We start from the raw sequence: 72089 nt of genomic DNA, 5'->3' as shown, positions 1-72089 counted from the left end.
CCATCGATAATATCCAGAAAACACAGACACTGAGGCTGTAGCAATATCTGGGATATAGTAAGACAAAACACAACCGGATATTTCTGGTTTCATCCACTCATATCCGGACAAAGTGGGGTGGAATTCATATGTAATGGATCGAGAATATCACAGGAAAAATGGTTTTGGAGAAAAGCAAAGTCTTTTCTTTAGGAAAGTGCATAAAATGTCATCTATACAAACAGAAATATCATGTTTGTTTGCCGCAGTTCCTCTAGCTTTCTCCCTAGAAAATACGAATGTGTAGAGCTGGTGTCTCCATGTGGAACCAATTAGTGTTTCCCAGCACAAAATTAAATGTTCCCTGATAAATAACATGCAAAAACATAAATTCCATTGATAATATCCGGAACACATAAACACAGAGGCTTTCACAATATCTGGGTTGTAGTAAGCCAAAACACAACCGGATATTTCTGGTTTCATCCAGTCATATCCGGACAAAGCGAGGTGGAATTCGTATGCAATGGACCGAGAAAATCACAGTAAAAATGGTTTTGGAGAAAAGCAAAGTCTTTTCTTTAGGAAAGTGCATAAAATGTCATGTATACAAACAGAAATATCATGTTTGTTTGCCACAGTTCCTCTAACTTTCTCCCTAGAACATACGAATGTGTATACTGGTGTCTCCATGTTGAACCTATTAGTGTTTCTAAGGTACAAAATTAAATGTTCCCTGATAAAAACATTCAAAACAATAAAGTCCATTGATAATGTCCAGAGAACACAAACACAGAGTCCGTCGCAATATCTGGGATTGAGTTAGCCAAAACACAACCGGATATTTCTGGTTTCATCCAGTCATATCCGGACTAAGGTTGGTGGAATTCGTAGGCAATGAACCGGGAAAATCGCAGTAAAAATGGTTTTGGAGTAACACAAAGTCTTTTCCTTAAGCCAGTGCATAAAATGTCATCTATACAAAAAGAAATATCATGTTTGTTTACCACAGTTATTCTAGCTTTCTCCCTAGAAATTACAAATGTGTAGACTGGTGTCTCCATGTGGAACCAATTAGTGTTTCCCAGCACAAAATTAAATGTTCCCTGATAAAAACATTCAAAACAATATAATCCATCGATAATATCCAGAAAACACAAACACAGAGTCTGTAGTAATATCTGGGATATAGTAAGCCAAAAAAAAAAAGGAAACAGATATTTCTGGTTTCATCCAGTCATATCCGGACAAAGTGAGGTGGAATTCGTATGCAATGGACCGAGAAAATCACAGTAAAAATGGTTTTGGAGAAAAGTAAAGTCTTTTTCTTAGGAAAGTGCATAAAATGTCATGTATACAAACAGAAATATCATGTTTGTTTGCCACAGTTCCTCTAACTTTCTCCCTAGAACATACGAATGTGTAGAGCTGGTGTCTCCGTGTGGAACCAATTAGTGTTTCTACGGTACAAAATTAAATGTTCCCTGATAAAAAACATGCAAAACCATAAAATCCGTTCATAATATCCGGAGAACACAAATACAGAAGCTTTCACAATATCTGGGATTGAGTTAGCCAAAACACAACCGGATATTTCTGGTTTCATCCAGTCATATCCGGACAAAGTGGGTTGGAATTCGTATGCAATGGACCAACAAAATCACAGTAAAAATGGTTTTAGAGAAAGGCAAAAAGTCTTTTCCATCGCAAGTGCATAAAATGTCATCTATACAAACAGACATATCATATCGATTTGCAGTTCCTCAAGCTTTCTCCCTAGAACATAGGAATGTGTTACTGGTGTCTCCATGTGGAACCAATTAGTGTTTCTACGGTACAAAATTAAATGTTCCCTGATAAAAACATTCAAAACAATAAAATCCATCGATAATATCCAGAAAACACAGACACTGAGGCTGTAGCAATATCTGGGATATAGTAAGACAAAACACAACCGGATATTTCTGGTTTCATCCACTCATATCCGGACAAAGGGGGGGTGGAATTCATATGTAATGGATCGAGAATATCACAGGAAAAATGGTTTTGGAGAGAAGCAAAGTCTTTTCTTTAGGAAAGTGCATAAAATGTCATCTATACAAACAGAAATATCATGTTTGTTTGCCGCAGTTCCTCTAGCTTTCTCCCTAGAAAATACGAATGTGTAGAGCTGGTGTCTCCATGTGGAACCAATTAGTGTTTCCCAGCACAAAATTAAATGTTCCCTGATAAATAACATGCAAAAACATAAATTCCGTTGATAATATCCGGAAAACATAAACACAGAGGCTTTCACAATATCTGGGTTTTAGTAAGCCAAAACACAACCGGATATTTCTGGTTTCATCCAGTCATATCCGGACAAAGCGAGGTGGAATTCGGATGCAATGGACCGAGAAAATCACAGTAAAAATGGTTTTGGAGAAAAGCAAAGTTTTTTTCGTTATGCAAGTGCATAAAATGTCATGTATACAAACAGAAATATCATGTTTGTTTGCCGCAGTTCCTCTAACTTTCTCCCTAGAACATACGAATGTGTATACTGGAGTCTCCATGTTGAACCTATTAGTGTTTCTAAGGTACAAAATTAAATGTTCCCTGATAAAAACATTCAAAACAATATAATCCATCGATAATATCCAGAAAACACAAACACAGAGTCTGTAGTAATATCTGGGATATAGTAACCAAAAAAAAAAATAAAACAGATATTTTTGGTTTCATCCAGTCATATTCGGACAAAGTGAGGTGGAATTCGTATGCAATGGACCGAGAAAATCACAGTAAAAATGGTTTTGGAGAAAAGTAAAGTTTTTTTCTTAGGAGAGTGCATAAAATGTCATCTATACAAACAGAAATATCATGTTTGTTTGCCGCAGTTCCTCTAGCTTTCTCCCTAGAAAATACGAATGTGTAGAGCTGGTGTCTCCGTGTGGAACCAATTAGTGTTTCCCAGCACAAAATTAAATGTTCCCTGATAAAAAACATGCAAAACCATAAAATCCGTTCATAATATCCGGAGAACACAAATACAGAAGCTTTCACAATATCTGGGATTGAGTTAGCCAAAACACAACCGGATATTTCTGGTTTCATCCAGTCATATCCGGACAAAGTGGGTTGGAATTCGTATGCAATGGACCAACAAAATCACAGTAAAAATGGATTTAGAGAAAGGCAAAAAGTCTTTTCCATCGCAAGTGCATAAAATGTCATCTATACAAACAGACATACCATATCGATTTGCAGTTCCTCAAGCTTTCTCCCTAGAACATAGGAATGTGTTACTGGTGTCTCCATGTGGAACCAATTAGTGTTTCTACGGTACAAAATTAAATGTTCCCTGATAAAAACATTCAAAACAATAAAATCCATCGATAATATCCAGAAAACACAGACACTGAGGCTGTAGCAATATCTGGGATATAGTAAGACAAAACACAACCGGATATTTCTGGTTTCATCCACTCATATCCGGACAAAGTGGGGTGGAATTCATATGTAAGGGATCGAGAATATCACAGGAAAAATGGTTTTGGAGAAAAGCAAAGTCTTTTCTTTAGGAAAGTGCATAAAATGTCATCTATACAAACAGAAATATCATGTTTGTTTGCCGCAGTTCCTCTAGCTTTCTCCCTAGAAAATACGAATGTGTAGAGCTGGTGTCTCCATGTGGAACCAATTAGTGTTTCCCAGCACAAAATTAAATGTTCCCTGATAAATAACATGCAAAAACATAAATTCCGTTGATAATATCCGGAAAACATAAACACAGAGGCTTTCACAATATCTGGGTTTTAGTAAGCCAAAACACAACCGGATATTTCTGGTTTCATCCAGTCATATCCGGACAAAGCGAGGTGGAATTCGGATGCAATGGACCTAGAAAATCACAGTAAAAATGGTTTTGGAGAAAAGCAAAGTTTTTTTCGTTATGCAAGTGCATAAAATGTCATGTATACAAACAGAAATATCATGTTTGTTTGCCGCAGTTCCTCTAACTTTCTCCCTAGAACATACGAATGTGTATACTGGAGTCTCCATGTTGAACCTATTAGTGTTTCTAAGGTACAAAATTAAATGTTCCCTGATAAAAACATTCAAAACAATATAATCCATCGATAATATCCAGAAAACACAAACACAGAGTCTGTAGTAATATCTGGGATATAGTAACCAAAAAAAAAAATAAAACAGATATTTTTGGTTTCATCCAGTCATATTCGGACAAAGTGAGGTGGAATTCGTATGCAATGGACCGAGAAAATCACAGTAAAAATGGTTTTGGAGAAAAGTAAAGTTTTTTTCTTAGGAGAGTGCATAAAATGTCATCTATACAAACAGAAATATCATGTTTGGTTGCCGCAGTTCCTCTAGCTTTCTCCCTAGAAAATACGAATGTGTAGAGCTGGTGTCTCCGTGTGGAACCAATTAGTGTTTCCCAGCACAAAATTAAATGTTCCCTGATAAAAAACATGCAAAACCATAAAATCCGTTCATAATATCCGGAGAACACAAATACAGAAGCTTTCACAATATCTGGGATTGAGTTAGCCAAAACACAACCGGATATTTCTGGTTTCATCCAGTCATATCCGGACAAAGTGGGTTGGAATTCGTATGCAATGGACCAACAAAATCACAGTAAAAATGGATTTAGAGAAAGGCAAAAAGTCTTTTCCATCGCAAGTGCATAAAATGTCATCTATACAAACAGACATACCATATCGATTTGCAGTTCCTCAAGCTTTCTCCCTAGAACATAGGAATGTGTTACTGGTGTCTCCATGTGGAACCAATTAGTGTTTCTACGGTACAAAATTAAATGTTCCCTGATAAAAACATTCAAAACAATAAAATCCATCGATAATATCCAGAAAACACAGACACTGAGGCTGTAGCAATATCTGGGATATAGTAAGACAAAACACAACCGGATATTTCTGGTTTCATCCACTCATATCCGGACAAAGTGGGGTGGAATTCATATGTAAGGGATCGAGAATATCACAGGAAAAATGGTTTTGGAGAAAAGCAAAGTCTTTTCTTTAGGAAAGTGCATAAAATGTCATCTATACAAACAGAAATATCATGTTTGTTTGCCGCAGTTCCTCTAGCTTTCTCCCTAGAAAATATGAATGTGTAGAGCTGGTGTCTTCATGTGGAACCAATTAGTGTTTCCCAGCACAAAATTAAATGTTCCCTGATAAATAACATGCAAAAACATAAATTCCGTTGATAATATCCGGAAAACATAAACACAGAGGCTTTCACAATATCTGGGTTGTAGTAAGCCAAAACACAACCGGATATTTCTGGTTTCATCCAGTCATATCCGGACAAAGCGAGGTGGAATTCGTATGCAATGGACCGAGAAAATCACAGTAAAAATGGTTTTGGAGAAAAGCAAAGTTTTTTTCGTTATGCAAGTGCATAAAATGTCATGTATACAAACAGAAATATCATGTTTGTTTGCCCCAGTTCCTCTAACTTTCTCCCTAGAACATACGAATGTGTATACTGGTGTCTCCATGTTGAACCTATTAGTGTTTCTAAGGTACAAAATTAAATGTTCCCTGATAAAAACATTCAAAACAATAAAGTCCGTTGATAATGTCCAGAAAACACAAACACAGAGTCCGTCGCAATATCTGGGATTGAGTTAGCCAAAACACAACCGGATAGTTCTGGTTTCATCCAGTCATATCCGGACTAAGTTTGGTGGAATTCGTATGCAATGAACCAGGAAAATCGCAGTAAAAATGGTTTTGGAGTAAAACAAAGTCTTTTCCTTAAGCCAGTGCATAAAATGTCATCTATACACACAGAAACATCATGTTTGTTTACCGCAGTTATTCTAGCTTTCTCCCTAGAAAATACGAATGTGTAGACTGGTGTCTCCATGTGGAACCAATTAGTGTTTCCCAGCACAAAATGAAGTATTCCCTGATTAAAACATTCAAAACAATACAATCCATCGATAATATCCAGAAAACACAAACACAGAGTCTGTAGTAATATCTGGGATATAGTAAGCCCAAAAAAAAGAAAACAGATATTTCTGGTTTCATCCAGTCATATCCGGACAAAGTGAGGTGGAATTCGTATGCAATGGACCGAGAAAATCACAGTAAAAATGGTTTTGGAGAAAAGTAAAGTCTTTTTCTTAGGAAAGTGCGTAAAAAGTCATGTATACAAACAGAAATATCATGTTTGTTTGCCGCAGTTCCTCTAGCTTTCTCCCTAGAAAATACGAATGTGTAGAGCTGGTGTCTCCGTGTGGAACCAATTAGTGTTTCTACGGTACAAAATTAAATGTTCCCTGATAAAAAACATGCAAAACCATAAAATCCGTTCATAATATCCGGAGAACACAAATACAGAAGCTTTCACAATATCTGGGATTGAGTTAGCCAAAACACAACCGGATATTTCTGGTTTCATCCAGTCATATCCGGACAAAGTGGGTTGGAATTCGTATGCAATGGACCAACAAAATCACAGTAAAAATGGTTTTAGAGAAAGGCAAAAAGTCTTTTCCATCGCAAGTGCATAAAATGTCATCTATACAAACAGACATATCATATCGATTTGCAGTTCCTCAAGCTTTCTCCCTACAACATAGGAATGTGTTACTGGTGTCTCTGTGTGGAACCAATTAGTGTTTCTACGGTACAAAATTAAATGTTCCCTGATAAAAAACATGCAAAACCATAAAATCCGTTCATAATATCCGGAGAACACAAATACAGAAGCTTTCACAATATCTGGGATTGAGTTAGCCAAAACACAACCGGATATTTCTGGTTGCATCCAGTCATATCCGGACAAAGTGGGTTGGAATTCGTACGCAATGGACCAACAAAATCACAGTAAAAATGGTTTTAGAGAAAGGCAAAAAGTCTTTTCCATCGCAAGTGCATAAAATGTCATCTATACAAACAGACATATCATATCGATTTGCAGTTCCTCAAGCTTTCTCCCTAGAACATAGGAATGTGTTACTGGTGTCTCCATGTGGAACCAATTAGTGTTTCTACGGTACAAAATTAAATGTTCCCTGATAAAAACATTCAAAACATAAAATCCATCGTTAATATCCAGAAAACACAGACACTGAGGCTGTAGCAATATCTGGGATATAGTAAGACAAAACACAACCGGATATTTCTGGTTTCATCCACTCATATCTGGACAAAGTGGGGTGGAATTCATATGTAATGGACCGAGAATATCACAGGAAAGTGGTTTTGGAGAAAAGCAAAGTCTTTTCTTTAGGAAAGTGCATAAAATGTCATCTATACAAACAGAAATATCATGTTTGTTTGCCGCAGTTCCTCTAGGTTTCTCCCTAGAAAATACGAATGTGTAGAGCTGGTGTCTCCATGTGGAACCAATTAGTGTTTCCCAGCACAAAATTAAATGTTCCCTGATAAAAACATTCAAAACAATATAATCCATCAATAACATCCAGAAAACACAGACACTGAGTCTGTAGTAATATCTGGGATATAGTAAGCCAAAAAAAAGGAAACGGATATTTCTGGTTTCATCCACTCATATCCGGACAAAGTGAGGTGGAATTCATATGCAATGGACCGAGAAAATCACAGTAAAAATGGTTTTGGAGAAAAGTAAAGTCTTTTTGTTAGAAAAGTGCATAAAATGTCATCTATACAAACAGAAATATCATGTTTGTTTGCCGCAGTTCCTCTAGCTTTCTCCCTAGAAAATACAAATGTGTAGAGCTGGTGTCTCCGTGTGGAACCAATTAGTGTTTCCCAGCACAAAATTAAATGTTCCCTGATAAATAACATGCAAAAACATAAATTCCGTTGATAATATCCGGAAACATAAACACAGAAGCTTTCACAATATCTGGGTTGTAGTAAGCCAAAACACAACCGGATATTTCTGGTTTCATCCAGTCATATCCGGACAAAGTGGGTTGGGATTCGTATGCAATGGACCAACAAAATCACAGTAAAAATGGTTTTAGAGAAAGGCAAAAAGTCTTTTCCATCGCAAGTGCATAAAATGTCATCTATACAAACAGACATATCATATCGATTTGCAGTTCCTCAAGCTTTCTCCCTAGAACATAGGAATGTGTTACTGGTGTCTCCATGTGGAACCAAATTGTATTTCTACGGTACAAAATTAAAGGTTCCCTGATAAAAACATTCAAAACAATAAAATCCATCGATAATATCCAGAAAACACAGACACTGAGGCTGTAGCAATATCTGGGATATAGTAAGACAAAACACAACCGGATATTTCTGGTTTCATCCACTCATATCCGGACAAAGTGGGGTGGAATTCATATGTAATGGATCGAGAATATCACAGGAAAAATTGTTTTGGAGAAAAGCAAAGTCTTTTCTTTAGGAAAGTGCATAAAATGTCATGTATACAAACAGAAATATCATGTTTGTTTGCCGCAGTTCCTCTAACTTTCTCCCTAGAACATACGAATGTGTAGACTGGTGTCTCCATTCTGAACCTATTAGTGTTTCTAAGGTACAAAATTAAATGTTCCCTGATAAAAAACATGCAAATCCATAAAATCCGTTGATAATATCCGGAAAACACCAATACAGAAGCTTTCACAATATCTGGGATTGATTTAGCCAAAACACAACCGGATATTTCTGGTTTCATCCAGTCATATCCGGACTAAGTTTGGTGGAATTCGTATGCAATGAACCGGGAAAATCGCAGTAAAAATGGTTTTGGAGTAAAACAAAGTCTTTTCCTTAAGCCAGTGCATAAAATGTCATCTATACAAACAGAAACATCATGTTTGTTTACCGCAGTTATTCTAGCTTTCTCCCTAGAAAATACGAATGTGTAGACTGGTGTCTCCATGTGCAAACAATTAGTGTTTCCCAGCACAAAATTAAGTGTTGCCTGATAAAAACATTCAAAACAATATAATCCATCGATAATATCCAGAAAACACAAACACAGAGTCTGTAGTAATATCTGGGATATAGTAAGCCAAAAAAAAGAAAACGGATATTTCTGGTTTCATCCAGTCATATCCGGACAAAGTGAGGTGGAATTCATATGCAATGGACCGAGAAAATCACAGTAAAAATGGTTTTGGAGAAAAGTAAAGTCTTTTTGTTAGAAAAGTGCATAAAATGTCATCTATACAAACAGAAATATCATGTTTGTTTGCCGCAGTTCCTCTAGCTTTCTCCCTAGAAAATACAAATGTGTAGAGCTTGTGTCTCCGTGTGGAACCAATTAGTGTTTCCCAGCACAAAATTAAATGTTCCCTGATAAATAACATGCAAAAACATAAATTCCGTTGATAATATCCGGAAACATAAACACAGAAGCTTTCACAATATCTGGGTTGTAGTAAGCCAAAACACAACCGGATATTTCTGGTTTCATCCAGTCATATCCGGACAAAGTGGGTTGGGATTCGTATGCAATGGACCAACAAAATCACAGTAAAAATGGTTTTAGAGAAAGGCAAAAAGTCTTTTCCATCGCAAGTGCATAAAATGTCATCTATACAAACAGACATATCATATCGATTTGCAGTTCCTCAAGCTTTCTCCCTAGAACATAGGAATGTGTTACTGGTGTCTCCATGTGGAACCAAATTGTATTTCTACGGTACAAAATTAAAGGTTCCCTGATAAAAACATTCAAAACAATAAAATCCATCGATAATATCCAGAAAACACAGACACTGAGGCTGTAGCAATATCTGGGATATAGTAAGACAAAACACAACCGGATATTTCTGGTTTCATCCACTCATATCCGGACAAAGTGGGGTGGAATTCATATGTAATGGATCGAGAATATCACAGGAAAAATGGTTTTGGAGAAAAGAAAAGTCTTTTCTTTAGGAAAGTGCATAAAATGTCATGTATACAAACAGAAATATCATGTTTGTTTGCCGCAGTTCCTCTAACTTTCTCCCTAGAACATACGAATGTGTAGACTGGTGTCTCCATTCTGAACCTATTAGTGTTTCTAATGTACAAAATTAAATGTTCCCTGATAAAAAACATGCAAATCCATAAAATCCGTTGATAATATCCGGAAAACACCAATACAGAAGCTTTCACAATATCTGGGATTGAGTTAGCCAAAACACAACCGGATATTTCTGGTTTCATCCAGTCATATCCGGACTAAGTTTGGTGGAATTCGTATGCAATGAACCGGGAAAATCGCAGTAAAAATGGTTTTGGAGTAAAACAAAGTCTTTTCCTTAAGCCAGTGCATAAAATGTCATCTATACAAACAGAAACATCATGTTTGTTTACCGCAGTTATTCTAGCTTTCTCCCTAGAAAATACGAATGTGTAGACTGGTGTCTCCATGTGCAAACAATTAGTGTTTCCCAGCACAAAATTAAGTGTTCCCTGATAAAAACTTTCAAAACAATATAATCCATCGATAATATCCAGAAAACACAAACACAGAGTGTAGTAATATCTGGGATATAGTAAGCCAAAAAAAAAGAAAACGGATATTTCAGGTTTCATCCAGTCATATCCGGACAAAGTGAGCTGGAATTCGTATGCAATGGACCGAGAAAATCACAGTAAAAATGGTTTTGGAGAAAAGTAAAGTCTTTTTGTTAGGAAAGTGCATAAAATGTCATCTATACAAACAGAAATATCATGTTTGTTTGCCGCAGTTCCTCTAGCTTTCTCCCTAGAAAATACAAATGTGTAGAGCTGGTGTCTCCGTGTGGAACCAATTAGTGTTTCTACGGTACAAAATTAAATGTTCCCTGATAAAAAACATGCAAAACCATAAAATCCGTTCATAATATCCGGAAAACACAAATACAGAAGCTTTCACAATATCTGGGATTGAGTTAGCCAAAACACAACCGGATATTTCTGGTTTCATCCAGTCATATCCGGACAAAGTGGGTTGGAATTCGTATGCAATGGACCAACAAAATCACAGTAAAAATGGTTTTAGAGAAAGGCAAAAAGTCTTTTCCATCGCAAGTGCATAAAATGTCATCTATACAAACAGACATATCATATCGATTTGCAGTTCCTCAAGCTTTCTCCCTAGAACATAGGAATGTGTTACTGGTGTCTCCATGTGGAACCAATTAGTGTTTCTACGGTACAAAATTAAATGTTCCCTGATAAAAACATTCAAAACAATAAAATCCATCGATAATATCCAGAAAACACAGACACTGAGGCTGTAGCAATATCTGGGATATAGTAAGACAAAACACAACCGGATATTTCTGGTTTCATCCACTCATATCCGGACAAAGTGGGGTGGAATTCATATGTAATGGATGGAGAATATCACAGGAAAAATGGTTTTGGAGAAAAGCAAAGTCTTTTCTTTAGGAAAGTGCATAAAATGTCATCTATACAAACAGAAATATCATGTTTGTTTGCCGCAGTTCCTCTAGCTTTCTCCCTAGAAAATACGAATGTGTAGAGCTGGTGTCTCCATGTGGAAACTATTAGTGTTTCCCAGCACAAAATTTAATGTTCCCTGATACATAACATGCAAAAACATAAATTCCGTTGATAATATCCGGAAAACATAAACACAGAGGCTTTCACAATATCTGGGTTGTAGTAAGCCAAAACACAACCGGATATTTCTGGTTTCATCCAGTCATATCCGGACAAAGCGAGGTGGAATTCGTATGCAATGGACCGAGAAAATCACAGTAAAAATGGTTTTGGAGAAAAGCAAAGTTTTTTTCGTTATGCAAGTGCATAAAATGTCATGTATACAAACAGAAATATCATGTTTGTTTGCCGCAGTTCCTCTAACTTTCTCCCTAGAACATACGAATGTGTAGACTGGTGTCTCCATGTTGAACCTATTAGTGTTTCTAAGGTACAAAATTAAATGTTCCCCGATAAAAACATTCAAAACAATAAAGTCCGTTGATAATGTCCAGAAAACACAAACACAGAGTCCGTCGCAATATCTGGGATTGATTTAGCCAAAACACAACCGGATATTTCTGGTTTCATCCAGTCATATCCGGACTAAGTTTGGTGGAATTCGTATGCAATGAACCGGGAAAATCGCAGTAAAAATGGTTTTGGAGTAAAACAAAGTCTTTTCCTTAAGCCAGTGCATAAAATGTCATCTATACAAACAGAAATATCATGTTTGTTTGCCGCAGTTCCTCTAGCTTTCTCCCTAGAAAATACAAATGTGTAGAGCTGGTGTCTCCGTGTGGAACAAATTAGTGTTTCCCAGCACAAAATTAAATGTTCCCTGATAAATAACATGCAAAAACATAAATTCCGTTGATAATATCCGGAAACATAAACACAGAGGCTTTCACAATATCTGGGTTGTAGTAAGCCAAAACACAACCAGATATTTCTGGTTTCATCCAGTCATATCCGGACAAAGCGAGGTGGAATTCGGATGCAATGGACCGAGAAAATCACAGTAAAAATGGTTTTGGAGAAAAGCAAAGTTTTTTTCGTTATGCAAGTGCATTAAATGTCATGTATACAAACAGAAATATCATGTTTGTTTGCCGCAGTTCCTCTAGCTTTCTCCCTAGAACATACGAATGTGTAGACTGGTGTCTCCATTCTGAACCTATTAGTGTTTCTAAGGTACAAAATTAAATGTTCCCTGATAAAAAACATGCAAATCCATAAAATCCGTTGATAATATCCGGAAAACACAAATACAGAAGCTTTCACAATATCTGGCATTGAGTTAGCCAAAACACAACCGGATATTTCTGGTTTCATCCAGTCATATCCGGACTAAGTTTGGTGGAATTCGTATGCAATGAACCGGGAAAATCGCAGTAAAAATGGTTTTGGAGTAAAACAAAGTCTTTTCCTTAAGCCAGTGCATAAAATGTCATCTATACAAACAGAAACATCATGTTTGTTTACCGCAGTTATTCTAGCTTTCTCCCTAGAAAATACGAATGTGTAGACTGGTGTCTCCATGTGCAAACAATTAGTGTTTCCCAGCACAAAATTAAGTGTTCCCTGATAAAAACATTCAAAACAATATAATCCATCGATAATATCCAGAAAACACAAACACAGAGTGTAGTAATATCTGGGATATAGTAAGCCAAAAAAAAAGAAAACGGATATTTCTGGTTTCATCCAGTCATATCCGGACAAAGTGAGCTGGAATTCGTATGCAATGGACCGAGAAAATCACAGTAAAAATGGTTTTGGAGAAAAGTAAAGTCTTTTTCTTAGGAAAGTGCATAAAATGTCATCTATACAAACAGAAATATCATGTTGGTTTGCCGCAGTTCCTCTAGATTTCTCCCTAGAAAATACAAATGCGTAGAGCTGGTGTCTCCGTGTGGAACCAATTAGTGTTTCTACGGTACAAAATTAAATGTTCCCTGATAAAAAACATGCAAAACCATAAAATCCGTTCATAATATCCGGAGAACACAAACACAGAAGCTTTCACAATATCTGGGATTGAGTTAGCCAAAACACAACCGGATATTTCTGGTTGCATCCAGTCATATCCGGACAAAGTGGGTTGAAATTCGTATGCAATGGACCAACAAAATCACAGTAAAAATGGTTTTAGAGAAAGGCAAAAAGTCTTTTCCATCGCAAGTGCATAAAATGTCATCTATACAAACAGACATATCATATCGATTTGCAGTTCCTCAAGCTTTCTCCCTAGAACATAGGAATGTGTTACTGGTGTCTCCATGTGGAACCAATTAGTGTTTCTACGGTACAAAATTAAATGTTCCCTGATAAAAACATTCAAAACAATAAAATCCATCGATAATATCCAGAAAACACAGACACTGAGGCTGTAGCAATATCTGGGATATAGTAAGACAAAACACAACCGGATATTTCTGGTTTCATCCACTCATATCCGGACAAAGGGGGGTGGAATTCATATGTAATGGATCGAGAATATTCACAGGAAAAATGGTTTTGGAGAAAAGCAAAGTCTTTTCTTTAGGAAAGTGCATAAAATGTCATCTATACAAACAGAAATATCATGTTTGTTTGCCGCAGTTCCTCTAGCTTTCTCCCTAGAAAATACGAATGTGTAGACTGGTGTCTCCATGTGGAACCAATTAGTGTTTCCCAGCACAAAATTAAATGTTCCCTGATAAAAACATTCAAAACAATATAATCCATCGATAATATCCAGAAAACACAGACACTGAGGCTGTAGCAATATCTGGGATATAGTAAGACAAAACACAACCGGATATTTCTGGTTTCATCCACTCATATCCGGACAAAGTGGGGTGGAATTCATATGTAATGGATCGAGAATATCACAGGAAAAATGGTTTTGGAGAAAAGCAAAGTCTTTTCTTTAGGAAAGTGCATAAAATGTCATCTATACAAACAGAAATATCATGTTTGTTTGCCGCAGTTCCTCTAGCTTTCTCCCTAGAAAATACGAATGTGTAGAGCTGGTGTCTCCATGTGGAACCAATTAGTGTTTCCCAGCACAAAATTAAATGTTCCCTGATAAATAACATGCAAAAACATAAATTCCGTTGATAATATCCGGAAAACATAAACACAGAGGCTTTCACAATATCTGGGTTGTAGTAAGCCAAAACACAACCGGATATTTCTGGTTTCATCCAGTCATATCCGGACAAAGCGAGGTGGAATTCGTATGCAATGGACCGAGAAAATCACAGTAAAAATGGTTTTGGAGAAAAGCAAAGTTTTTTTCGTTATGCAAGTGCATAAAATGTCATGTATACAAACAGAAATATCATGTTTGTTTGCCGCAGTTCCTCTAACTTTCTCCCTAGAACATACGAATGTGTAGACTGGTGTCTCCATGTTGAACCTATTAGTGTTTCTAAGGTACAAAATTAAATGTTCCCCGATAAAAACATTCAAAACAATAAAGTCCGTTGATAATGTCCAGAAAACACAAACACAGAGTCTGTCGCAATATCTGGGATTGATTTAGCCAAAACACAACCGGATATTTCTGGTTTCATCCAGTCATATCCGGACTAAGTTTGGTGGAATTCGTATGCAATGAACCGGGAAAATCGCAGTAAAAATGGTTTTGGAGTAAAACAAAGTCTTTTCCTTAAGCCAGTGCATAAAATGTCATCTATACAAACAGAAATATCATGTTTGTTTGCCGCAGTTCCTCTAGCTTTCTCCCTAGAAAATACAAATGTGTAGAGCTGGTGTCTCCGTGTGGAACAAATTAGTGTTTCCCAGCACAAAATTAAATGTTCCCTGATAAATAACATGCAAAAACATAAATTCCGTTGATAATATCCGGAAACATAAACACAGAAGCTTTCACAATATCTGGGTTGTAGTAAGCCAAAACAAAACCGGATATTTCTGGTTCCATCCAGTCATATCCGGACAAAGTGGGTTGGGATTCATATGCAATGGACCAACAAAATCACAGTAAAAATGGTTTTAGAGAAAGGCAAAAAGTCTTTTCCATCGCAAGTGCATAAAATGTCATCTATACAAACAGACATATCATATCGATTTGTAGTTCCTCAAGCTTTCTCCCTAGAACATAGGAATGTGTTACTGGTGTCTCCATGTGGAACCAAATTGTATTTCTACGGTACAAAATTAAAGGTTCCCTGATAAAAACATTCAAAACAATAAAATCCATCGATAATATCCAGAAAACACAGACACTGAGGCTGTAGCAATATCTGGGATATAGTAAGACAAAACACAACCGGATATTTCTGCTTTCATCCACTCATATCCGGACAAAGTGGGGTGGAATTCATATGTAATGGATCGAGAATATCACAGGAAAAGTGGTTTTGGAGAAAAGCAAAGTCTTTTCTTTAGGAAAGTGCATAAAATGTCATCTATACAAACAGAAATATCATGTTTGTTTGCCGCAGTTCCTCTAGCTTTCTCCCTAGAAAATACGAATGTGTAGAGCTGGTGTCTCCATGTGGAACCAATTAGTGTTTCCCAGCACAAAATTAAATGTTCCCTGATAAATAACATGCAAAAACATAAATTCCGTTGATAACATCCGGAAAACATAAACACAGAGGCTTTCACAATATCTGGGTTGTAGTAAGCCAAAACACAACCAGATATTTCTGGTTTCATCCAGTCATATCCGGACAAAGCGAGGTGGAATTCGGATGCAATGGACCGAGAAAATCACAGTAAAAATGGTTTTGGAGAAAAGCAAAGTTTTTTTCGTTATGCAAGTGCATTAAATGTCATGTATACAAACAGAAATATCATGTTTGTTTGCCGCAGTTCCTCTAACTTTCTCCCTAGAACATACGAATGTGTAGACTGGTGTCTCCATGTTGAACCTATTAGTGTTTCTAAGGTACAAAATTAAATGTTCCCTGATAAAAAACATGCAAATCCATAAAATCCGTTGATAATATCCGGAAAACACAAATACAGAAGCTTTCACAATATCTGGCATTGAGTTAGCCAAAACACAACCGGATATTTCTGGTTTCATCCAGTCATATCCGGACTAAGTTTGGTGGAATTCGTATGCAATGAACCGGGAAAATCGCAGTAAAAATGGTTTTGGAGTAAAACAAAGTCTTTTCCTTAAGCCAGTGCATAAAATGTCATCTATACAAACAGAAACATCATGTTTGTTTACCGCAGTTATTCTAGCTTTCTCCCTAGAAAATACGAATGTGTAGACTGGTGTCTCCATGTGCAAACAATTAGTGTTTCCCAGCACAAAATTAAGTGTTCCCTGATAAAAACATTCAAAACAATATAATCCATCGATAATATCCAGAAAACACAAACACAGAGTGTAGTAATATCTGGGATATAGTAAGCCAAAAAAAAAGAAAACGGATATTTCTGGTTTCATCCAGTCATATCCGGACAAAGTGAGCTGGAATTCGTATGCAATGGACCGAGAAAATCACAGTAAAAATGGTTTTGGAGAAAAGTAAAGTCTTTTTCTTAGGAAAGTGCATAAAATGTCATCTATACAAACAGAAATATCATGTTGGTTTGCCGCAGTTCCTCTAGATTTCTCCCTAGAAAATACAAATGTGTAGAGCTGGTGTCTCCGTGTGGAACCAATTAGTGTTTCTACGGTACAAAATTAAATGTTCCCTGATAAAAAACATGCAAAACCATAAAATCCGTTCATAATATCCGGAAAACACAAATACAGAAGCTTTCACAATATCTGGGATTGAGTTAGCCAAAACACAACCGGATATTTCTGGTTTCATCCAGTCATATCCGGACAAAGTGGGTTGGAATTCGTATGCAATGGACCAACAAAATCACGGTAAAAATGGTTTTAGAGAAAGGCAAAAAGTCTTTTCCATCGCAAGTGCATAAAATGTCATCTATACAAACAGACATATCATATCGATTTGCAGTTCCTCAAGCTTTCTCCCTAGAACATAGGAATGTGTTACTGGTGTCTCCATGTGGAACCAATTAGTGTTTCTACGGTACAAAATTAAATGTTCCCTGATAAAAACATTCAAAACAATAAAATCCATCGATAATATCCAGAAAACACAGACACTGAGGCTGTAGCAATATCTGGGATATAGTAAGACAAAACACAACCGGATATTTCTGGTTTCATCCACTCATATCCGGACAAAGTGGGGTGGAATTCATATGTAATGGATGGAGAATATCACAGGAAAAATGGTTTTGGAGAAAAGCAAAGTCTTTTCTTTAGGAAAGTGCATAAAATGTCATCTATACAAACAGAAATATCATGTTTGTTTGCCGCAGTTCCTCTAGCTTTCTCCCTAGAAAATACGAATGTGTAGAGCTGGTGTCTCCATGTGGAACCAATTAGTGTTTCCCAGCACAAAATTTAATGTTCCCTGATACATAACATGCAAAAACATAAATTCCGTTGATAATATCCGGAAAACATAAACACAGAGGCTTTCACAATATCTGGGTTGTAGTAAGCCAAAACACAACCGGATATTTCTGGTTTCATCCAGTCATATCCGGACAAAGCGAGGTGGAATTCGTATGCAATGGACCGAGAAAATCACAGTAAAAATGGTTTTGGAGAAAAGCAAAGTTTTTTTCGTTATGCAAGTGCATAAAATGTCATGTATACAAACAGAAATATCATGTTTGTTTGCCGCAGTTCCTCTAACTTTCTCCCTAGAACATACGCATGTGTATACTGGTGTCTCCATGTTGAACCTATTAGTGTTTCTAACGTACAAAATTAAATGTTCCCCGATAAAAACGTTCAAAACAATAAAGTCCGTTGATAATGTCCAGAAAACACAAACACAGAGTCCGTCGCAATATCTGGGATTGATTTAGCCAAAACACAACCGGATATTTCTGGTTTCATCCAGTCATATCCGGACTAAGTTTGGTGGAATTCGTATGCAATGAACCGGGAAAATCGCAGTAAAAATGGTTTTGGAGTAAAACAAAGTCTTTTCCTTAAGCCAGTGCATAAAATGTCATCTATACAAACAGAAATATCATGTTTGTTTGCCGCAGTTCCTCTAGCTTTCTCCCTAGAAAATACAAATGTGTAGAGCTGGTGTCTCCGTGTGGAACAAATTAGTGTTTCCCAGCACAAAATTAAATGTTCCCTGATAAATAACATGCAAAAACATAAATTCCGTTGATAATATCCGGAAACATAAACACAGAAGCTTTCACAATATCTGGGTTGTAGTAAGCCAAAACACAACCGGATATTTCTGGTTCCATCCAGTCATATCCGGACAAAGTGGGTTGGGATTCATATGCAATGGACCAACAAAATCACAGTAAAAATGGTTTTAGAGAAAGGCAAAAAGTCTTTTCCATCGCAAGTGCATAAAATGTCATCTATACAAACAGACATATCATATCGATTTGTAGTTCCTCAAGGTTTCTCCCTAGAACATAGGAATGTGTTACTGGTGTCTCCATGTGGAACCAAAATGTATTTCTACGGTACAAAATTAAAGGTTCCCTGATAAAAACATTCAAAACAATAAAATCCATCGATAATATCCAGAAAACACAGACACTGAGGCTGTAGCAATATCTGGGATATAGTAAGACAAAACACAACCGGATATTTCTGGTTTCATCCACTCATATCCGGACAAAGTGGGGTGGAATTCATATGTAATGGATCGAGAATATCACAGGAAAAATGGTTTTGGAGAAAAGCAAAGTCTTTTCTTTAGGAAAGTGCATAAAATGTCATCTATACAAACAGAAATATCATGTTTGTTTGCCGCAGTTCCTCTAGCTTTCTCCCTAGAAAATACGAATGTGTAGAGCTGGTGTCTCCATGTGGAACCAATTAGTGTTTCCCAGCACAAAATTAAATGTTCCCTGATAAATAACATGCAAAAACATAAATTCCGTTGATAACATCCGGAAAACATAAACACAGAGGCTTTCACAATATCTGGGTTGTAGTAAGCCAAAACACAACCAGATATTTCTGGTTTCATCCAGTCATATCCGGACAAAGCGAGGTGGAATTCGGATGCAATGGACCGAGAAAATCACAGTAAAAATGGTTTTGGAGAAAAGCAAAGTTTTTTTCGTTATGCAAGTGCATTAAATGTCATGTATACAAACAGAAATATCATGTTTGTTTGCCGCATTTCCTCTAACTTTCTCCCTAGAACATACGAATGTGTAGACTGGTGTCTCCATGTTGAACCTATTAGTGTTTCTAAGGTACAAAATTAAATGTTCCCCGATAAAAACATTCAAAACAATAAAGTCCGTTGATAATGTCCAGAAAACACAAACACAGAGTCCGTCGCAATATCTGGGATTGATTTAGCCAAAACACAACCGGATATTTCTGGTTTCATCCAGTCATATCCGGACTAAGTTTGGTGGAATTCGTATGCAATGAACCGGGAAAATCGCAGTAAAAATGGTTTTGGAGTAAAACAAAGTCTTTTCCTTAAGCCAGTGCATAAAATGTCATCTATACAAACAGAAACATCATGTTTGTTTACCGCAGTTATTCTAGCTTTCTCCCTAGAAAATACGAATGTGTAGACTGGTGTCTCCATGTGCAAACAATTAGTGTTTCCCAGCACAAAATTAAGTGTTCCCTGATAAAAACATTCAAAACAATATAATCCATCGATAATATCCAGAAAACACAAACACAGAGTGTAGTAATATCTGGGATATAGTAAGCCAAAAAAAAAGAAAACGGATATTTCTGGTTTCATCCAGTCATATCCGGACAAAGTGAGCTGGAATTCGTATGCAATGGACCGAGAAAATCACAGTAAAAATGGTTTTGGAGAAAAGTAAAGTCTTTTTCTTAGGAAAGTGCATAAAATGTCATCTATACAAACAGAAATATCATGTTTGTTTGCCGCAGTTCCTCTAGCTTTCTCCCTAGAAAATACAAATGTGTAGAGCTGGTGTCTCCGTGTGGAACCAATTAGTGTTTCCCAGCACAAAATTAAATGTTCCCTGATAAATAACATGCAAAAACATAAATTCCGTTGATAATATCCGGAAACATAAACACAGAGGCTTTCACAATATCTGGGTTGTAGTAAGCCAAAACACAACCGGATATTTCTGGTTTCATCCAGTCATATCCGGACAAAGTGGGTTGGAATTCGTATGCAATGGACCAACAAAATCACAGTAAAAATGGTTTTAGAGAAAGGCAAAAAGTCTTTTCCATCGCAAGTGCATAAAATGTCATCTATACAAACAGGCATATCATATCGATTTGCAGTTCCTCAAGCTTTCTCCCTAGAACATAGGAATGTGTTACTGGTGTCTCCATGTGGAACCAAATTGTATTTCTACGGTACAAAATTAAAGGTTCCCTGATAAAAACATTCAAAACAATAAAATCCATCGATAATATCCAGAAAACACAGACACTGAGGCTGTAGCAATATCTGGGATATAGTAAGACAAAACACAACCGGATATTTCTGGTTTCATCCACTCATATCCGGACAAAGTGGGGTGGAATTCATATGTAATGGATCGAGAATATCACAGGAAAAATGGTTTTGGAGAAAAGCAAAGTCTTTTCTTTAGGAAAGTGCATAAAATGTCATCTATACAAACAGAAATATCATGTTTGTTTGCCGCAGTTCCTCTAGCTTTCTCCCTAGAAAATACGAATGTGTAGAGCTGGTGTCTCCATGTGGAACCAATTAGTGTTTCCCAGCACAAAATTAAATGTTCCCTGATAAATAACATGCAAAAACATAAATTCCGTTGATAATATCCGGAAAACATAAACACAGAGGCTTTCACAATATCTGGGTTGTAGTAAGCCAAAACACAACCGGATATTTCTGGTTTAATCCAGTCATATCCGGACAAAGCGAGGTGGAATTCGTATGCAATGGACCAAGAAAATCACACTAAAAATGGTTTTAGAGAAAAGCAAAGATTTTTTCGTTATGCAAGTGCATAAAATGTCATGTATACAAACAGAAATATCATGTTTGTTTGCCGCAGTTCCTCTAACTTTCTCCCTAGAACATACGAATGTGTAGACTGGTGTCTCCATGTTGAACCTATTAGTGTTTCTAAGGTACAAAATTAAATGTTCCCTGATAAAAACATTCAAAACAATAAAGTCCGTTGATAATGTCCAGAAAACACAAACACAGAGTCCGTCGCAATATCTGGGATTGAGTTAGCCAAAACACAACCGGATATTTCTGGTTTCATCCAGTCATATCCAGACTAAGTTTGGTGGAATTCGTATGCAATGAACCGGGAAAATCGCAGTAAAAATGGTTTTGGAGTAAAACAAAGTCTTTTCCTTAAGCCAGTGCATAAAATGTCATCTATACAAACAGAAACATCATGTTTGTTTACCGCAGTTATTCTAGCATTCTCCCTAGAAAATACGAATGTGTAGACTGGTGTCTCCATGTGCAAACAATTAGTGTTTCCCAGCACAAAATTAAATGTTCCCTGATAAAAACATTCAAAACAATATAATCCATCGATAATATCCAGAAAACACAAACACAGAGTCTGTAGTAATATCTGGGATATAGTAAGCCAAAAAAAAAGAAAACGGATATTTCTGGTTTCATCCAGTCATATCTGGACAAAGTGAGGTGGAATTCGTATGCAATGGACCGAGAAAATCACAGTAAAAATGGTTTTGGAGAAAAGTAAAGTCTTTTTCTTAGGAAAGTGCATAAAATGTCATCTATACAAACAGAAATATCATGTTTGTTTGCCGCAGTTCCTCTAGCTTTCTCCCTAGAAAATACAAATGTGTAGAGCTGGTGTCTCCGTGTGGAACCAATTGCTGTTTCCCAGCACAAAATTAAATGTTCCCTGATAAATAACATGCAAAAACAGAAATTCCGTTGATAATATCCGGAAACATAAACACAGAGTCTTTCACAATATCTGGGTTGTAGTAAGCCAAAACACAACCGGATATTTCTGGTTTCATCCAGTCATATCCGGACAAAGTGGGTTGGAATTCGTATGCAATGGACCAACAAAATCACAGTAAAAATGGTTTTAGAGAAAGGCAAAAAGTCTTTTCCATCGCAAGTGCATAAAATGTCATCTATACAAACAGACATATCATATCGATTTGCAGTTCCTCAAGCTTTCTCCCTAGAACATAGGAATGTGTTCCTGGTGTCTCCATGTGGAACCAAATTGTATTTCTACGGTACAAAATTAAAGGTTCCCTGATAAAAACATTCAAAACAATAAAATCCATCCATAATATCCAGAAAACACAGACACTGAGGCTGTAGCAATATCTGGGATATAGTAAGACAAAACACAACCGGATATTTCTGGTTTCATCCACTCATATCCGGACAAAGTGGGGTGGAATTCATATGTAATGGATCGAGAATATCACAGGAAAAATGGTTTTGGAGAAAAGCAAAGTCTTTTCTTTAGGAAAGTGCATAAAATGCCATCTATACAAACAGAAATATCATGTTTGTTTGCCGCAGTTCCTCTAGCTTTCTCCCTAGAAAATACGAATGTGTAGAGCTGGTGTCTCCATGTGGAACCAATTAGTGTTTCCCAGCACAAAATTAAATGTTCCCTGATAAATAACATGCAAAAACATAAATTCCGTTGATAATATCCGGAAAACATAAACACAGAGGCTTTCACAATATCTGGGTTGTAGTAAGCCAAAACACAACCAGATATTTCTGGTTTCATCCAGTCATATCTGGACAAAGCGAGGTGGAATTCGTATGCAATGGACCGAGAAAATCACAGTAAAAATGGTTTTGGAGAAAAGCAAAGTTTTTATCGTTATGCAAGTGCATAAAATGTCATGTATACAAACAGAAATATCATGTTTGTTTGCCGCAGTTCCTCTAACTTTCTCCCTAGAACATACGAATGTGTAGACTGGAGTCTCCATGTTGAACCTATTAGTGTTTCTAAGGTACAAAATTAAAGGTTCCCTGATAAAAAACATGCAAAACCATAAAATCCGTTGATAATATCCGGAAAACACCAATACAGAAGCTTTCACAATATCTGGGATTGAGTTAGCCAAAACACAACCGGATATTTCTGGTTTCATCCAGTCATATCCGGACTAAGTTTGGTGGAATTCATATGCAATGAACCAGGAAAATCGCAGTAAAAATGGTTTTGGAGTAAAACAAAGTCTTTTCCTTAAGCCAGTGCATAAAATGTCATCTATACAAACAGAAACATCATGTTTGTTTACCGCAGTTATTCTAGCTTTCTCCCTAGAAAATACGAATGTGTAGACTGGTGTCTCCATGTGGAACCAATTAGTGTTTCCCAGCACAAAATTAAATGTTCCCTGATAAAAAACATGCAAATCCATAAAATCCGTTGATAATATCCGGAAAACACCAATACAGAAGCTTTCACAATATCTGGGATTGAGTTAGCCAAAACACAACCGGATATTTCTGGTTTCATCCTGTCACATCCGGACTAAGTTTGGGGGAATTCGTATGCAATGAACTGGGAAAATCGCAGTAAAAATGGTTTTGGAGTATAACAAAGTCTTTTCCTTAAGCCAGTGCATAAAATGTCATCTATACAAACAGACATATCATATCGATTTGCAGTTCCTCAAGCTTTCTCCCTAGAACATAGGAATGTGTTCCTGGTGTCTCCATGTGGAACCAAATTGTATTTCTACGGTACAAAATTAAAGGTTCCCTGATAAAAAACATGCAAAACCATAAAATCCGTTGATAATATCCGGAAAACACCAATACAGAAGCTTTCACAATATCTGGGATTGAGTTAGCCAAAACACAACTGGATATTTCTGGTTTCATCCAGTCATATCCGGACTAAGTTTGGTGGAATTCGTATGCAATGAACCGGGAAAATCGCAGTAAAAATGGTTTTGGAGTAAAACAAAGTCTTTTCCTTAAGCCAGTGCATAAAATGTCATCTATACAAACAGAAACATCATGTTTGTTTACCGCAGTTATTCTAGCTTTCTCCCTAGAAAATACGAATGTGTAGACTGGTGTCTCCATGTGGAACCAATTAGTGTTTCCCAGCACAAAATTTAATGTTCCCTGATAAAAACATTCAAAACAATATAATCCATCGATAATATCCAGAAAACACAAACACAGAGTCTGTAATAATATCTGGGATATAGTAAGCCAAAAAAAAAGAAAACGGATATTTCTGGTTTCATCCAGTCATATCCGGACAAAGTGAGGTGGAATTCGTATGCAATGGACCGAGAGAATCATAGTAAAAATGGTTTTGGAGAAAAGTAAAGTCTTTTTCTTAGGAAAGTGCATAAAATGTCATCTATACAAACAGAAATATCATGTTTGTTTGCCGCAGTTCCTCTAGCTTTCTCCCTAGAAAATACAAATGTGTAGAGCTGGTGTCTCCGTGTGGAACCAATTAGTGTTTCTACGGTACAAAATTAAATGTTCCCTGATAAAAAACATGCAAAACCATAAAATCCATTCATAATATCTGGAGAACACAAATACAGAAGCTTTCACAATATCTGGGATTGAGTTAGCCAAAACACAACCGGATATTTCTGGTTTCATCCAGTCATATCCGAAACAAGTGGGTTGGAATTCGTATGCAATGGACCAACAAAATCACAGTAAAAATGGTTTTAGAGAAAGGCAAAAAGTCTTTTCCATCGCAAGTGCATAAAATGTCATCTATACAAACAGACATATCATATCGATTTGCAGTTCCTCAAGCTTTCTCCCTAGAACATAGGAATGTGTTACTGGTGTCTCCATGTGGAACCAATTAGTGTTTCTACGGTACAAAATTAAATGTTCCCTGATAAAATCATTCAAAACAATAAAATCCATCGATAATATCCAGAAAACACAGACACTGAGGCTGTAGCAATATCTGGGATATAGTAAGACAAAACACAACCGGATATTTCTGGTTTCATCCACTCATATCCGGACAAAGTGGGGTGGAATTCATATGTAATGGATCGAGAATATCACAGGAAAAGTGGTTTTGGAGAAAAGCAAAGTCTTTTCTTTAGGAAAGTGCATAAAATGTCATCTATACAAACAGAAATATCATGTTTGTTTGCCGCAGTTCCTCTAGCTTTCTCCCTAGAAAATACGAATGTGTAGAGCTGGTGTCTCCATGTGGAACCTATTAGTGTTTCCCAGCACAAAATTAAATGTTCCCTGATAAATAACATGCAAAAACATAAATTCCGTTGATAATATCCGGAAAACATAAACACAGAGGCTTTCACAATATCTGGGTTGTAGTAAGCCAAAACACAACCGGATATTTCTGGTTTCATCCAGTCATAGCCGGACAAAATGGGTTAGAATTCGTATGCAATGGACCAACAAAATCACAGTAAAAATGGTTTTAGAGAAAGGCAAAAAGTCTTTTCCATCGCAAGTGCATAAAATGTCATCTATACAAACAGACATATCATATCGATTTGCAGTTCCTCAAGCTTTCTCCCTAGAACATAGGAATGTGTTACTGGTGTCTCCATGTGGAACCAATTAGTGTTTCTACGGTACAAAATTAAAGGTTCCCTGATAAAAACATTCAAAACAATAAAATCCATCGATAATATCCAGAAAACACAGACACTGAGGCTGTAGCAATATCTGGGATATAGTAAGACAAAACACAACCGGATATTTCTGGTTTCATCCACTCATATCCGGACAAAGTGGGGTGGAATTCATATGTAATGGATCGAGAATATCACAGGAAAAATGGTTTTGGAGAAAAGCAAAGTCTTTTCTTTAGGAAAGTGCATAAAATGTCATCTATACAAACAGAAACATCATGTTTGTTTACCGCAGTTATTCTAGCTTTCTCCCTAGAAAATACGAATGTGTAGACTGGTGTCTCCATGTGCAAACAATTAGTGTTTCCCAGCACAAAATTAAGTGTTCCCTGATAAAAACATTCAAAACAATATAATCCATCGATAATATCCAGAAAACACAGACACTGAGGCTGTAGCAATATCTGGGATATAGTAAGCCAAAAAAAAAAAAATAAAACGGATATTTCTGGTTTCATCCACTCATATCCAGACAAAGTGAGGTGGAATTCGTATGCAATGGACCGAGAAAATCACAGTAAAAATGGTTTTGGAGAAAAGTAAAGTCTTTTTGTTAGGAAAGTGCATAAAATGTCATCTATACAAACAGAAATATCATGTTTGTTTGCCGCAGTTCCTCTAGATTTCTCTCTAGAAAATACAAATGTGTAGAGCTGGTGTCTCCGTGTGGAACCAATTAGTGTTTCTACGGTACAAAATTAAATGTTCCCTGATAAAAAACATGCAAAACCATAAAATCCGTTCATAATATCCGGAGAACACAAATACAGAAGCTTTCACAATATCTGGGATTGAGTTAGCCACAACACAACTGGATATTTCTGGTTTCATCCAGTCATATCCGGACAAAGTGGGTTGGAATTCGTATGCAATGGACCAACAAAATCACAGTAAAAATGGTTTTAGAGAAAGGCAAAAAGTCTTTTCCATCGCAAGTGCATAAAATGTCATCTATACAAACAGACATATCATATCGATTTGCAGTTCCTCAAGCTTTCTCCCTAGAACATAGGAATGTGTTACTGGTGTCTCCATGTGGAACCAATTAGTGTTTCTACGGTACAAAATTAAATGTTCCCTGATAAAAACATTCAAAACAATAAAATCCATCGATAATATCCAGAAAACACAGACACTGAGGCTGTAGCAATATCTGGGATATAGTAAGACAAAACACAACCGGATATTTCTGGTTTCATCCACTCATATCCGGACAAAGTGGGGTGGAATTCATATGTAATGGATCGAGAATATCACAGGAAAAATGGTTTTGGAGAAAAGCAAAGTCTTTCCTTTAGGAAAGTGCATAAAATGTCATCTATACAAACAGAAATATCATGTTTGTTTGCCGCAGTTCCTCTAGCTTTCTCCCTAGAAAATACGAATGTGTAGAGCTGGTGTCTCCATGTGGAACCAATTAGTGTTTCCCAGCACAAAATTAAATGTTCCCTGATACATAACATGCAAAAACATAAATTCCGTTGATAATATCCGGAAAACATAAACACAGAGGCTTTCACAATATCTGGGTTGTAGTAAGCCAAAACACAACCGGATATTTCTGGTTTCATCCAGTCATATCCGGACTAAGTTTGGTGGAATTCGTATGCAATGGACCGAGAAAATCACAGTAAAAATGGTTTTGGAGAAAAGTAAAGTCTTTTTCTTAGGAAAGTGCATAAAATGTCATGTATACAAACAGAAATATCATGTTTGTTTGCCGCAGTTCCTCTAGCTTTCTCCCTAGAAAATACAAATGTGTAGAGCTGGTGTCTCCGTGTGGAACCAATTAGTGTTTCCCAGCACAAAATTTAATGTTCCCTGATAAAAACATTCAAAACAATATAATCCATCGATAATATCCAGAAAACACAAACACAGAGTCTGTAATAATATCTGGGATATAGTAAGCCAAAAAAAAAGAAAACGGATATTTCTGGTTTCATCCAGTCATATCCGGACAAAGTGAGGTGGAATTCGTATGCAATGGACCGAGAGAATCATAGTAAAAATGGTTTTGGAGAAAAGTAAAGTCTTTTTCTTAGGAAAGTGCATAAAATGTCATCTATACAAACAGAAATATCATGTTTGTTTGCCGCAGTTCCTCTAGCTTTCTCCCTAGAAAATACAAATGTGTAGAGCTGGTGTCTCCGTGTGGAACCAATTAGTGTTTCTACGGTACAAAATTAAATGTTCCCTGATAAAAAACATGCAAAACCATAAAATCCATTCATAATATCTGGAGAACACAAATACAGAAGCTTTCACAATATCTGGGATTGAGTTAGCCAAAACACAACCGGATATTTCTGGTTTCATCCAGTCATATCCGAAACAAGTGGGTTGGAATTCGTATGCAATGGACCAACAAAATCACAGTAAAAATGGTTTTAGAGAAAGGCAAAAAGTCTTTTCCATCGCAAGTGCATAAAATGTCATCTATACAAACAGACATATCATATCGATTTGCAGTTCCTCAAGCTTTCTCCCTAGAACATAGGAATGTGTTACTGGTGTCTCCATGTGGAACCAATTAGTGTTTCTACGGTACAAAATTAAATGTTCCCTGATAAAATCATTCAAAACAATAAAATCCATCGATAATATCCAGAAAACACAGACACTGAGGCTGTAGCAATATCTGGGATATAGTAAGACAAAACACAACCGGATATTTCTGGTTTCATCCACTCATATCCGGACAAAGTGGGGTGGAATTCATATGTAATGGATCGAGAATATCACAGGAAAAGTGGTTTTGGAGAAAAGCAAAGTCTTTTCTTTAGGAAAGTGCATAAAATGTCATCTATACAAACAGAAATATCATGTTTGTTTGCCGCAGTTCCTCTAGCTTTCTCCCTAGAAAATACGAATGTGTAGAGCTGGTGTCTCCATGTGGAACCTATTAGTGTTTCCCAGCACAAAATTAAATGTTCCCTGATAAATAACATGCAAAAACATAAATTCCGTTGATAATATCCGGAAAACATAAACACAGAGGCTTTCACAATATCTGGGTTGTAGTAAGCCAAAACACAACCGGATATTTCTGGTTTCATCCAGTCATAGCCGGACAAAGTGGGTTAGAATTCGGATGCAATGGACCAACAAAATCACAGTAAAAATGGTTTTAGAGAAAGGCAAAAAGTCTTTTCCATCGCAAGTGCATAAAATGTCATCTATACAAACAGACATATCATATCGATTTGCAGTTCCTCAAGCTTTCTCCCTAGAACATAGGAATGTGTTACTGGTGTCTCCATGTGGAACCAATTAGTGTTTCTACGGTACAAAATTAAAGGTTCCCTGATAAAAACATTCAAAACAATAAAATCCATCGATAATATCCAGAAAACACAGACACTGAGGCTGTAGCAATATCTGGGATATAGTAAGACAAAACACAACCGGATATTTCTGGTTTCATCCACTCATATCCGGACAAAGTGGGGTGGAATTCATATGTAATGGATCGAGAATATCACAGGAAAAATGGTTTTGGAGAAAAGCAAAGTCTTTTCTTTAGGAAAGTGCATAAAATGTCATCTATACAAACAGAAATATCATGTTTGTTTGCCGCAGTTCCTCTAGCTTTCTCCCTAGAAAATACGAATGTGTAGAGCTGGTGTCTCCATGTGGAACCAATTAGTGTTTCCCAGCACAAAATTAAATGTTCCCTGATAAATAACATGCAAAAACATAAATTCCGTTGATAATATCCGGAAAACATAAACACAGAGGCTTTCACAATATCTGGGTTGTAGTAAGCCAAAACACAACCAGATATTTCTGGTTTCATCCAGTCATATCCGGACAAAGCGAGGTGGAATTCGTATGCAATGGACCGAGAAAATCACAGTAAAAATGGTTTTGGAGAAAAGCAAAGTTTTTTTCGTTATGCAAGTGCATAAAATGTCATGTATACAAACAGAAATATCATGTTTGTTTGCCGCAGTTCCTCTAACTTTCTCCCTAGAACATACGAATGTGTAGACTGGTGTCTCCATGTTGAACCTATTAGTGTTTCTAAGGTACAAAATTAAATGTTCCCTGATAAAAACATTCAAAACAATAAAGTCCGTTGATAATGTCCAGAAAACACAAACACAGAGTCCGTCGCAATATCTGGGATTGAGTTAGCCAAAACACAACCGGATATTTCTGTTTTCATCCAGTCATATCCGGACTAAGTTTGGTGGAATTCGTATGCAATGAACCGGGAAAATCGCAGTAAAAATGGTTTTGGAGTAAAACAAAGTCTTTTCCTTAAGCCAGTGCATAAAATGTCATCTATACAAACAGAAACATCATGTTTGTTTACCGCAGTTATTCTAGCTTTCTCCCTAGAAAATACGAATGTGTAGACTGGTGTCTCCATGTGCAAACAATTAGTGTTTCCCAGCACAAAATTAAGTGTTCCCTGATAAAAACATTCAAAACAATATAATCCATCGATAATATCCAGAAAACACAGACACTGAGGCTGTAGCAATATCTGGGATATAGTAAGCCAAAAAAAAAAAATAAAACGGATATTTCTGGTTTCATCCACTCATATCCGGACAAAGTGAGGTGGCATTCGTATGCAATGGACCGAGAAAATCACAGTAAAAATGGTTTTGGAGAAAAGTAAAGTCTTTTTGTTAGGAAAGTGCATAAAATGTCATCTATACAAACAGAAATATCATGTTTGTTTGCCGCAGTTCCTCTAGATTTCTCTCTAGAAAATACAAATGTGTAGAGCTGGTGTCTCCGTGTGGAACCAATTAGTGTTTCTACGGTACAAAATTAAATGTTCCCTGATAAAAAACATGCAAAACCATAAAATCCGTTCATAATATCCGGAGAACACAAATACAGAAGCTTTCACAATATCTGGGATTGAGTTAGCCACAACACAACCGGATATTTCTGGTTTCATCCAGTCATATCCGGACAAAGTGGGTTGGAATTCGTATGCAATGGACCAACAAAATCACAGTAAAAATGGTTTTAGAGAAAGGCAAAAAGTCTTTTCCATCGCAAGTGCATAAAATGTCATCTATACAAACAGACATATCATATCGATTTGCAGTTCCTCAAGCTTTCTCCCTAGAACATAGGAATGTGTTACTGGTGTCTCCATGTGGAACCAATTAGTGTTTCTACGGTACAAAATTAAATGTTCCCTGATAAAAACATTCAAAACAATAAAATCCATCGATAATATCCAGAAAACACAGACACTGAGGCTGTAGCAATATCTGGGATATAGTAAGACAAAACACAACCGGATATTTCTGGTTTCATCCAGTCATATCCGGACAAAGTGGGGTGGAATTCATATGTAATGGATCGAGAATATCACAGGAAAAATGGTTTTGGAGAAAAGCAAAGTCTTTTCTTTAGGAAAGTGCATAAAATGTCATCTATACAAACAGAAATATCATGTTTGTTTGCCACAGTTCCTCTAGCTTTCTCCCTAGAAAATACGAATGTGTAGAGCTGGTGTCTCCATGTGGAACCAATTAGTGTTTCCCAGCACAAAATTAAATGTTCCCTGATAAATAACATGCAAAAACATAAATTCCGTTGATAACATCCGGAAAACATAAACACAGAGGTTTCACAATATCTGGGTTGTAGTAAGCCAAAACACAAACGGATATTTCTGGTTTCATCCAGTCATATCCGGACAAAGCGAGGTGGAATTCGTATGCAATGGACCGAGAAAATCACAGTAAAAATGGTTTTGGAGAAAAGCAAAGTTTTTTTCGTTATGCAAGTGCATAAAATGTCATGTATACAAACAGAAATATCATGTTTGTTTGCCGCAGTTCCTCTAACTTTCTCCCTAGAACATACGAATGTGTAGAGCTGGTGTCTCCATGTTGAACCTATTAGTGTTTCTAAGGTACAAAATTAAATGTTCCCTGATAAAAAACATGCAAAACCATAAAATCCGTTGATAATATCCGGAAAACACCAATACAGAAGCTTTCACAATATCTGGGATTGAGTTAGCCAAAACACAACCGGATATTTCTGGTTTCATCCAGTCATATCCGGACTAAGTTTGGTGGAATTCGTATGCAATGAACCGGGAAAATCGCAGTAAAAATGGTTTTGGAGTAAAACAAAGTCTTTTCCTTAAGCCAGTCATAAAATGTCATCTATACAAACAGAAACATCATGTTTGTTTAACGCAGTTATTCTAGCTTTCTCCCTAGAAAATACGAATGTGTAGACTGGTGTCTCCATGTGGAACCAATTAGTGTTTCACAGCACAAAATTAAATGTTCCCTGATAAAAACATTCAAAACAATATAATCCATCGATAATATCCAGAAAACACAAACACAGAGTCTGTAGTAATATCTGGGATATAGTAAGCCAAAAAAAAAAAGAAAACGGATATTTCTGGTTTCATCCAGTCATATCCGGACTAAGTTTGGTGGAATTCGTATGCAATGAACCGGGAAAATCGCAGTAAAAATGGTTTTGGAGTAAAACAAAGTCTTTTCCTTAAGCCAGTCATAAAATGTCATCTATACAAACAGAAACATCATGTTTGTTTACCGCAGTTATTCTAGCTTTCTCCCTAGAAAATACGAATGTGTAGACTGGTGTCTCCATGTGGAACCAATTAGTGTTTCCCAGCACAAAATTAAATGTTCCCTGATAAAAACATTCAAAACAATATAATCCATCGATAATATCCAGAAAACACAAACACAGAGTCTGTAGTAATATCTGGGATATAGTAAGCCAAAAAAAAAGAAAACGGATATTTCTGGTTTCATCCAGTTATATCCGGACAAAGTGAGCTGGAATTCGTATGCAATGGACCGAGAAAATCACAGTAAAAATGGTTTTGGAGAAAAGTAAAGTCTTTTTCTTAGGAAAGTGCATAAAATGTCATCTATACAAACAGAAATATCATGTTTGTTTGCCGCAGTTCCTCTAGCTTTCTCCCTAGAAAATACGAATGTGTAGAGCTGGTGTCTCCGTGTGGAACCAATTAGTGTTTCTATGGTACAAAATTAAATGTTCCCTGATAAAAAACATGCAAAACCATAAAATCCGTTCATAATATCCGGAGAACACAAATACAGAAGCTTTCACAATATCTGGGATTGAGTTAGCCAAAACACAACCGGATATTTCTGGTTTCATCCAGTCATATCCAGACAAAGTGGGTTGGAATTCGTATGCAATGGACCAACAAAATCACAGTAAAAATGGTTTTAGAGAAAGGCAAAAAGTCTTTTCCATCGCAAGTGCATAAAATGTCATCTATACAAACAGACATATCATATCGATTTGCAGTTCCTCAAGCTTTCTCCCTAGAACATAGGAATGTGTTCCTGGTGTCTCCATGTGGAACCAAATTGTATTTCTACGGTACAAAATTAAAGGTTCCCTGATAAAAACATTCAAAACAATAAAATCCATCGATAATATCCAGAAAACACAGACACTGAGGCTGTAGCAATATCTGGGATATAGTAAGACAAAACACAACCGGATATTTCTGGTTTCATCCACTCATATCCGGACAAAGTGGGGTGGAATTCATATGTAATGGATCGAGAATATCACAGGAAAAATGGTTTTGGAGAAAAGCAAAGTCTTTTCTTTAGGAAAGTGCATAAAATGTCATCTATACAAACAGAAATATCATGTTTGTTTGCCGCAGTTCCTCTAGCTTTCTCCCTAGAAAATACGAATGTGTAGAGCTGGTGTCTCCATGTGGAACCAATTAGTGTTTCTCAGCACAAAATTAAATGTTCCCTGATAAATAACATGCAAAAACATAAATTCCGTTGATAGTATCCGGAAAACATAAACACAGAGGCTTTCACAATATCTGGGTTGTAGTAAGCCAAAACACAACCGGATATTTCTGGTTTCATCCAGTCATATCCGGACAAAGCGAGGTGGAATTCGTATGCAATGGACCGAGAAAATCACAGTAAAAATGGTTTTGGAGAAAAGCAAAGTTTTTTTCGTTATGCAAGTGCATAAAATGTCATGTATACAAACAGAAATATCATGTTTGTTTGCCGCAGTTCCTCTAACTTTCTCCCTAGAACATATGAATGTGTAGAATGGTGTCTCCATGTTGAACCTATTAGTGTTTCTAAGGTACAAAATTAAATGTTCCCTGATAAAAAACATGCAAAACCATAAAATCCGTTGATAATATCCGGAAAACACCAATACAGAAGCTTTCACAATATCTGGGATTGAGTTAGCCAAAACACAACCGGATATTTCTGGTTTCATCCAGTCATATCCGGACTAAGTTTGGTGGAATTCGTATGCAATGAACGGGGAAAATCGCAGTAAAAATGGTTTTGGAGTAAAACAAAGTCTTTTCCTTAAGCCAGTGCATAAAATGTCATCTATACAAACAGAAACATCATGTTTGTTTAACGCAGTTATTCTAGCTTTCTCCCTAGAAAATACGAATGTGTAGACTGGTGTCTCCATGTGGAACCAATTAGTGTTTCACAGCACAAAATTAAATGTTCCCTGATAAAAACATTCAAAACAATATAATCCATCGATAATATCCAGAAAACACAAACACAGAGTCTGTAGTAATATCTGGGATATAGTAAGCCAAAAAAAAAAAAAGAAAACGGATATTTCTGGTTTCATCCAGTCATATCCGGACTAAGTTTGGTGGAATTCGTATGCAATGAACCGGGAAAATCGCAGTAAAAATGGTTTTGGAGTAAAACAAAGTCTTTTCCTTAAGCCAGTCATAAAATGTCATCTATACAAACAGAAACATCATGTTTGTTTACCGCAGTTATTCTAGCTTTCTCCCTAGAAAATACGAATGTGTAGACTGGTGTCTCCATGTGGAACCAATTAGTGTTTCCCAGCACAAAATTAAATGTTCCCTGATAAAAACATTCAAAACAATATAATCCATCGATAATATCCAGAAAACACAAACACAGAGTCTGTAGTAATATCTGGGATATAGTAAGCCAAAAAAAAAGAAAACGGATATTTCTGGTTTCATCCAGTTATATCCGGACAAAGTGAGGTGGAATTCGTATGCAATGGACCGAGAAAATCACAGTAAAAATGGTTTTGGAGAAAAGTAAAGTCTTTTTCTTAGGAAAGTGCATAAAATGTCATCTATACAAACAGAAATATCATGTTTGTTTGCCGCAGTTCCTCTAGCTTTCTCCCTAGAAAATACGAATGTGTAGAGCTGGTGTCTCCGTGTGGAACCAATTAGTGTTTCTATGGTACAAAATTAAATGTTCCCTGATAAAAAACATGCAAAACCATAAAATCCGTTCATAATATCCGGAGAACACAAATACAGAAGCTTTCACAATATCTGGGATTGAGTTAGCCAAAACACAACCGGATATTTCTGGTTTCATCCAGTCATATCCAGACAAAGTGGGTTGGAATTCGTATGCAATGGACCAACAAAATCACAGTAAAAATGGTTTTAGAGAAAGGCAAAAAGTCTTTTCCATCGCAAGTGCATAAAATGTCATCTATACAAACAGACATATCATATCGATTTGCAGTTCCTCAAGCTTTCTCCATAGAACATAGGAATGTGTTCCTGGTGTCTCCATGTGGAACCAAATTGTATTTCTACGGTACAAAATTAAAGGTTCCCTGATAAAAACATTCAAAACAATAAAATCCATCGATAATATCCAGAAAACACAGACACTGAGGCTGTAGCAATATCTGGGATATAGTAAGACAAAACACAACCGGATATTTCTGGTTTCATCCACTCATATCCGGACAAAGTGGGGTGGAATTCATATGTAATGGATGGAGAATATCACAGGAAAAATGGTTTTGGAGAAAAGCAAAGTCTTTTCTTTAGGAAAGTGCATAAAATGTCATCTATACAAACAGAAATATCATGTTTGTTTGCCGCAGTTCCTCTAGCTTTCTCCCTAGAAAATACGAATGTGTAGAGCTGGTGTCTCCATGTGGAACCAATTAGTGTTTCTCAGCACAAAATTAAATGTTCCCTGATAAATAACATGCAAAAACATAAATTCCGTTGATAGTATCCGGAAAACATAAACACAGAGGCTTTCACAATATCTGGGTTGTAGTAAGCCAAAACACAACCGGATATTTCTGGTTTCATCCAGTCATATCCGGACAAAGCGAGGTGGAATTCGTATGCAATGGACCGAGAAAATCACAGTAAAAATGGTTTTGGAGAAAAGCAAAGTTTTTTTCGTTATGCAAGTGCATAAAATGTCATGTATACAAACAGAAATATCATGTTTGTTTGCCGCAGTTCCTCTAACTTTCTCCCTAGAACATATGAATGTGTAGAATGGTGTCTCCATGTTGAACCTATTAGTGTTTCTAAGGTACAAAATTAAATGTTCCCTGATAAAAAACATGCAAAACCATAAAATCCGTTGATAATATCCGGAAAACACCAATACAGAAGCTTTCACAATATCTGGGATTGAGTTAGCCAAAACACAACCGGATATTTCTGGTTTCATCCAGTCATATCCGGACTAAGTTTGGTGGAATTCGTATGCAATGAACCGGGAAAATCGCAGTAAAAATGGTTTTGGAGTAAAACAAAGTCTTTTCCTTAAGCCAGTGCATAAAATGTCATCTATACAAACAGAAACATCATGTTTGTTTACCGCAGTTATTCTAGCTTTCTCCCTAGAAAATACGAATGTGTAGACTGGTGTCTCCATGTGGAACCAATTAGTGTTTCCCAGCACAAAATTAAATGTTCCCTGATAAAAACATTCAAAACAATATAATCCATCGATAATATCCAGAAAACACAAACACAGAGTCTGTAGTAATATCTGGGATATAGTAAGCCAAAAAAAAAGAAAACGGATATTTCTGGTTTCATCCACTCATATCCGGACAAAGTGAGGTGGAATTCGTATGCAATGGACCGAGAAAATCACAGTAAAAATGGTTTTGGAGAAAAGTAAAGTCTTTTTCTTAGGAAAGTGCATAAAATGTCATCTATACAAACAGAAATATCATGTTTGTTTACCGCAGTTCCTCTAGCTTTCTCCCTAGAAAATACAAATGTGTAGAGCTGGTGTCTCCGTGTGGAACCAATTAGTGTTTCTACGGTACAAAATTAAATGTTCCCTGATAAAAAACATGCAAAACCATAAAATCCGTTCATAATATCCGGAGAACACAAATACAGAAGCTTTCACAATATCTGGGATTGAGTTAGCCAAAACACAACCGGATATTTCTGGTTTCATCCAGTCATATCCGGACAAAGTGGGTTGGAATTCGTATGCAATGGACCAACAAAATCACAGTAAAAATGGTTTTAGAGAAAGGCAAAAAGTCTTTTCCATCGCAAGTGCATAAAATGTCATCTATACAAACAGACATATCATATCGATTTGCAGTTCCTCAAGCTTTCTCCCTAGAACATAGGAATGTGTTCCTGGTGTCTCCATGTGGAACCAAATTGTATTTCTACGGTACAAAATTAAAGGTTCCCTGATAAAAACATTCAAAACAATAAAATCCATCGATAATATCCAGAAAACACAGACACTGAGGCTGTAGCAATATCTGGGATATAGTAAGACAAAACACAACCGGATATTTCTGGTTTCATCCACTCATATCCGGACAAAGTGGGGTGGAATTCATATGTAATGGATCGAGAATATCACAGGAAAAATGGTTTTGGAGAAAAGCAAAGTCTTTTCTTTAGGAAAGTGCATAAAATGTCATCTATACAAACAGAAATATCATGTTTGTTTGCCGCAGTTCCTCTAGCTTTCTCCCTAGAAACTACGAATGTGTAGAGCTTGTGTCTCCATGTGGAACCAATTAGTGTTTCCCAGCACAAAATTAAATGTTCCCTGATAAAAAACATGCAAAACCATAAAATCCGTTGATATTATCCGGAAAACACCAATACAGAAGCTTTCACAATATCTGGATTGAGTTAGCCAAAACACAACCGGATATTTCTGGTTTCATCCAGTCATATCCGGACTAAGTTTGGTGGAATTCGTATGCAATGAACCGGGAAAATCGCAGTAAAAATGGTTTTGGAGTAAAACAAAGTCTTTTCCTTAAGCCAGTGCATAAAATGTCATCTATACAAACAGAAACATCATGTTTGTTTACCGCAGTTATTCTAGCTTTCTCCCTAGAAAATACGAATGTGTAGACTGGTGTCTCCATGTGCAAACAATTAGTGTTTCCCAGCACAAAATTAAGTGTTCCCTGATAAAAACATTCAAAACAATATAATCCATCGATAATATCCAGAAAACACAAACAAAGAGTCTGTAGTAATATCTGGGATATAGTAAGCCAAAAAAAAAGAAAACGGATATTTCTGGTTTCATCCAGTCATATCCGGACTAAGTTTGGTGGAATTCGTATGCAATGGACCGAGAAAATCACAGTAAAAATGGTTTTGGAGAAAAGTAAATTCTTTTTCTTAGGAAAGTGCATAAAATGTCATCTATACAAACAGAAATATCATGTTTGTTTGCCGCAGTTCCTCTAGCTTTCTCCCTAGAAAATACAAATGTGTAGAGCTGGTGTCTCCGTGTGGAACCAATTAGTGTTTCTACGGTACAAAATTAAATGTTCCCTGATAAAAAACATGCAAAACCATAAAATCCGTTCATAATATCCGGAGAACACAAATACAGAAGCTTTCACAATATCTGGGATTGAGTTAGCCAAAACACAACCGGATATTTCTGGTTTCATCCAGTCATATCCAGACAAAGTGGGTTGGAATTCGTATGCAATGGACCAACAAAATCACAGTAAAAATGGTTTTAGAGAAAGGCAAAAAGTCTTTTCCATCGCAAGTGCATAAAATGTCATCTATACAAACAGACATATCATATCGATTTGCAGTTCCTCAAGCTTTCTCCCTAGAACATAGGAATGTGTTACTGGTGTCTCCATGTGGAACCAAATTGTATTTATACGGTACAAAATTAAAGGTTCCCTGATAAAAACATTCAAAACAATAAAATCCATCGATAATATCCAGAAAACACAGACACTGAGGCTGTAGCAATATCTGGGATATAGTAAGACAAAACACAACCGGATATTTCTGGTTTCATCCAGACATATCCGGACAAAGTGGGGTGGAATTCATATGTAATGGATGGAGAATATCACAGGAAAAATGGTTTTGGAGAAAAGCAAAGTCTTTTCTTTAGGAAAGTGCATAAAATGTCATCTATACAAACAGAAATATCATGTTTGTTTGCCGCAGTTCCTCTAGCTTTCTCCCTAGAAAATACGAATGTGTAGAGCTGGTGTCTCCATGTGGAACCAATTAGTGTTTCCCAGCACAAAATTAAATGTTCCCTGATAAATAACATGCAAAAACATAAATTCCGTTGATAGTATCCGGAAAACATAAACACAGAGGCTTTCACAATATCTGGGTTGTAGTAAGCCAAAACACAACCGGATATTTCTGGTTTCATCCAGTCATATCCGGACAAAGCGAGGTGGAATTCGTATGCAATGGACCGAGAAAATCACAGTAAAAATGGTTTTGGAGAAAAGCAAAGTTTTTTTCGTTATGCAAGTGCATAAAATGTCATGTATACAAACAGAAATATCATGTTTGTTTTGCCGCAGTTCCTCTAACTTTCTCCCTAGAACATACGAATGTGTATACTGGTGTCTCCATGTTGAACCTATTAGTGTTTCTAAGGTACAAAATTAAATGTTCCCTGATAAAAAACATGCAAAACCATAAAATCCGTTGATATTATCCGGAAAACACCAATAAAGAAGCTTTCACAATATCTGGGATTGAGTTAGCCAAAACACAACCGGATATTTCTGGTTTCATCCAGTCATATCCGGACAAAGTGGGTTGGAATTCGTATGCAATGGACCAACAAAATCACAGTAAAAATGGTTTTGGAGTAAAACAAAGTCTTTTCCTTAAGCCAGTGCATAAAATGTCATCTATACAAACAGAAACATCATGTTTGTTTACCGCAGTTATTCTAGCTTTCTCCCTAGAAAATACGAATGTGTAGACTGGTGTCTCCATGTGGAACCAATTAGTGTTTCCCAGCACAAAATTAAGTGTTCCCTGATCAAAACATTCAAAACAATATAATCCATTGATAATATCCAGAAAACACAAACACAGAGTCTGTAGTAATATCTGGGATATAGTAAGCCAAAAAAAAAAGAAAACGGATATTTCTGGTTTCATCCAGTCATATCCGGACAAAGTGAGGTGGAATTCGTATGCAATGGACCGAGAAAATCACAGTAAAAATGGTTTTGGAGAAAAGTAAAGTCTTTTTGTTAGGAAAGTGCATAAAATGTCATCTATACAAACAGAAATATCATGTTTGTTTGCCGCAGTTCCTCTAGCTTTCTCCCTAGAAAATACAAATGTGTAGAGCTGGTGTCTCCGTGTGGAACCAATTAGTGTTTCTACGGTACAAAATTAAATGTTCCCTGATAAAAAACATGCAAAACCATAAAATCCGTTCATAATATCCGGAGAACACAAATACAGAAGCTTTCACAATATCTGGGATTGAGTTAGCCAAAACACAACCGGATATTTCTGGTTTCATCCAGTCATATCCGGACAAAGTGGGTTGGAATTCGTATGCAATGGACCAACAAAATCACAGTAAAAATGGTTTTAGAGAAAGGCAAAAAGTCTTTTCCATCGCAAGTGCATAAAATGTCATCTATACAAACAGACATATCATATCGATTTGCAGTTCCTCAAGCTTTCTCCCTAGAACATAGGAATGTGTTCCTGGTGTCTCCATGTGGAACCAAATTGTATTTCTACGGTACAAAATTAAAGGTTCCCTGATAAAAACATTCAAAACAATAAAATCCATCGATAATATCCAGAAAACACAGACACTGAGGCTGTAGCAATATCTGGGATATAGTAAGACAAAACACAACCGGATATTTCTGGTTTCATGCACTCATATCTGGACAAAGTGGGGTGGAATTCATATGTAATGGATGGAGAATATCACAGGAAAAATGGTTTTGGAGAAAAGCAAAGTCTTTTCTTTAGGAAAGTGCATAAAATGTCATCTATACAAACAGAAATATCATGTTTGTTTGCCGCAGTTCCTCTAGCTTTGTCCCTAGAACATACGAATGTGTAGAGCTGGTGTCTCCATGTGGAACCAATTAGTGTTTCCCAGCACAAAATTAAATGTTCCCTGATGAATAACATGCAAAAAGATGAATTCCGTTGATAATATCCGGAAAACATAAACACAGAGGCTTTCACAATATCTGGGTTGTAGTAAGCCAAAACACAACCGGATATTTCTGGTTTGATCCAGTCATATCCGGACAAAGTGAGGTGGAATTCGTATGCAATGGACCGAGAAAATCACAGTAAAAATGGTTTTGGAGAAAAGTAAAATCTTTTTGTTAGGAAAGTGCATAAAATGTCATCTATACAAACAGAAATATCATGTTTGTTTGCCGCAGTTCCTCTAGCTTTCTCCCTAGAAAATACAAATGTGTAGAGCTGGTGTCTCCGTGTGGAACCAATTCGTGTTTCTATGGTACAAAATTAAATGTTCCCTGATAAAAAACATGCAAAACCATAAAATCCGTTCATAATATCCGGAGAACACAAATACAGAAGCTTTCACAATATCTGGGATTGAGTTAGCCAAAACACAACTGGATATTTCTGGTTTCATCCAGTCATATCCGGACAAAGTGGGTTGGAATTCGTATGAAATGGACCAACAAAATCACAGTAAAAATGGTTTTAGAGAAAGGCAAAAAGTCTTTTCCATCGCAAGTGCATAAAATGTCATCTATACAAACAGACATATCATATCGATTTGCAGTTCCTCAAGCTTTCTCCCTAGAACATAGGAATGTGTTACTGGTGTCTCCATGTGGAACCAATTAGTGTTTCTACGGTACAAAATTAAATGTTCCCTGATAAAAACATTCAAAACAATAAAATCCATCGATAATATCCAGAAAACACAGACACTGAGGCTGTAGCAATATCTGGGATATAGTAAAACAAAACACAACCGGATATTTCTGGTTTCATCCACTCATATCCGGACAAAGTGGGGTGGAATTCATATGTAATGGATTGAGAATATCACAGGAAAAATGGTTTTGGAGAAAAGCAAAGTCTTTTCTTTAGGAAAGTGCATAAAATGTCATCTATACAAACAGAAATATCATGTTTGTTTGCCGCAGTTCCTCTAGCTTTCTCCCTAGAACATACGAATCTGTATACTGGTGTCTCCATGTGGAACCAATTAGTGTTTCTAAGGTACAAAATTAAATGTTCCCTGATAAAAACATTCAAAACAACAAAGTCCGTTGATAATGTCCAGAAAACACAAACACAGAGTCCATCGCAATATCTGGGATTGAGTTAGCCAAAACACAACCGGATATTTCTGGTTTCATCCAGTCATATCCGGACTAAGTTTGGTGGAATTCGTATGCAATGAACCGGGAAAATCGCAGTAAAAATGGTTTTGGAGTAAAACAAAGTCTTTTCCTTAAGCCAGTGCATAAAATGTCATCTATACAAACAGAAACATCATGTTTGTTTACCGCAGTTATTCTAGCTTTCTCCCTAGAAAATACGAATGTGTAGACTGGTGTCTCCATGTGGAACCAATTAGTGTTTCCCAGCACAAAATTAAATGTTCCCTGATAAAAACATTCAAAACAATATAATCCATCGATAATATCCAGAAAACACAAACACAGAGTCTGTAGTAATATCTGGGATATAGTAAGCCAAAAAAAAATAAAACGGATATTTCTGGTTTCATCCAGTCATATCCGGACAAAGTGAGGTGGAATTCGTATGCAATGGACTGAGAAAATCACAGTAAAAATGGTTTTGGAGAAAAGTAAAGTCTTTTTGTTAGGAAAGTGCATAAAATATCATCTATACAAACAGAAATATCATGTTTGTTTGCCGCAGTTCCTCTAGCTTTCTCCCTAGAAAATACAAATGTGTAGAGCTGGTGTCTCCGTGTGGAACCAATTAGTGTTTCTATGGTACAAAATTAAATGTTCCCTGATAAAAAACATGCAAAACCATAAAATCCGTTCATAATATCCGGAGAACACAAATACAGAAGCTTTCACAATATCTGGGATTGAGTTAGCCAAAACACAACCGGATATTTCTGGTTTCATCCAGTCATATCCGGACAAAGTGGGTTGGAATTCATATGCAATGGACCAACAAAATCACAGTAAAAATGGTTTTAGAGAAAGGCAAAAAGTCTTTTCCATCGCAAGTGCATAAAATGTCATCTATACAAACAGACATATCATATCGATTTGCAGTTCCTCAAGCTTTCTCCCTAGAACATAGGAATGTGTTACTAGTGTCTCCATGTGGAACCAATTAGTGTTTCTACGGTACAAAATTAAATGTTCCCTGATAAAAACATTCAAAACAATAAAATCCATCGATAATATCCAGAAAACACAGACACTGAGGCTGTAGCAATATCTGGGATATAGTAAGACAAAACACAACCGGATATTTCTGGTTTCATCCACTCATATCCAGACAAAGTGGGGTGGAATTCATATGTAATGGATCGAGAATATCACAGGAAAAATGGTTTTGGAGAAAAGCAAAGTCTTTTCTTTAGGAAAGTGCATAAAATGTCATCTATACAAACAGAAATATCATGTTTGTTTGCCGCAGTTCCTCTAGCTTTCTCCCTAGAAAATACGAATGTGTAGAGCTGGTGTCTCCATGTGGAACCAATTAGTGTTTCCCAGCACAAAATTAAATGTTCCCTGATAAATAACATGCAAAAACATAAATTCCGTTGATAATATCCGGAAAACATAAACACAGAGGCTTTCACAATATCTGGGTTGTAGTAAGCCAAAACACAACCGGATATTTCTGGTTTCATCCAGACATATCCGGACAAAGCGAGGTGGAATTCGTATGCAATGGACCGAGAAAATCACAGTAAAAATGGTTTTGGAGAAAAGCAAAGATTTTTTCGTTATGCAAGTGCATAAAATGTCATGTATACAAACAGAAATATCATGTTTGTTTGCCGCAGTTCCTCTAGCTTTCTCCCTAGAACATACGAATGTGTATACTGGTGTCTCCATGTTGAACCTATTAGTGTTTCTAAGGTACAAAATTAAATGTTCCCTGATAAAAACATTCAAAACAATAAAGTCCGTTGATAATGTCCAGAAAACACCAACACAGAGTCCGTCGCAATATCTGGGATTGAGTTAGCCAAAACACAACCGGATATTTCTGGTTTCATCCAGTCATATCCGGACTAAGTTTGGTGGAATTCGTATGCAATGAACCAGGAAAATCGCAGTAAAAATGGTTTTGGAGTAAAACAAAGTCTTTTCCTTAAGCCAGTGCATAAAATGTCATCTATACAAACAGAAACATCATGTTTGTTTACTGCAGTTATTCTAGCTTTCTCCCTAGAAAATACGAATGTGTAGACTGGTGTCTCCATGTGGAACCAATTAGTGTTTCCCAGCACAAAATTAAATGTTCCCTGATAAAAACATTCAAAACAATATAATCCATCGATAATATCCAGAAAACACAAACACAGAGTCTGTAGTAATATCTGGGATATAGTAAGCCAAAAAAAAAGAAAACGGATATTTCTGGTTTCATCCACTCATATCCGGACAAAGTGAGGTGGAATTCGTATGCAATGGACCGAGAAAATCACAGTAAAAATGGTTTTGGAGAAAAGTAAAGTCTTTTTCTTAGGAAAGTGCATAAAATGTCATCTATACAAACAGAAATATCATGTTTGTTTGCCGCAGTTCCTCTAGCTTTCTCCCTAGAAAATACAAATGTGTAGAGCTGGTGTCTCCGTGTGGAACCAATTAGTGTTTCTACGGTACAAAATTAAATGTTCCCTGATAAAAAACATGCAAAACCATAAAATCCATTCATAATATCCGGAGAACACAAATACAGAAGCTTTCACAATATCTGGGATTGAGTTAGCCAAAACACGACCGGATATTTCTGGTTTCATCCAGTCATATCCGGACAAAGCGGGTTGGAATTCGTATGCAATGGACCAACAAAATCACAGTAAAAATGGTTTTAGAGAAAGGCAAAAAGTCTTTTCCATCGCAAGTGCATAAAATGTCATCTATACAAACAGACATATCATATCGATTTGCAGTTCCTCAAGCTTTCTCCCTAGAAAAGAGGAATGTGTTACTGGTGTCTCCATGTGGAACCAAATTGTATTTCTACGGTACAAAATTAAAGGTTCCCTGATAAAAACATTCAAAACAATATAATCCATCGATAATATCCTGAAAACACAGACACTGAGGCTGTAGCAATATCTGGGATATAGTAAGACAAAACACAACCGGATATTTCTGGTTTCATCCACTCATATCCGGACAAAGTGGGGTGGAATTCATATGTAATGGATCGAGAATATCACAGGAAAAATGGTTTTGGAGAAAAGCAAAGTCTTTTCTTTAGGAAAGTGCATAAAATGTCATCTATACAAACAGAAATATCATGTTTGTTTGCCGCAGTTCCTCTAGCTTTCTCCCTAGAAAATACGAATGTGTAGAGCTGGTGTCTCCATGTGGAACCAATTAGTGTTTCCCAGCACAAAATTAAATGTTCCCTGATAAATAACATGCAAAAACATAAATTCCGTTGATAGTATCCGGAAAACATAAACACAGAGGCTTTCACAATATCTGGGTTGTAGTAAGCCAAAACACAACCGGATATTTCTGGTTTCATCCAGACATATCCGGACAAAGCGAGGTGGAATTCGTATGCAATGGACCGAGAAAATCACAGTAAAAATGGTTTTGGAGAAAAGCAAAGTTTTTTTCGTTATGCAAGTGCATAAAATGTCATGTATACAAACAGAAATATCATGTTTGTTTGCCGCAGTTCCTCTAGCTTTCTCCCTAGAACATACGAAAGTGTATACTGGTTTCTCCATGTTGAACCTATTAGTGTTTCTAAGGTACAAAATTAAATGTTCCCTGATAAAAACATTCAAAACAATAAAGTCCGTTGATAATGTCCAGAAAACACAAACACAGAGTCCGTCGCAATATCTGGGATTGAGTTAGCCAAAACACAACCGGATATTTCTGGTTTCATCCAGTCATATCCAGACTAAGGTTGGTGGAATTCGTATGCAATGAACCGGGAAAATCGCAGTAAAAATGGTTTTGGAGTAAAACAAAGTCTTTTCCTTAAGCCAGTGCATAAAATGTCATCAATACAAACAGAAATATCATGTTTGTTTACCGCAGTTATTCTAGCTTTCTCCCTAGAAAATACGAATCTGTAGACTGGTGTCTCCATGTGGAACCAATTAGTGTTTCCCAGCACAAAATTAAATGTTCCCTGATAAAAACATTCAAAACAATAAAATCCATCGATAATATCCAGAAAACACAGACAGTGAGGCTGTAGCAATATCTGGGATATAGTAAGACAAAACACAACCGGATATTTCTGGTTTCATCCACTCATATCCGGACAAAGTGGGTTGGAATTCATATGTAATGGATCGAGAATATCACAGGAAAAATGGTTTTGGAGAAAAGCAAAGTCTTTTCTTTAGGAAAGTGAATAAATGTCATCTATACAAACAGAAATATCATGTTTGTTTGCCGCAGTTCCTCTAGCTTTCTCCCTAGAAAATACGAATGTGTAGAGCTGGTGTCTCCATGTGGAACCAATTAGTGTTTCCCAGCACAAAATTAAATGTTCCCTGATAAATAACATGCAAAAACATAAATTCCGTTGATAATATCCGGAAAACATAAACACAGAGGCTTTCACAATATCTGGGTTGTAGTAAGCCAAAACACAACCGGATATTTCTGGTTTCATCCAGTCATATCCGGACAAAGCGAGGTGGAATTCGTATGCAATGGACCGAGAAAATCACAGTAAAATTGGTTTTGGAGAAAAGCAAAGTTTTTTTCGTTATGCAAGTGCATAAAATGTCATGTATACAAACAGAAATATCATGTTTGTTTGCCGCAGTTCCTCTAGCTTTCTCCCTAGAACATACGAATGTGTAGACTGGTGTCTCCATGTTGAACCTATTAGTGTTTCTAAGGTACAAAATTAAATGTTCCCTGATAAAAACATTCAAAACAATAAAGTCCGTTGATAATGTCCAGAAAACACAAACACAGAGTCCGTCGCAATATCTGGGATTGAGTTAGCCAAAACACAACCGGATATTTCTGGTTTCATCCAGTCATATCCGGACTAAGGTTGGTGGAATTCGTATGCAATGAACCAGGAAAATCGCAGTAAAAATGGTTTTGGAGTAAAACAAAGTCTTTTCCTTAAGCCAGTGCATAAAATGTCATCTATACAAACAGAAACATCATGTTTGTTTACCGCAGTTATTCTAGCTTTCTCCCTAGAAAATACGAATGTGTAGACTGGTGTCTCCATGTGGAACCAATTAGTGTTTCCCAGCACAAAATTAAATGTTCCCTGATAAAAACATTCAAAACAATATAATCCATCGATAATATCCAGAAAACACAAACACAGAGTCTGTAGTAATATCTGGGATATAGTAAGCCAAAAAAAAAGAAAACGGATATTTCTGGTTTCATCCAGTCATATCCGGACAAAGTGAGGTGGAATTCGTATGCAATGGACCGAGAAAATCACAGTAAAAATGGTTTTGGAGAAAAGTAAAGTCTTTTTGTTAGGAAAGTGCATAAAATGTCATCTATACAAACAGAAATATCATGTTTGTTTGCCGCAGTTCCTCTAGCTTTCTCCCTAGAAAATACAAATGTGTAGAGCTGGTGTCTCCGTGTGGAACCAATTAGTGTTTCTACGGTACAAAATTAAATGTTCCCTGATAAAAAACATGCAAAACCATAAAATCCATTCATAATATCCGGAGAACACAAATACAGAAGCTTTCACAATATCTGGGATTGAGTTAGCCAAAACACAACCGGATATTTCTGGTTTCATCCAGTCATATCCGGACAAAGTGGGTTGGAATTCATATGCAATGGACCAACAAAATCACAGTAAAAATGGTTTTAGAGAAAGGCAAAAAGTCTTTTCCATCGCAAGTGCATAAAATGTCATCTATACAAACAGACATATCATATCGATTTGCAGTTCCTCACGCTTTCTCCCTAGAATAGAGGAATGTGTTATTGGTGTCTCCATGTGGAACCAAATTGTATTTCTACGGTACAAAATTAAAGGTTCCCTGATAAAAACATTCAAAACAATAAAATCCATCCATAATATCCAGAAAACACAGACACTGAGGCTGTAGCAATATCTGGGATATAGTAAGACAAAACACAACCGGATATTTCTGGTTTCATCCACTCATATCCGGACAAAGTGGGGTGGAATTCATATGTAATGGATCGAGAATATCACAGGAAAAATGGTTTTGGAGAAAAGCAAAGTCTTTTCTTTAGGAAAGTGCATAAAATGTCAACTATACAAACAGAAATATCATGTTTGTTTGCCGCAGTTCCTCTAGCTTTCTCCCTAGAAAATACGAATGTGTAGAGCTGGTGTCTCCATGTGGAACCAATTAGTGTTTCCCAGCACAAAATTAAATGTTCCCTGATAAATAACATGCAAAAACATAAATTCCGTTGATAGTATCCGGAAAACATAAACACAGAGGCTTTCACAATATCTGGGTTGTAGTAAGCCAAAACACAACCGGATATTTCTGGTTTCATCCAGTCATATCCGGACAAAGCGAGGTGGAATTCGTATGCAATGGACCGAGAAAATCACAGTAAAAATGGTTTTGGAGAAAAGCAAAGTTTTTTTCGTTATGCAAGTGCATAAAATGTCATGTATACAAACAGAAATATCATGTTTGTTTGCCGCAGTTCCTCTAACTTTCTCCCTAGAACATACGAATGTGTAGACTGGTGTCTCCATGTTGAACCTATTAGTGTTTCTAAGGTACAAAATTAAATGTTCCCTGATAAAAACATTAAAAACAATAAAGTCCGTTGATAATGTCCAGAAAACACAAACACAGAGTCCGTCGCAATATCTGGGATTGAGTTAGCCAAAACACAACCGGATATTTCTGGTTTCATCCAGTCATATCCGGACTAAGTTTGGTGGAATTCGTATGCAATGAACCGGGAAAATCGCAGTAAAAATGGTTTTGGAGTAAAACAAAGTCTTTTCCTTAAGCCAGTGCCTAAAATGTCATCTATACAAACAGAAACATCATGTTTGTTTACCGCAGTTATTCTAGCTTTCTCCCTAGAAAATACGAATGTGTAGACTGGTGTCTCCATGTGGAACCAATTAGTGTTTCCCAGCACAAAATTAAATGTTCCCTGATAAAAACATTCAAAACAATATAATCCATCGATAATATCCAGAAAACACAAACACAGAGTCTGTAGTAATATCTGGGATATAGTAAGCCAAAAAAAAAAAAAAAAGAAAACGGATATTTCTGGTTTCATCCAGTCATATCCGGACAAAGTGAGGTGGAATTCGTATGCAATGGACCGAGAAAATCACAGTAAAAATGGTTTTGGAGAAAAGTAAAGTCTTTTTCTTAGGAAAGTGCATAAAATGTCATCTATACAAACAGAAATATCATGTTTGTTTGCCGCAGTTCCTCTAGCTTTCTCCCTAGAAAATACAAATGTGTAGAGCTGGTGTCTCCGTGTGGAACCAATTAGTGTTTCTACGGTACAAAATTAAATGTTCCCTGAAAAAAAACATGCAAAACCATAAAATCCGTTCATAATATCCGGAGAACACAAATACAGAAGCTTTCACAATATCTGGGATTGAGTTAGCCAAAACACAACCGGATATTTCTGGTTTCATCCAGTCATATCCGGACAAAGTGGGTTGGAATTCGTATGCAATGGACCAACAAAATCACAGTAAAAATGGTTTTAGAAAAAGGCAAAAAGTCTTTTCCATCGCAAGTGCATAAAATGTCATCTATACAAACAGACATATCATATCGATTTGCAGTTCCTCAAGCTTTCTCCCTAGAACAGAGGAATGTGTTATTGGTGTCTCCATGTGGAACCAAATTGTATTTCTACGGTACAAAATTAAAGGTTCCCTGATAAAAACATTCAAAACAATAAAATCCATCGATAATATCCAGAAAACACAGACACTGAGGCTGTAGCAATATCTGGGATATAGTAAAACAAAACACAACCGGATATTTCTGGTTTCATCCACTCATATCCGGACAAAGTGGGGTGGAATTCATATGTAATGGATCGAGAATATCACAGGAAAAATGGTTTTGGAGAAAAGCAAAGTCTTTTCTTTAGGAAAGTGCATAAAATGTCAACTATACAAACAGAAATATCATGTTTGTTTGCCGCAGTTCCTCTAGCTTTCTCCCTAGAAAATACGAATGTGTAGAGCTGGTGTCTCCATGTGGAACCAATTAGTGTTTCCCAGCACAAAATTAAATGTTCCCTGATAAATAACATGCAAAAACATAAATTCCGTTGATAGTATCCGGAAAACATAAACACAGAGGCTTTCACAATATCTGGGTTGTAGTAAGCCAAAACACAACCGGATATTTCTGGTTTCATCCAGTCATATCCGGACAAAGCGAGGTGGAATTCGTATGCAATGGACCGAGAAAATCACAGTAAAAATGGTTTTGGAGAAAAGCAAAGTTTTTTTCGTTATGCAAGTGCATAAAATGTCATGTATACAAACAGAAATATCATGTTTGTTTGCCGCAGTTCCTCTAACTTTCTCCCTAGAACATACGAATGTGTAGACTGGTGTCTCCATGTTGAACCTATTAGTGTTTCTAAGGTACAAAATTAAATGTCCCCTGATAAAAACATTCAAAACAATAAAGTCCGTTGATAATGTCCAGAAAACACAAACACAGAGTCCGTCGCAATATCTGGGATTGAGTTAGCCAAAACACAACCGGATATTTCTGGTTTCATCCAGTCATATCCGGACTAAGTTTGGTGGAATTCGTATGCAATGAACCGGGAAAATCGCAATAAAAATGGTTTTGGAGTAAAACAAAGTCTTTTCCTTAAGCCAGTGCATAAAATGTCATCTATACAAACAGAAACATCATGTTTGTTTACCGCAGTTATTCTAGCTTTCTCCCTAGAAAATACGAATGTGTAGACTGGTGTCTCCATGTGGAACCAATTAGTGTTTCCCAGCACAAAATTAAATGTTCCCTGATAAAAACATTCAAAACAATATAATCCATCGATAATATCCAGAAAACACAAACACAGAGTCTGTAGTAATATCTGGGATATAGTAAGCCAAAAAAAAAGAAAACGGATATTTCTGGTTTCATCCAGTCATATCCGGACAAAGTGAGGTGGAATTCGTATGCAATGGACCGAGAAAATCACAGTAAAAATGGTTTTGGAGAAAAGTAAAGTCTTTTTCTTAGGAAAGTGCATAAAATGTCATCTATACAAACAGAAATATCATGTTTGTTTGCCGCAGTTCCTCTAGCTTTCTCCCTAGAAAATACAAATGTGTAGAGCTGGTGTCTCCGTGTGGAACCAATTAGTGTTTCTACGGTACAAAATTAAATGTTCCCTGATAAAAAACATGCAAAACCATAAAATCCGTTCATAATATCCGGAGAACACAAATACAGAAGCTTTCACAATATCTGGGATTGAGTTAGCCAAAACACAACCGGATATTTCTGGTTTCATCCAGTCATATCCGGACAAAGTGGGTTGGAATTCGTATGCAATGGACCAACAAAATCACAGTAAAAATGGTTTTAGAGAAAGGCAAAAAGTCTTTTCCATCGCAAGTGCATAAAATGTCATCTATACAAACAGACATATCATATCGATTTGCAGTTCCTCAAGCTTTCTCCCTAGAACATAGGAATGTGTTCCTGGTGTCTCCATGTGGAACCAATTAGTGTTTCTACGGTACAAAATTAAATGTTCCCTGATAAAAACATTCAAAACAATAAAATCCATCCATAATATCCAGAAAACACAGACACTGAGGCTGTAGCAATATCTGGGATATAGTAAGACAAAACAAAACCGGATATTTCTGGTTTCATCCACTCATATCCGGACAAAGTGCGGTGGAATTCATATGTAATGGATCGAGAATATCACAGGAAAAATGGTTTTGGAGAAAAGCAAAGTCTTTTCTTTAGGAAAGTGCATAAAATGTCATCTATACAAACAGAAATATCATGTTTGTTTGCAGCAGTTCCTCTAGCTTTCTCCCTAGAAAATACGAATGTGTAGAGCTGGTGTCTCCATGTGGAACCAATTAGTGTTTCCCAGCACAAAATTAAATGTTCCCTGATAAATAACATGCAAAAACATAAATTCCGTTGATAGTATCCGGAAAACATAAACACAGAGGCTTTCACAATATCTGGGTTGTAGTAAGCCAAAACACAACCGGATATTTCTGGTTTCATCCAGTCATATCCGGACAAAGCGAGGTGGAATTCGTATGCAATGGACCGAGAAAATCACAGTAAAAATGGTTTTGGAGAAAAGCAAAGTTTTTTTCGTTATGCAAGTGCATAAAATGTCATGTATACAAACAGAAATATCATGTTTGTTTGCCACAGTTCCTCTAACTTTCTCCCTAGAACATACGAATGTGTAGACTGGTGTCTCCATGTTGAACCTATTAGTGTTTCTAAGGTACAAAATTAAATGTTCCCTGATAAAAACATTCAAAACAATAAAGTCCGTTGATAATGTCCAGAAACCACAAACACAGAGTCCGTCGCAATATCTGGGATTGAGTTAGCCAAAACACAACCGGATATTTCTGGTTTCATCCAGTCATATCCGGACTAAGTTTGGTGGAATTCGTATGCAATGAACCGGGAAAATCGCAGTAAAAATGGTTTTGGAGTAAAACAAAGTCTTTTCCTTAAGCCAGTGCATAAAATGTCATCTATACAAACAGAAACATCATGTTTGTTTACCGCAGTTATTCTAGCTTTCTCCCTAGAAAATACGAATGTGTAGACTGGTGTCTCCATGTGGAACCAATTAGTGTTTCCCAGCACAAAATTAAATGTTCCCTGATAAAAACATTCAAAACAATATAATCCATCGATAATATCCAGAAAACACAAACACAGAGTCTGTAGTAATATCTGGGATATAGTAAGCCAAAAAAAAAAAAAAGAAAACGGATATTTCTGGTTTCATCCACTTATATCCGGACAAAGTGAGGTGGAATTCATATGCAATGGACCGAGAAAATCACAGTAAAAATGGTTTTGGAGAAAAGTAAAGTCTTTTTCTTAGGAAAGTGCATAAAATGTCATCTATACAAACAGAAATATCATGTTTGTTTGCCGCAGTGCCTCTAGCTTTCTCCCTAGAAAATACAAATGTGTAGAGCTGGTGTCTCCGTGTGGAACCAATTAGTGTTTCTACGGTACAAAATTAAATGTTCCCTGATTAAAAACATGCAAAACCATAAAATCCGTTCATAATATCCGGAGAACACAAATACAGAAGCTTTCACAATATCTGGGATTGAGTTAGCCAAAACACAACCGGATATTTCTGGTTTCATCCAGTCATATCCGGACAAAGTGGGTTGGAATTCGTATGCAATGGACCAACAAAATCACAGTAAAAATGGTTTTAGAGAAAGGCAAAAAGTCTTTTCCATCGCAAGTGCATAAAATGTCATCTATACAAACAGACATATCATATCGATTTGCAGTTCCTCAAGCTTTCTCCCTAGAACATAGGAATGTGTTCCTGGTGTCTCCATGTGGAACCAATTAGTGTTTCTACGGTACAAAATTAAATGTTCCCTGATAAAAACATTCAAAACAATAAAATCCATCCATAATATCCAGAAAACACAGACACTGAGGCTGTAGCAATATCTGGGATATAGTAAGACAAAACACAACCGGATATTTCTGGTTTCATCCACTCATATCCGGACAAAGTGGGGGTGGAATTCATATGTAATGGATCGAGAATATCACAGGAAAAATGGTTTTGGAGAAAAGCAAAGTCTTTTCTTTAGGAAAGTGCATAAAATGTCATCTATACAAACAGAAATATCATGTTTGTTTGCCGCAGTTCCTCTAGCTTTCTCCCTAGAAAATACGAATGTGTAGAGCTGGTGTCTCCATGTGGAACCAATTAGTGTTTCCCAGCACAAAATTAAATGTTCCCTGATAAATAACATGCAAAAACATAAATTCCGTTGATAGTATCCGGAAAACATAAACACAGAGGCTTTCACAATATCTGGGTTGTAGTAAGCCAAAACACAACCGGATATTTCTGGTTTCATCCAGTCATATCCGGACAAAGCGAGGTGGAATTCGTATGCAATGGACCGAGAAAATCACAGTAAAAATGGTTTTGGAGAAAAGCAAAGTTTTTTTCGTTATGCAAGTGCATAAAATGTCATGTATACAAACAGAAATATCATGTTTGTTTGCCACAGTTCCTCTAACTTTCTCCCTAGAACATACGAATGTGTAGACTGGTGTCTCCATGTTGAACCTATTAGTGTTTCTAAGGTACAAAATTAAATGTTCCCTGATAAAAACATTCAAAACAATAAAGTCCGTTGATAATGTCCAGAAAACACAAACACAGAGTCCGTCGCAATATCTGGGATTGAGTTAGCCAAAACACAACCGGATATTTCTGGTTTCATCCAGTCATATCCGGACTAAGTTTGGTGGAATTCGTATGCAATGAACCGGGAAAATCGCAGTAAAAATGGTTTTGGAGTAAAACAAAGTCTTTTCCTTAAGCCAGTGCATAAAATGTCATCTATACAAACAGAAACATCATGTTTGTTTACCGCAGTTATTCTAGCTTTCTCCCTAGAAAATACGAATGTGTAGACTGGTGTCTCCATGTGGAACCAATTAGTGTTTCCCAGCACAAAATTAAATGTTCCCTGATAAAAACATTCAAAACAATATAATCCATCGATAATATCCAGAAAACACAAACACAGAGTCTGTAGTAATATCTGGGATATAGTAAGCCAAAAAAAAAGAAAACGGATATTTCTGGTTTCATCCAGTCATATCCGGACAAAGTGAGCTGGAATTCGTATGCAATGGACCGAGAAAATCACAGTAAAAATGGTTTTGGAGAAAAGTAAAGTCTTTTTCTTAGGAAAGTGCATAAAATGTCATCTATACAAACAGAAATATCATGTTTGTTTGCCGCAGTGCCTCTAGCTTTCTCCCTAGAAAATACAAATGTGTAGAGCTGGTGTCTCCGTGTGGAACCAATTAGTGTTTCTACGGTACAAAATTAAATGTTCCCTGATTAAAAACATGCAAAACCATAAAATCCGTTCATAATATCCGGAGAACACAAATACAGAAGCTTTCACAATATCTGGGATTGAGTTAGCCAAAACACAACCGGATATTTCTGGTTTCATCCAGTCATATCCGGACAAAGTGGGTTGGAATTCGTATGCAATGGACCAACAAAATCACAGTAAAAATGGTTTTAGAGAAAGGCAAAAAGTCTTTTCCATCGCAAGTGCATAAAATGTCATCTATACAAACAGACATATCATATCGATTTGCAGTTCCTCAAGCTTTCTCCCTAGAACATAGGAATGTGTTCCTGGTGTCTCCATGTGGAACCAATTAGTGTTTCTACGGTACAAAATTAAATGTTCCCTGATAAAAACATTCAAAACAATAAAATCCATCCATAATATCCAGAAAACACAGACACTGAGGCTGTAGCAATATCTGGGATATAGTAAAACAAAACACAACCGGATATTTCTGGTTTCATCCACTCATATCCGGACAAAGTGGGGGTGGAATTCATATGTAATGGATCGAGAATATCACAGGAAAAATGGTTTTGGAGAAAAGCAAAGTCTTTTCTTTAGGAAAGTGCATAAAATGTCATCTATACAAACAGAAATATCATGTTTGTTTGCCGCAGTTCCTCTAGCTTTCTCCCTAGAAAATACGAATGTGTAGAGCTGGTGTCTCCATGTGGAACCAATTAGTGTTTCCCAGCACAAAATTAAATGTTCCCTGATAAATAACATGCAAAAACATAAATTCCGTTGATAGTATCCGGAAAACATAAACACAGAGGCTTTCACAATATCTGGGTTGTAGTAAGCCAAAACACAACCGGATATTTCTGGTTTCATCCAGTCATATCCGGACAAAGCGAGGTGGAATTCGTATGCAATGGACCGAGAAAATCACAGTAAAAATGGTTTTGGAGAAAAGCAAAGTTTTTTTCATTATGCAAGTGCATAAAATGTCATGTATACAAACAGAAATATCATGTTTGTTTGCCGCAGTTCCTCTAACTTTCTCCCTAGAACATACGAATGTGTAGACTGGTGTCTCCATGTTGAACCTATTAGTGTTTCTAAGGTACAAAATTAAATGTTCCCTGATAAAAACATTCAAAACAATAAAGTCCGTTGATAATGTCCAGAAACCACAAACACAGAGTCCGTCGCAATATCTGGGATTGAGTTAGCCAAAACACAACCGGATATTTCTGGTTTCATCCAGTCATATCCGGACTAAGTTTCGTGGAATTCGTATGCAATGAACCGGGAAAATCGCAGTAAAAATGGTTTTGGAGTAAAACAAAGTCTTTTCCTTAAGCCAGTGCATAAAATGTCATCTATACAAACAGAAACATCATGGTTGTTTACCGCAGTTATTCTAGCTTTCTCCCTAGAAAATACGAATGTGTAGACTGGTGTCTCCATGTGGAACCAATTAGTGTTTCCCAGCACAAAATTAAATGTTCCCTGATAAAAACATTCAAAACAATATAATCCATCGATAATATCCAGAAAACACAAACACAGAGTCTGTAGTAATATCTGGGATATAGTAAGCCAAAAAAAAAAAAAAAAAGAAAACGGATATTTCTGGTTTCATCCACTTATATCCGGACAAAGTGAGGTGGAATTCGTATGCAATGGACCGAGAAAATCACAGTAAAAATGGTTTTGGAGAAAAGTAAAGTCTTTTTCTTAGGAAAGTGCATAAAATGTCATCTATACAAACAGAAATATCATGTTTGTTTGCCGCAGTGCCTCTAGCTTTCTCCCTAGAAAATACAAATGTGTAGAGCTGGTGTCTCCGTGTGGAACCAATTAGTGTTTCTACGGTACAAAATTAAATGTTCCCTGATTAAAAACATGCAAAACCATAAAATCCGTTCATAATATCCGGAGAACACAAATACAGAAGCTTTCACAATATCTGGGATTGAGTTAGCCAAAACACAACCGGATATTTCTGGTTTCATCCAGTCATATCCGGACAAAGTGGGTTGGAATTCGTATGCAATGGACCAACAAAATCACAGTAAAAATGGTTTTAGAGAAAGGCAAAAAGTCTTTTCCATCGCAAGTGCATAAAATGTCATCTATACAAACAGACATATCATATCGATTTGCAGTTCCTCAAGCTTTCTCCCTAGAACATAGGAATGTGTTCCTGGTGTCTCCATGTGGAACCAATTAGTGTTTCTACGGTACAAAATTAAATGTTCCCTGATAAAAACATTCAAAACAATAAAATCCATCCATAATATCCAGAAAACACAGACACTGAGGCTGTAGCAATATCTGGGATATAGTAAGACAAAACACAACCGGATATTTCTGGTTTCATCCACTCATATCCGGACAAAGTGGGGGTGGAATTCATATGTAATGGATCGAGAATATCACAGGAAAAATGGTTTTGGAGAAAAGCAAAGTCTTTTCTTTAGGAAAGTGCATAAAATGTCATCTATACAAACAGAAATATCATGTTTGTTTGCCGCAGTTCCTCTAGCTTTCTCCCTAGAAAATACGAATGTGTAGAGCTGGTGTCTCCATGTGGAACCAATTAGTGTTTCCCAGCACAAAATTAAATGTTCCCTGATAAATAACATGCAAAAACATAAATTCCGTTGATAATATCCGGAAAACATAAACACAGAGGCTTTCACAATATCTGGATTGTAGTAAGCCAAAACACAACCGGATATTTCTGGTTTCATCCAGTCATATCCGGACAAAGCGAGGTGGAATTCGTATGCAATGGACCGAGAAAATCACAGTAAAAATGGTTTTGGAGAAAAGCAAAGTTTTTTTCGTTATGCAAGTGCATAAAATGTCATGTATACAAACAGAAATATCATGTTTGTTTGCCGCAGTTCCTCTAACTTTCTCCCTAGAACATACGAATGTGTATACTGGTGTCTCCATGTTGAACCTATTAGTGTTTCTAAGGTACAAAATTAAATGTTCCCTGCTAAAAACATTCAAAACAATAAAGTCCGTTGATAATGTCCAGAAAACACAAACACAGAGTCCGTTGCAATATCTGGGATTGAGTTAGCCAAAACACAACCGGATATTTCTGGTTTCATCCAGTCATATCCGGACTAAGGTTGGTGGAATTCGTATGCAATGAACCGGGAAAATCGCAGTAAAAATGGTTTTGGAGTAAAACAAAGTCTTTTCCTTAAGCCAGTGCATAAAATGTCATCTATACAAACAGAAACATCATGTTTGTTTACCGCAGTTATTCTAGCTTTCTCCCTAGAAAATACAAATATGTTACTGGTGTCTCCATGTGGAACCAATTAGTGTTTCCCAGCACAAAATTAAATGTTCCCTGATAAAAACATTCAAAACAATATAATCCATCGATAATATCCAGAAAACACAAACACAGAGTCTGTAGTAATATCTGGGATATAGTAAGCCAAAAAAAAAACAAAAACAAAACGGATATTTCTGGTTTCATCCAGTCATATCCGGACAAAGTGAGGTGGAATTCGTATGCAATGGACCGAGAAAATCACAGTAAAAATGGTTTTGGAGAAAACCAAAGTTTTTTTCGTTATGCAAGTGCATAAAATGTCATGTATACAAACAGAAATATCATGTTTGTTTGCCGCAGTTCCTCTAGCTTTCTCCCTAGAAAATACAAATGTGTAGAGCTGGTGTCTCCGTGTGGAACCAATTAGTGTTTCTACGGTACAAAATTAAATGTTCCCTGATAAAAAACATGCAAAACCATAAAATCCGTTCATAATATCCGGAGAACACAAATACAGAAGCTTTCACAATATCTGGGATTGAGTTAGCCAAAACACAACCGGATATTTCTGGTTTCATCCAGTCATATCCGGACAAAGTGGGTTGGAATTCGTAGGCAATGGACCAACAAAATCACAGTAAAAATGGTTTTAGAGAAAGGCAAAAAGTCTTTTCCATCGCAAGTGCATAAAATGTCATCTATACAAACAGACATATCATATCGATTTGCAGTTCCTCAAGCTTTCTCCCTAGAACATAGGAATGTGTTCCTGGTGTCTCCATGTGGAACCAATTAGTGTTTCTACGGTACAAAATTAAATGTTCCCTGATAAAAACATTCAAAACAATAAAATCCATCCATAATATCCAGAAAACACAGACACTGAGGCTGTAGCAATATCTGGGATATAGTAAGACAAAACACAACCGGATATTTCTGGTTTCATCCACTCATATCCGGACAAAGTGGGGTGGAATTCATATGTAATGGATCGAGAAAATCACAGGAAAAATGGTTTTGGAGAAAAGCAAAGTCTTTTCTTTAGGAAAGTGCATAAAAGTCATCTCTACACACAGAAATATCATGTTTGTTTGCCGCAGTTCCTCTAGCTTTCTCCCTAGAAAATACGAATGTGTAGAGCTGGTGTCTCCATGTGGAACCAATTAGTGTTTCCCAGCACAAAATTAAATGTTCCCTGATAAATAACATGCAAAAACATAAATTCCGTTGATAATATCCGGAAAACATAAACACAGAGGCTTTCACAATATCTGGGTTGTAGTAAGCCAAAACACAACCGGATATTTCTGGATTCATCCAGTCATATCCGGACAAAGCGAGGTGGAATTCGTATGCAATGGACTGAGAAAATCACAGTAAAAATGGTTTTGGAGAAAAGCAAAGTTTTTTTCGTTATGCAAGTGCATAAAATGTCATGTATACAAACAGAAATATCATGTTTGTTTGCCGCAGTTCCTCTAACTTTCTCCCTAGAACATACGAATGTGTAGACTGGTGTCTCCATGTTGAACCTATTAGTGTTTCTAAGGTACAAAATTAAATGTTCCCTGATAAAAACATTCAAAACAATAAAGTCCGTTGATAATGTCCAGAAAACACAAACACAGAGTCCGTCGCAATATCTGGGATTGAGTTAGCCAAAACACAACCGGATATTTCTGGTTTCATCCAGTCATATCCGGACTAAGGTTGGTGGAATTCGTATGCAATGAACCAGGAAAATCGCAGTAAAAATGGTTTTGGAGTAAAACAAAGTCTTTTCCTTAAGCCAGTGCATAAAATGTCATCTATACAAACAGAAACATCATGTTTGTTTACCGCAGTTATTCTAGCTTTCTCCCTAGAAAATACGAATGTGTAGACTGGTGTCTCCATGTGGAACCAATTAGTGTTTCCCAGCACAAAATTAAATGTTCCCTGATAAAAACATTCAAAACAATATAATCCATCGATAATATCCAGAAAACACAAACACAGAGTCTGTAGTAATATCTGGGATATAGTAAGCCAAAAAAAAAACAAAAACAAAACGGATATTTCTGGTTTCATCCAGTCATATCCGGACAAAGTGAGGTGGAATTCGTATGCAATGGACCGAGAAAATCACAGTAAAAATGGTTTTGGAGAAAAGTAAAGTCTTTTTGTTAGGAAAGTGCATAAAATGTCATCTATACAAAGAGAAATATCATGTTTGTTTGCCGCAGTTCCTCTAGCTTTCTCCCTAGAACATACGAATGTGTAGACTGGTGTCTCCATGTTGAACCTATTAGTGTTTCTAAGGTACAAAATTAAATGTTCCCTGATAAAAACATTCAAAACAATAAAGTCCGTTGATAATGTCCAGAAAACACAAACACAGAGTCCGTTGCAATATCTGGGATTGAGTTAGCCAAAACACAACCGGATATTTCTGGTTTCATCCAGTCATATCCGGACTAAGTTTGGTGGAATTCGTATGCAATGAACTGGGAAAATCGCAGTAAAAATGGTTTTGGAGTAAAACAAAGTCTTTTCCTTAAGCCAGTGCATAAAATGTCATCTATACAAACAGAAACATCATGTTTGTTTACCGCAGTTATTCTAGCTTTCTCCCTAGAAAATACGAATGTGTAGACTGGTGTCTCCATGTGGAACCAATTAGTGTTTCCCAGCACAAAATTAAATGTTCCCTGATAAAAACATTCAAAACAATATAATCCATCGATAATATCCAGAAAACACAAACACAGAGTCTGTAGTAATATCTGGGATATAGTAAGCCAAAAAAAAAAAAAAAAGAAAACGGATATTTCTGGTTTCATCCACTTATATCCGGACAAAGTGAGGTGGAATTCGTATGCAATGGACCGAGAAAATCACAGTAAAAATGGTTTTGGAGAAAAGTAAAGTCTTTTTCTTAGGAAAGTGCATAAAATGTCATCTATACAAACAGAAATATCATGTTTGTTTGCCGCAGTGCCTCTAGCTTTCTCCCTAGAAAATACAAATGTGTAGAGCTGGTGTCTCCGTGTGGAACCAATTAGTGTTTCTACGGTACAAAATTAAATGTTCCCTGATTAAAAACATGCAAAACCATAAAATCCGTTCATAATATCCGGAGAACACAAATACAGAAGCTTTCACAATATCTGGGATTGAGTTAGCCAAAACACAACCGGATATTTCTGGTTTCATCCAGTCATATCCGGACAAAGTGGGTTGGAATTCGTATGCAATGGACCAACAAAATCACAGTAAAAATGGTTTTAGAGAAAGGCAAAAAGTCTTTTCCATCGCAAGTGCATAAAATGTCATCTATACAAACAGACATATCATATCGATTTGCAGTTCCTCAAGCTTTCTCCCTAGAACATAGGAATGTGTTCCTGGTGTCTCCATGTGGAACCAATTAGTGTTTCTACGGTACAAAATTAAATGTTCCCTGATAAAAACATTCAAAACAATAAAATCCATCCATAATATCCAGAAAACACAGACACTGAGGCTGTAGCAATATCTGGGATATAGTAAGACAAAACACAACCGGATATTTCTGGTTTCATCCACTCATATCCGGACAAAGTGGGGGTGGAATTCATATGTAATGGATCGAGAATATCACAGGAAAAATGGTTTTGGAGAAAAGCAAAGTCTTTTCTTTAGGAAAGTGCATAAAATGTCATCTATACAAACAGAAATATCATGTTTGTTTGCCGCAGTTCCTCTAGCTTTCTCCCTAGAAAATACGAATGTGTAGAGCTGGTGTCTCCATGTGGAACCAATTAGTGTTTCCCAGCACAAAATTAAATGTTCCCTGATAAATAACATGCAAAAACATAAATTCCGTTGATAATATCCGGAAAACATAAACACAGAGGCTTTCACAATATCTGGGTTGTAGTAAGCCAAAACACAACCGGATATTTCTGGTTTCATCCAGTCATATCCGGACAAAGCGAGGTGGAATTCGTATGCAATGGACCGAGAAAATCACAGTAAAAATGGTTTTGGAGAAAAGCAAAGTTTTTTTCGTTATGCAAGTGCATAAAATGTCATGTATACAAACAGAAATATCATGTTTGTTTGCCGCAGTTCCTCTAACTTTCTCCCTAGAACATACGAATGTGTATACTGGTGTCTCCATGTTGAACCTATTAGTGTTTCTAAGGTACAAAATTAAATGTTCCCTGCTAAAAACATTCAAAACAATAAAGTCCGTTGATAATGTCCAGAAAACACAAACACAGAGTCCGTTGCAATATCTGGGATTGAGTTAGCCAAAACACAACCGGATATTTCTGGATTCATCCAGTCATATCCGGACTAAGGTTGGTGGAATTCGTATGCAATGAACCGGGAAAATCGCAGTAAAAATGGTTTTGGAGTAAAACAAAGTCTTTTCCTTAAGCCAGTGCATAAAATGTCATCTATACAAACAGAAACATCATGTTTGTTTACCGCAGTTATTCTAGCTTTCTCCCTAGAAAATACAAATATGTTACTGGTGTCTCCATGTGGAACCAATTAGTGTTTCCCAGCACAAAATTAAATGTTCCCTGATAAAAACATTCAAAACAATATAATCCATCGATAATATCCAGAAAACACAAACACAGAGTCTGTAGTAATATCTGGGATATAGTAAGCCAAAAAAAAAACAAAAACAAAACGGATATTTCTGGTTTCATCCAGTCATATCCGGACAAAGTGAGGTGGAATTCGTATGCAATGGACCGAGAAAATCACAGTAAAAATGGTTTTGGAGAAAACCAAAGTTTTTTTCGTTATGCAAGTGCATAAAATGTCATGTATACAAACAGAAATATCATGTTTGTTTGCCGCAGTTCCTCTAGCTTTCTCCCTAGAAAATACAAATGTGTAGAGCTGGTGTCTCCGTGTGGAACCAATTAGTGTTTCTACGGTACAAAATTAAATGTTCCCTGATAAAAAACATGCAAAACCATAAAATCCGTTCATAATATCCAGAGAACACAAATACAGAAGCTTTCACAATATCTGGGATTGAGTTAGCCAAAACACAACCGGATATTTCTGGTTTCATCCAGTCATATCCGGACAAAGTGGGTTGGAATTCGTAGGCAATGGACCAACAAAATCACAGTAAAAATGGTTTTAGAGAAAGGCAAAAAGTCTTTTCCATCGCAAGTGCATAAAATGTCATCTATACAAACAGACATATCATATCGATTTGCAGTTCCTCAAGCTTTCTCCCTAGAACATAGGAATGTGTTACTGGTGTCTCCATGTGGAACCAATTAGTGTTTCTACGGTACAAAATTAAATGTTCCCTGATAAAAACATTCAAAACAATAAAATCCATCGATAATATCCAGAAAACACAGACACTGAGGCTGTAGCAATATCTGGGATATAGTAAGACAAAACACAACCGGATATTTCTGGTTTCATCCACTCATATCCGGACAAAGTGGGGTGGAATTCATATGTAATGGATCGAGAAAATCACAGGAAAAATGGTTTTGGAGAAAAGCAAAGTCTTTTCTTTAGGAAAGTGCATAAAAGTCATCTATACAAACAGAAATATCATGTTTGTTTGCCGCAGTTCCTCTAGCTTTCTCCCTAGAAAATACGAATGTGTAGAGCTGGTGTCTCCATGTGGAACCAATTAGTGTTTCCCAGCACAAAATTAAATGTTCCCTGATAAATAACATGCAAAAACATAAATTCCGTTGATAATATCCGGAAAACATAAACACAGAGGCTTTCACAATATCTGGGTTGTAGTAAGCCAAAACACAACCGGATATTTCTGGATTCATCCAGTCATATCCGGACAAAGCGAGGTGGAATTCGTATGCAATGGACTGAGAAAATCACAGTAAAAATGGTTTTGGAGAAAAGCAAAGTTTTTTTCGTTATGCAAGTGCATAAAATGTCATGTATACAAACAGAAATATCATGTTTGTTTGCCGCAGTTCCTCTAACTTTCTCCCTAGAACATACGAATGTGTAGACTGGTGTCTCCATGTTGAACCTATTAGTGTTTCTAAGGTACAAAATTAAATGTTCCCTGATAAAAACATTCAAAACAATAAAGTCCGTTGATAATGTCCAGAAAACACAAACACAGAGTCCGTCGCAATATCTGGGATTGAGTTAGCCAAAACACAACCGGATATTTCTGGTTTCATCCAGTCATATCCGGACTAAGGTTGGTGGAATTCGTATGCAATGAACCGGGAAAATCGCAGTAAAAATGGTTTTGGAGTAAAACAAAGTCTTTTCCTTAAGCCAGTGCATAAAATGTCATCTATACAAACAGAAACATCATGTTTGTTTACCGCAGTTATTCTAGCTTTCTCCCTAGAAAATACGAATGTGTAGACTGGTGTCTCCATGTGGAACCAATTAGTGTTTCCCAGCACAAAATTAAATGTTCCCTGATAAAAACATTCAAAACAATATAATCCATCGATAATATCCAGAAAACACAAACACAGAGTCTGTAGTAATATCTGGGATATAGTAAGCCAAAAAAAAAACAAAAACAAAACGGATATTTCTGGTTTCATCCAGTCATATCCGGACAAAGTGAGGTGGAATTCGTATGCAATGGACCGAGAAAATCACAGTAAAAATGGTTTTGGAGAAAAGTAAAGTCTTTTTGTTAGGAAAGTGCATAAAATGTCATCTATACAAACAGAAATATCATGTTTGTTTGCCGCAGTTCCTCTAGCTTTCTCCCTAGAACATACGAATGTGTATACTGGTGTCTCCATGTTGAACCTATTAGTGTTTCTAAGGTACAAAATTAAATGTTCCCTGATAAAAACATTCAAAACAATAAAGTCCGTTGATAATGTCCAGAAAACACAAACACAGAGTCCGTTGCAATATCTGGGATTGAGTTAGCCAAAACACAACCGGATATTTCTGGTTTCATCCAGTCATATCCGGACTAAGTTTGGTGGAATTCGTATGCAATGAACCGGGAAAATCGCAGTAAAAATGGTTTTGGAGTAAAACAAAGTCTTTTCCTTAAGCCAGTGCATAAAATGTCATCTATACAAACAGAAACATCATGTTTGTTTACCGCAGTTATTCTAGCTTTCTCCCTAGAAAATACGAATGTGTAGACTGGTGTCTCCATGTGGAACCAATTAGTGTTTCCCAGCACAAAATTAAATGTTCCCTGATAAAAACATTCAAAACAATATAATCCATCGATAATATCCAGAAAACACAAACACAGAGTCTGTAGTAATATCTGGGATATAGTAAGCCAAAAAAAAAAAAAAAAGAAAACGGATATTTCTGGTTTCATCCACTTATATCCGGACAAAGTGAGGTGGAATTCGTATGCAATGGACCGAGAAAATCACAGTAAAAATGGTTTTGGAGAAAAGTAAAGTCTTTTTCTTAGGAAAGTGCATAAAATGTCATCTATACAAACAGAAATATCATGTTTGTTTGCCGCAGTGCCTCTAGCTTTCTCCCTAGAAAATACAAATGTGTAGAGCTGGTGTCTCCGTGTGGAACCAATTAGTGTTTCTACGGTACAAAATTAAATGTTCCCTGATTAAAAACATGCAAAACCATAAAATCCGTTCATAATATCCGGAGAACACAAATACAGAAGCTTTCACAATATCTGGGATTGAGTTAGCCAAAACACAACCGGATATTTCTGGTTTCATCCAGTCATATCCGGACAAAGTGGGTTGGAATTCGTATGCAATGGACCAACAAAATCACAGTAAAAATGGTTTTAGAGAAAGGCAAAAAGTCTTTTCCATCGCAAGTGCATAAAATGTCATCTATACAAACAGACATATCATATCGATTTGCAGTTCCTCAAGCTTTCTCCCTAGAACATAGGAATGTGTTCCTGGTGTCTCCATGTGGAACCAATTAGTGTTTCTACGGTACAAAATTAAATGTTCCCTGATAAAAACATTCAAAACAATAAAATCCATCCATAATATCCAGAAAACACAGACACTGAGGCTGTAGCAATATCTGGGATATAGTAAGACAAAACACAACCGGATATTTCTGGTTTCATCCACTCATATCCGGACAAAGTGGGGGTGGAATTCATATGTAATGGATCGAGAATATCACAGGAAAAATGGTTTTGGAGAAAAGCAAAGTCTTTTCTTTAGGAAAGTGCATAAAATGTCATCTATACAAACAGAAATATCATGTTTGTTTGCCGCAGTTCCTCTAGCTTTCTCCCTAGAAAATACGAATGTGTAGAGCTGGTGTCTCCATGTGGAACCAATTAGTGTTTCCCAGCACAAAATTAAATGTTCCCTGATAAATAACATGCAAAAACATAAATTCCGTTGATAATATCCGGAAAACATAAACACAGAGGCTTTCACAATATCTGGGTTGTAGTAAGCCAAAACACAACCGGATATTTCTGGTTTCATCCAGTCATATCCGGACAAAGCGAGGTGGAATTCGTATGCAATGGACCGAGAAAATCACAGTAAAAATGGTTTTGGAGAAAAGCAAAGTTTTTTTCGTTATGCAAGTGCATAAAATGTCATGTATACAAACAGAAATATCATGTTTGTTTGCCGCAGTTCCTCTAACTTTCTCCCTAGAACATACGAATGTGTAGACTGGTGTCTCCATGTTGAACCTATTAGTGTTTCTAAGGTACAAAATTAAATGTTCCCTGCTAAAAACATTCAAAACAATAAAGTCCGTTGATAATGTCCAGAAAACACAAACACAGAGTCCGTTGCAATATCTGGGATTGAGTTAGCCAAAACACAACCGGATATTTCTGGTTTCATCCAGTCATATCCGGACTAAGGTTGGTGGAATTCGTATGCAATGAACCGGGAAAATCGCAGTAAAAATGGTTTTGGAGTAAAACAAAGTCTTTTCCTTAAGCCAGTGCATAAAATGTCATCTATACAAACAGAAACATCATGTTTGTTTACCGCAGTTATTCTAGCTTTCTCCCTAGAAAATACAAATATGTTACTGGTGTCTCCATGTGGAACCAATTAGTGTTTCCCAGCACAAAATTAAATGTTCCCTGATAAAAGCATTCAAAACAATATAATCCATCGATAATATCCAGAAAACACAAACACAGAGTCTGTAGTAATATCTGGGATATAGTAAGCCAAAAAAAAAACAAAAACAAAACGGATATTTCTGGTTTCATCCAGTCATATCCGGACAAAGTGAGGTGGAATTCGTATGCAATGGACCGAGAAAATCACAGTAAAAATGGTTTTGGAGAAAAGTAAAGTCTTTTTGTTAGGAAAGTGCATAAAATGTCATGTATACAAACAGAAATATCATGTTTGTTTGCCGCAGTTCCTCTAGCTTTCTCCCTAGAAAATACAAATGTGTAGAGCTGGTGTCTCCATGTGGAACCAATTAGTGTTTCTATGGTACAAAATTAAATGTTCCCTGATAAAAAACATGCAAAACCATAAAATCCGTTCATATTATCCAGAGAACACAAATACAGAAGCTTTCACAATATCTGGGATTGAGTTAGCCAAAACACAACCGGATATTTCTGGTTTCATCCAGTCATATCCGGACAAAGTGGGTTGGAATTCGTAGGCAATGGACCAACAAAATCACAGTAAAAATGGTTTTAGAGAAAGGCAAAAAGTCTTTTCCATCGCAAGTGCATAAAATGTCATCTATACAAACAGACATATCATATCGATTTGCAGTTCCTCAAGCTTTCTCCCTAGAACATAGGAATGTGTTACTGGTGTCTCCATGTGGAACCAATTAGTGTTTCTACGGTACAAAATTAAATGTTCCCTGATAAAAACATTCAAAACAATAAAATCCATCCATAATATCCAGAAAACACAGACACTGAGGCTGTAGCAATATCTGGGATATAGTAAGACAAAACAAAACCGGATATTTCTGGTTTCATCCACTCATATCCGGACAAAGTGGGGTGGAATTCATATGTAATGGATCGAGAAAATCACAGGAAAAATGGTTTTGGAGAAAAGCAAAGTCTTTTCTTTAGGAAAGTGCATAAAAGTCATCTATACAAACAGAAATATCATGTTTGTTTGCCGCAGTTCCTCTAGCTTTCTCCCTAGAAAATACGAATGTGTAGAGCTGGTGTCTCCATGTGGAACCAATTAGTGTTTCCCAGCACAAAATTAAATGTTCCCTGATAAATAACATGCAAAAACATAAATTCCGTTGATAATATCCGGAAAACATAAACACAGAGGCTTTCACAATATCTGGGTTGTAGTAAGCCAAAACACAACCGGATATTTCTGGTTTCATCCAGTCATATCCGGACAAAGCGAGGTGGAATTCGTATGCAATGGACCGAGAAAATCACAGTAAAAATGGTTTTGGAGAAAAGCAAAGTTTTTTTCGTTATGCAAGTGCATAAAATGTCATGTATACAAACAGAAATATCATGTTTGTTTGCCGCAGTTCCTCTAACTTTCTCCCTAGAACATACGAATGTGTAGACTGGTGTCTCCATGTTGAACCTATTAGTGTTTCTAAGGTACAAAATTAAATGTTCCCTGCTAAAAACATTCAAAACAATAAAGTCCGTTGATAATGTCCAGAAAACACAAACACAGAGTCCGTTGCAATATCTGGGATTGAGTTAGCCAAAACACAACCGGATATTTCTGGTTTCATCCAGTCATATCCGGACTAAGGTTGGTGGAATTCGTATGCAATGAACCGGGAAAATCGCAGTAAAAATGGTTTTGGAGTAAAACAAAGTCTTTTCCTTAAGCCAGTGCATAAAATGTCATCTATACAAACAGAAACATCATGTTTGTTTACCGCAGTTATTCTAGCTTTCTCCCTAGAAAATACAAATATGTTACTGGTGTCTCCATGTGGAACCAATTAGTGTTTCCCAGCACAAAATTAAATGTTCCCTGATAAAAACATTCAAAACAATATAATCCATCGATAATATCCAGAAAACACAAACACAGAGTCTGTAGTAATATCTGGGATATAGTAAGCCAAAAAAAAAAACAAAAACAAAACGGATATTTCTGGTTTCATCCAGTCATATCCGGACAAAGTGAGGTGGAATTCGTATGCAATGGACCGAGAAAATCACAGTAAAAATGGTTTTGGAGAAAAGTAAAGTCTTTTTGTTAGGAAAGTGCATAAAATGTCATGTATACAAACAGAAATATCATGTTTGTTTGCCGCAGTTCCTCTAGCTTTCTCCCTAGAAAATACAAATGTGTAGAGCTGGTGTCTCCATGTGGAACCAATTAGTGTTTCTACGGTACAAAATTAAATGTTCCCTGATAAAAAACATGCAAAACCATAAAATCCGTTCATAATATCCAGAGAACACAAATACAGAAGCTTTCACAATATCTGGGATTGAGTTAGCCAAAACACAACCGGATATTTCTGGTTTCATCCAGTCATATCCGGACAAAGTGGGTTGGAATTCGTAGGCAATGGACCAACAAAATCACAGTAAAAATGGTTTTAGAGAAAGGCAAAAAGTCTTTTCCATCGCAAGTGCATAAAATGTCATCTATACAAACAGACATATCATATCGATTTGCAGTTCCTCAAGCTTTCTCCCTAGAACATAGGAATGTGTTACTGGTGTCTCCATGTGGAACCAATTAGTGTTTCTACGGTACAAAATTAAATGTTCCCTGATAAAAACATTCAAAACAATAAAATCCATCCATAATATCCAGAAAACACAGACACTGAGGCTGTAGCAATATCTGGGATATAGTAAGACAAAACACAACCGGATATTTCTGGTTTCATCCACTCATATCCGGACAAAGTGGGGTGGAATTCATATGTAATGGATCGAGAAAATCACAGGAAAAATGGTTTTGGAGAAAAGCAAAGTCTTTTCTTTAGGAAAGTGCATAAAAGTCATCTATACAAACAGAAATATCATGTTTGTTTGCCGCAGTTCCTCTAGCTTTCTCCCTAGAAAATACGAATGTGTAGAGCTGGTGTCTCCATGTGGAACCAATTAGTGTTTCCCAGCACAAAATTAAATGTTCCCTGATAAATAACATGCAAAAACATAAATTCCGTTGATAGTATCCGGAAAACATAAACACAGAGGCTTTCACAATATCTGGGTTGTAGTAAGCCAAAACACAACCGGATATTTCTGGTTTCATCCAGTCATATCCGGACAAAGCGAGGTGGAATTCGTATGCAATGGACCGAGAAAATCACAGTAAAAATGGTTTTGGAGAAAAGCAAAGTTTTTTTCGTTATGCAAGTGCATAAAATGTCATGTATACAAACAGAAATATCATGTTTGTTTGCCGCAGTTCCTCTAACTTTCTCCCTAGAACATACGAATGTGTAGACTGGTGTCTCCATGTTGAACCTATTAGTGTTTCTAAGGTACAAAATTAAATGTTCCCTGATAAAAACATTCAAAACAATAAAGTCTGTTGATAATGTCCAGAAAACACAAACACAGAGTCCGTCGCAATATCTGGGATTGAGTTAGCCAAAACACAACCGGATATTTCTGGTTTCATCCAGTCATATCCGGACTAAGTTTGGTGGAATTCGTATGCAATGAACCGGGAAAATCGCAGTAAAAATGGTTTTGGAGTAAAACAAAGTCTTTTCCTTAAGCCAGTGCATAAAATGTCATCTATACAAACAGAAACATCATGTTTGTTTACCGCAGTTATTCTAGCTTTCTCCCTAGAAAATATGAATGTGTAGACTGGTGTCTCCATGTGGAACAAATTAGTGTTTCCCAGCACAAAATTAAATGTTCCCTGATAAAAACATTCAAAACAATATAATCCATCGATAATATCCAGAAAACACAAACACAGAGTCTGTAGTAATATCTGGGATATAGTAAGCCAAAAAAAAAACAAAAACAAAACGGATATTTCTGGTTTCATCCAGTCATATCCGGACAAAGTGAGGTGGAATTCGTATGCAATGGACCGAGAAAATCACACTAAAAATGGTTTTGGAGAAAAGTAAAGTCTTTTTGTTAGGAAAGTGCATAAAATGTCATCTATACAAACAGAAATATCATGTTTGTTTGCCGCAGTTCCTCTAGCTTTCTCCCTAGAACATACGAATGTGTATACTGGTGTCTCCATGTTGAACCTATTAGTGTTTCTAAGGTACAAAATTAAATGTTCCCTGATAAAAACATTCAAAACAATAAAGTCCGTTGATAATGTCCAGAAAACACAAACACAGAGTCCGTTGCAATATCTGGGATTGAGTTAGCCAAAACACAACCGGATATTTCTGGTTTCATCCAGTCATATCCGGACTAAGTTTGGTGGAATTCGTATGCAATGAACCGGGAAAATCGCAGTAAAAATGGTTTTGGAGTAAAACAAAGTCTTTTCCTTAAGCCAGTGCATAAAATGTCATCTATACAAACAGAAACATCATGTTTGTTTTCCGCAGTTATTCTAGCTTTCTCCC

This window comes from Lepus europaeus, chromosome 19 (assembly GCF_033115175.1).
Source record: "Lepus europaeus isolate LE1 chromosome 19, mLepTim1.pri, whole genome shotgun sequence".
Classification (NCBI taxonomy): domain Eukaryota; kingdom Metazoa; phylum Chordata; class Mammalia; order Lagomorpha; family Leporidae; genus Lepus; species Lepus europaeus.
The sequence above is the reverse complement of the archived record's forward strand: the minus strand, read 5'-3'. Positions refer to the sequence as shown.